The following is a 72,089-nucleotide window of genomic DNA, read 5'->3' as shown; positions in this document are numbered from 1 at the left end:
AAATATTCCAATCACCTATCAATACTAAACTTTAAACTATAAACTCTCAAAGATCTCGAACAAAAAAACTTCAACACTCCATTACCTTATCAAAACCTTTCCAACTACTGACTTTTGGGCTCCTAGTCATTTAGTAGAAGATAGATTCTTCAAATCCTTGTCTCCATGAGGGTTTCATTTCCATTGTCACATTTTTAGTTATTGGTCCTCTATATTTTTGAATGGAATCAACATGTATTACTGATTCTTAGCCATATCCATAATAAGAAACAAAGGTATGGTGTCAACTTATAATATGGTGATCTAAAACAACCAAGGAAACCTTTAAATCTTCCTCCACTTTATATAAAGATACCATGTAAGTACTATGATCATATAACTCCCCTTATCTTCTACATGGCATTGCATCTTCCAAAAGGATGCAACATCAACACTAGACAAAGCTCTAGTAGAAAACTCAAGAGACTTGAGGTTTTTTCATTAAGGGGAGTATGGTGCAGGAGCACCTTGATCATCTCCTTGGATTTTGGAGTCATAATTAGTAGGTTTTTTCATTATGATAGGTTAGGGAATTATTTTTTCAATTCATGTATTTAGTGTTCAATTAAGGTCATGTTGACCAAGTTCATGTGTTAAGCAATGTGGGTCAAACTATGGCAAAAGTGGAAAATTGTCATACAAGGCCATAAATGAAGTGTTAAAATGTCATGTTGAGATGTTGGACCTATTTAGGGTGTCTAGAAAGAATGAAAAATTATAAAATGAAAATATGTGCTAAAAAATGTAAAACTAACAAAGAGTTGCAATTAGTAATTTTTTGCAAAAAAAAGACAAGTTTTGGAAGGTGAACAAACATCCATCTTGGACAACCTCTTTTAGGAGGCAAAAAGTCATGTGTTTGTATAAGAAAAATATATTGTCATTTAGAAGACATATAAGAAGAGAGGTGGAGTACAAAAGTGTAGATTATGATGTATAACTTTGTATAATACAAGTCTATTTTGTTTTTTGTGAAAATTAGGATATCCTAGTATTTGAGTTACAATCTTAGTATCTTCTCCTTTTTCTTGACGTGTTGGTGATTATCAAGTTCTTTTTATATGGCAATGAATCACTACTAATGTTAAACTTGTATATAGGATCATTGAGTTATTGTCAAATATCATTACTCCCTATTTTAGGACAACAAACTCGTACTTTGTCAGAATGAAACACCACTTTCGATGCATGTTATCACTGAATGGAGTTAGTGGAATATGTAAAGGATCTTCTTGGTTGTCTTAATATCCATCTCATAGGTTTGAAACATAATTACTGCCCTTTTTGAAGAGTTGGCTAAAAATCAGCAAATCACATGTTGTTGTAAAGAAAATACAGTGAATCAACAAATAAGAACGTGGCATAGGATGTTGGTGTATGATCAGCATGCATATTGGAAGATTTTTTTTCACTCATAGGATGTTGAAGAATCTCTTGCAAGGGTGGAATAGATGAGAGACTAAAGTTTGTGAGATATTTATCTTATTCAACAAGGAAACCCTCATTATAACAAGGGTTTGGAGGTTTGTGTATCTCTTCAATAGTTAGGACTTTGAAAGTTAGAAGTTTGTAAGATCTTGGTAAGGTAAAAATATAAACAAGTTCATTTGTTTTTTTTTTTTTGAAAGTTTAATGAGTTTGGAGTAAGAAGGTACATTTTAGGCCTATTTTTCTAGACTTGGGTCTACAAGTTATATGTTTTATTCAATAGTTGGGAGTCTATGTTTTTGGAATTTAGTCAAGCTTAGTATTGGGTATCTTAATCAATCATTAGTTTTGGTAGTTGTTTGGAGAGATCTTTATTTCCTACCTTAAAATCCCAAAGGTAGGGCTATAAGAAAGAGCCTCTTTAGCTTTGTTTGCAAGAATTGATGTTTTGAAGCCCACTAAGGTGTATAACACCTTATGAATGTTGAAACCACTTAAATGACAATGAGTTAGCCTTTTGGAAGCTTATTAGGGTATGGTTTTATGAAAGATTCTAGAGGGTGTAAGGTAGTGGAGGTGTTAGGTATTGTGAGGGGTAGTTGGTTGAATTTGTGAAGGGATAGGTAGAGATATTTGGAATGGTGAGGGTGGCATAAGGAATAGGCTAGCCACCTGGTCTCTAGCGTTGGAAGAGTCCTGAGGGATTGATGATAATATGTTTGGTAGGCTTGAAAGAAGCCTAGTGATGAGAGTTTGGTAATAAGAATCTAGTATCAGCACCTCCTTCTTGCATCAGTATCCAAATACCTATTTTGTTTGCCAGGTTTAGTGGAGGAAAAAAAGTTGTTTTCTGAAAACCACAAAAAGGGCTATAAGGGAAATTAGGCCTATTGAGAGAAATTTTGCAAAATACATGATAGGAGAATAAACCAATTGTGGAAACCTAATCATTAGGTGTTCCTTGAAGTTTCTAAGGTGTTAGTTTGAAGCAAGAAGTTGAATAGGATCCATTTCTCAAATTTTCTCATTTTTCCCTTATCGCTTCCCAAGTCTTGAATAGGGAAAGTGATCAAGTAGTTTTGTGAAGTTGGGTAGAAGTTTGTTCAATATTGTAACCAAGTTAGAAAGAGTCTTTGAAGACACTTAGGAATGTGGGAAAGGTAGTTTTCCTTAAAAGTGTTCTTGTTGGGAATCCACTAGCTTTTGGTGTGAGCACTTTACATCACTTTGGATGCAAATTACATTAATACATGAAATGTACTTAAAACATAAACAAGAAAAACATGATATATATTATGATAATCAATAATGTCATACATGAAAAATATATATATATATATAATGATAACCAAAAATGTATACGTGAAAAAATATATAATATATTATGATAACCAATAATATCATACATGAACAAACATATCATATATTATGATAGACAATAATGTCATAAGTCTAAACGTGTCATGCATCAAATATATGTGATACATCAAATATAAAATGTCATATATAAATCAAATGTATGTCAAAAATGTCCACTAACATAAAATCCAAGATATATGTCCACTAATGCCTATATATGTGTATCTATCACTATATCTTCTCCTTTCCATGAGGGGAAGGAAATAAATCACTAGAGGTCTTCGGTCGTCCTCTCTTTTAGGCTCCTCTCTAACTGGAGCTGATACAAACAAAATAAATATGAATCAATAATTATTATACATTGAAATCAAATATATGTACACACAAAATTAATTATTTTATTACCACCGTCAAATACTCACTCTGTACATCCACCTCAAAGGCTCGTGGACAATTGGGAGTAACAAGGTCCACAACAATTCAATCAATATAATCACTTGATCATACCTATAAATATAATTGGAAATTTCAATACTAACTATTATAAATAACAACTAAAACTATGAAAACTCTTTCATACCTCATTCAATGACTCTGAACTAGCCATCACATTAGCAACTTCACGATCAATGGATTGACGAAGATGAGGAGTCTCGGATGTCAACAATTGCAAATCATATAATACAATTTACATGTAACATGAAACATGAAAAAAATATAATCAAATGAGCTAAATTAACATGAAACAAATGTACCTCTATGAAGCTTGTATCATGCCTAGACTCAGAGTCCCTTGTGAATGTCGATGGTCCAATAAAGAACTAATGCACATGGATAATTTTTTTTTGTCAATCCTTCATATGATTACTTAATAAATATATATTAATTTAAATGATTAAATCAATACATAACTCTTGACTCATCGATGAGACGTAAAATAATCTGTACCAGGGCCATCAACACTCACCCTAAATTTTGAACAATGTCAAGACATGCTAATTAATTAGTCATTCACTGTACATACGAAATGTGATCAAATTAGTTTATTATAATTGTAATTTACCTGTGTGTCAATGTCAAATGTGTCACCCATGAACTCATTAGTGACTAGCCCATCATCCATAATGTCTCCAACATGACTACCAAACGTGCATAAGGATCCACATGATGTGCACATGTGACCACAATGCAAAGAAAACTCCTCCTCAACTAATGGACTAGCACAATGAATGAGGATCTATGTCAAAGCATTGATAGTTCCTAGAGTACTAGTCTCTAAATGTTCCTTCACAACTGAAGGAATAATCACATACTCACCATGTGGCTTGATAATAAGTGCCCTAACTACATTAGGGTCATGACCTACCCCTGGCCTCTCAAATGATGGCCCCCCACCTCTACCTTGAGAATCTAACATATCAAAATAATTGGAGATCTCCCTAAGGACAAATTCACAATACAATTTCTTTAAGAAATACATTGGCACCTCATGATTATTGCAAGGAGGGGCATCAAAGACCATCCACCATCTACTCCAAAAGTTATTTCTAATATCATCATGTAAGTTGAACCAATGGATGGAGGATCTTTTAGTTGTATGTTTAACAGTGTCTTGTTCTCTAGGCTTTTTAAACAATGCACATATGCTACCTTTTGCTACGTCTTTTTTTTTTGCATCTTTATAAGATAATTTATTTTCATAATATCTTCTTTGTTCTTCTCTCTTAACACGCCAAATATCCAATTGACCACTAATAGAACCTACATGGCTCATAATGGACTTAAGGGAGGATGCCAATTGTGCTCTCATAGGATTAGTTTTCCTACAAGATTTCAACCTACCAATAATTTATTCTAATTCATTTTTCTCTCTTTCTACTTCATTCATTATATTGTCTTGGGTGCCAGGAGGAGGTCTTTCAATCGGTGGAGGTTGTGGAATTTCTTGCTCTTCTTGTGGAGGGTTTTGATTTTGATCTTGTAGAGGGTTTTTATTTTGATTTTTTTTATCAAGTTCGAGATTTGGTCGTTGATTATTCACATTTCCTAATAAGAAACCAATTGCATTTTTAATAAATAAACAAATTTTAAGAAAAATTGTAAAAGCATACAAAACAATGCAAAAATATATAAAACAATGCAAAAAGAAGAGTAGAAAACATACTTGATGATCCTGATCTTGATCTCTGATGATGAGGAGCCATTTTGACAAGAAGAATGAGAAAATTATTCAAATTTCATAAACTATGAATGCACTGTTGAGGGGAAAGAAGAAACCAACACAAAGAAATAAAGGAAAATGGAATGGGCAGTAGGTTTGTAACCCATTTATAGAGTTCTTTAAAAGTGCACACATGCTTTCACTTGGGCTCCACAAGCCTAGGTCTTGTGGAGCCCAAGCCAAAGTGCATGAGGACTTTTAGAAATTTAAAAAATTGAGTTGTGTGTCATCTTTTTGGCACCACAACTTGGTGTATTTGTCCCATGGTGATGGATGCTTTTGGAGGCTGAGTTGTTCCCTCAATGAGGGTTTCCTAGGGTATATCTTGTGTCACATTTTGTGGGTATGTTGTCTATTCTCTTGCATGTGAATTTCAATTACATATTTATTTCAAATCTATTATGGGTTGTGTGGAAACGGTTACATTTTTTGTTGCAAATTTCCTTACATAGGGAAGGAAATAGAAGAAAAGAACACAAAAGGATGACATGTGGTTCAATGCAATACTAGAGAAGGTAGGAGTCAATAATAGATAATTTCACTAAAGGTGGATTGCCCGCCAAAGGTGGAAATATCATTCCACTATAAGGGGATATGAAAATGTGATAGCAAGATCACACCACCAAAGGTTGAATTTCTCCCACAACTATATTCCCTAGATATGCAATTTCCTAAGTGTCTGTTATGTAAATTACTACAATATGCATTAGCCTAAGCATCTCTTATGTAAATTACTAATATGCATATAATTTCATAATTATATAAGGCATAAATTACACCAACAGAATTCTTAGATATTGGGCTATAATGATCAACATTGAACCTCTATTCATGATGAGAGTTTTACATCTAACATCTTTAGTAAGAGCAACACCTTCCAAAATTGTTTGTCATTTAGCTTCATTATTGGCATTGATACCCAAGAAAAAAGACCCACCTTTCATAATCCAACCATTAATTCTCTCTGAAATCACCCCTAGAAATAACATCAATGTTCAACTTGATAAATGCCTTCTCGATGCATTATCCTTTTGACAAGGATCTATTAAAAAAAAATTTATTTTAACAATAAATAAAATTGACAATATTTAAATAAAATATTTTCTAATCTATCATCACACAATAAATAACATTGTTGTAATGTATCATTCATATAACTAGGTTTTCCAATAAATTTAATCAACATGGTAACATCTAATAAGAAAAGACTTTGTCTCCTATAAATATATTATTTCCAATTACACAATTTCTCATTTCACAATAATTCCAAATATATGTAGTATAATTGTTTATATACATATTTTTGAAAATATTAGGATTAGTCAATGGGCCCTTGGTCTAAGTTGAATGGGTCACAAAGAGCCCACCAAGGATCAAGTCTTGTTGAGTGCAAGGCTCCAACATCATAAGGGATGAGGTCATGATTGTGCCCCGAGTGATTTGATGGCGTGAATGCCCCTCAGATCTTGAATCTAAGTCGAAGAGGGTTCATGCATGAGTGGGGCCATATTGGGTCTCTAAAAAGTCTATGTGGTGGTCTTCATTGGTTGGTAGCTAGCAGGCGTTGCGCCTCGTTGGGTTGTCTCGCAAGTCTAAACCCCCCATCAAAAAATAAATTTTAGAATTAAAGATCATACCTCACCATCTATGATAGAGATGCGACTTTCATACTATTTTATCATCCAAAATAGGGAAATAAAACTCTTTTTATACCATCTTATCCGTATTATAGATCAAGGTATCTCAGCAAATTACACTCAATAATCTATCATAAATATGAAATAGCGAAAAAAAAAGCACTCTTCTCATTCTATCTCATCTTATGATAGATGTTGCTACCGCTTGAAATCACCTATAATGATCCATTATCCAAATAAGGTCATGATTTTAGCACTATTCATACTATCTCATTCTGCTGATCGATCTCAAGACATGATCCAAAATGACAATTAAAAAGAGCCACCTAATCTAATAAATAAATTCAAACCAACCCAATAAAGTAATAGGAATAAAAACAGTCTTGTCAAAAAGGAACCTCACTCCAACGGACAAGACAAACAAAGGAAAAATTATTTGTTTTCTAATGGAAGAAAGCCTGATAACCACTTTCAATTTTTTATGTATTGCAGAATGGGGCATTGTCGATTGGTGAAATAAGCGGTGAGTGGATTTAAAGGCAGGTGTACAGAGAAGTGTCATCAACCGCTGCAAATACAAAATCTATTTGTCACCTGATCGCCATGATCCATAATAACTAAGGATCTGATTTCCAAACCGTCAGCAAAGCCTATTGGACTGGGCCAGCAATACACTATGTAAGTCTGCTGACATAACTTTCTACTCCTCTCTGATGGCTTCAGATGAAATAAATCCTGACCATATGATAATAATTATCTTTTCTCGCACTTTCAAGTAGCTTTCAAACTGGTTCAACTTTCACACATTTATCTTTCCATTATTAAATATGATATGATAATGAAGAACATGGTATCTCAATCTTTTCATGTGCAAAGAAGATAAATAATAATAATAACGTGGAATTAGTGTGTTAGGATCATGGAATCAGATCTAGCAATTCATTAAGAGACCTAGGTATGCAATTGAAGCTTTAGCAAAATGTAAAAGAGATAGAAAAAGATGAGATCAAAAGAGATGGTTGGTGAAGGAGGGATGGGCAGGTGAATCCAAATAGTTATTTTATTTGATTGTGCAATGGGAGAAGGCTTATTTTTCATATAGATATAGCTTGGAGGAGTTTAATAGATTTATTTTATTTATTGTGTTTATTTATGTTTGTATGTGCTCACAGTGACTTAAAAGAGATTTTTATATTTGAAATATTGAAATTTATTATTTTAGATTTATTATCTAAAATGATATTTTGTATAAGATGTATTGTTCATTATTTTTATTATTTTATTATTTATTTTAAAATGTACGTATATTGTATTTCTATTATACAATTTTATTAGGTTTCTCTCTTTTGACATGTGGTATTGTAGCTTGATGTAGTCTTTATTTGAAGAGGTAAGAGATTATTTTTCCTATGTGAATTTTTTTTCTAAGTGAATGTCATGTACACAAAGATTTATTTGATGAAAATGTCCTTTCAATTAATATTTAATTAATTAAATAAACATTATTCACAAAACAAGTGAATGGATATGAAACCATTCCACAAAAGTCACATGTGGGCTAAATATAGAATAGATCTAGAATTTACTAGCCAAAGAGATAGTTTTGGTGATTCAAGATGTGTTTTCTCTATCCAATCTAACATCGCATTCAAGAGGTCAACAATATAACCCTACAAAGAAAAAGGGATTCCCAATAATCTAAAAATATTATCACGTTGAATCTACTTCCACCCATACTACAGAATTTAGGGAGGGCAAGAAGGAAAGATTATGTATAACTCTGAGTTTTATGTCATTGAATTATCAATCTAGAAGCCTAAAGAAAGGTGTCAAGGCATTGGAGAATTGATAAGAAGCACATGGATAGTGATATGAAATTAATCGAAAGAATTTTGAGATTATTGTTTCATCAACAAAACTATTTACTATAAACCTAATGAATACTAGCTAATTCTTTATATAAATAGAAGGAGTTCATTTTTATTGTGAATGCGAGATTTATTTTTGTTGAAAGTTTCAATTAAAGGTACAATAAAAGATCTAAGAGATAAATCAATTGCTTTGTATCAAGGAATTTTTTTAGTAAATATTTTTCTCTTTGGAAACATTGCATCCACTAAGAACAAAGAATAATAGTAATTTATGGATAAAAATGCAAATAACTTCAACATTGTGGTAATTTAATTATTTTTATTGATATTAAAGCAGATTGTGAAGATAAGAATTTTACTTTTCTTTGTCCTTAATGTGGCCCTTAGAATAATTTAGTAATGGCAGTCATGCTTCTACATTAGATATTAAGGATATAGTAGCAAATCAATAGAAGATTAATCAATTGAAGCTTTCTCAAAATGTAAACATTTATATAGATGATTTAAAAAAAGAGTATATAAAATATTTTGTAAAAGAGATGGTTGATAAAGAGGGTAGCCCAAAAATGATAATTATAGGTGATCATAAATAATCATTTTAATTAATTGTGCAATAGGAGGATGACCAATAGTTTTGGATATGTGTCATCTATACTTTCCATGATTAAAAGTCTAGATGAGATTAATAACTTGATTTTTTTTAATCGTTCTTATTTATATTTGCACATGTTTAAGGGTAAGCTAAAAGAGATTCATCATTTTTTTGACAAAAATAAGATGAATTATAATAGTACAATTTCTTTTACTATGCAAGATTTATTATCAAAAATGGTATTTTTAGGTGAAAACATTATGTAAAAGTTATCTATTTCTCATTTCCATATGTATAAATGTAACTTCTATAAAAAAAAAATTATAAGGTTTCCTTTTTCATACACATGGTATTGAAACTTGGTCTAATCTTTATTGGAAGAGTTAAGATTTATTTTGTGATGATTAAATTAGTTCTAACTTATGTGATGCAAATCGGATCAGGGGTTCTTATCAAGTTGTTCAATCTTGTACCCTTAACTTGTCATCAAATTCACTATATGTAAAGAAGATATGAAACACATATATATTGAATTTTTTATTTGTACAAATTTATGCAAAAAAAATCTTTAAAACAATTACATACATTGAGGATTTCAAGAGTAAACAAATTTTAGAATTTTCTAGACACCTCATGCTTGATAAGCTTCAAATCCTTCACCAAGTAATGTAGGTAAGATACCTCTTTCCACCAAGTTTTCAATTTGTTTAATTTGTGCTTCATACAATAAGATGCAACATTTCTTAGTTGGAGGCATATTTTGCATCTAAGATGAATTACTTAATAATTCAATGGTTTCTCTCATGAACAATGTTTTGAAGAGTTCAACAAAACCTTTTTAGGGAAATATTTTGTAATATCCATTTATGCGATGTGTGAGAATGGGTAATGTGTATAAAGCTCAAATAAATATCATTTGCAACCAAAACCTACCAAATGAATTATCCATAACATTAAAGAAAGATTCAAACCAATATTGAATAGGAAATTATGGGAGTTACCTAGATCACATTATTATAACAAGATTTCCTAGTAGGATAGAAATTTTTTTTACCAAGGATTTAGCATTAACAAATATGTGTACTCCCAACTTTGATGGTACTCACAAAGCATCTCATTCCCTCCTACAAATAATCAAACACAATAACAATAAATCCACAAGCCTTGTGATAGATGTGTGCATCCCCTTTCACAATGAGAGCCCAAGTTTCCAAGGTTTTCTTTTGAAGCTTATTGAGTCTTGCATAAAACCCCTTGAACCTCCTGATTGAACCTAATTATAATAAATAATTTTCATTTTCAACCATTTCCATTTATATCTCATCCTCTAGATTGATCCTAACATGTTTGATCTTATTTTTCTCTTCATTCAAACTGTTATGGTTGTAACTGTGCCCTCTTTATCCACTAAAACCTTGCCCAAACATCTCTCCCAATCACTTATATAGCTCTAACATTTTTCATCTTTCATCATTTTTGACAAGAGTCCCCCTTTCTTTATTTCTATTGGAAAACCCCATAACTTTTTCTCCTTTCTTTTACTACCTTTCTCATGAAATGGTTTCTACCCTCCATCCTTGCATCCAAAATTTCCCTCCAATTTGATCTCCCATTGCCAAAATCCTTGCATAACACCTTGAGATACCTTAACACCTGTCCATGCAAATATTGTACATGAAAATCCCTAAAATGACTTCCCCAAGACTTAAGTGTGCCCTAAATGTAGGAAGAGCATGTAGCTTCAACATCCATTGACACATTATAAACATATATGTTAATAGGTTTTTATTTGATTAATACTAGTTAATTTTAAAACTAACAGCTAAATCCAATTCTATAATTTTTCAATAGTATAAATAAATACCTCTTGATATCAAATTTCATGTAGGATTATGTTGTACATGTGTAACATTTCCTAGAAAGTAACAATTACTAGGTCAACATATGAGAAAAAATCCTTGAGCTAAGTAATTAAGTATTTGTATTTGTAGGCATCTTTTAGCACTTTAATTGCAATATCATTTAATTTTTTAAGTATCTTGAATGAATTAAGTTTAAATTATAACTCTATTAATACATGAATTACAAGCTTGTACATCACACACATGTTGTGTCATACATTTTTTTACATCAACTTAGGGGCATGACTCATTATTGATAGAATTTAGGATAACCAAATATGTTTTCCTTAAAGAACACACCTAATCATTCGCAGTATAAAATATATATATACATGGTTAAAGGTGCATAGGGTTCAAATGACTATTCAAGTCAACAATAATTCTAAAAATAGCGTCCAAGGAACTTTTATTCCATCTTGATTTCCTAGTCACAATCTCTCTCTCTCTCTCTCTCTCTCTCTCTCTCTCTCTCTCTCTCTCTCTCTCTCTCTCTCTCTGCATTAAGTTATAATTCCATTTGTCATCAAATTTTACAGTACACCTCTACATTTTATTCTTTTCCTTTTGATCTCTTTGAATTAATAACTTTCTATATATTTTTGTTCAAAATAATTATATGTTTATTTGATATATTTTATTATTGAAATAAAAACACATTAATAGGTTTCTCGAAATTAAATGTTTTGCTAATGGATTTTAATCAATGAACATATATGAAATCTAATTTTCTACCAAGTCAATTGAAAAAAATATTATCTTCAAAAGTATTATATTCAAACTCACCTTCAAATCCAATAAAATAAAAAATACACCAAAAGTTTGGTGAATATCTTACACAAGATTCACCTAATAATTTATCCTTTACAAATTAGAATCTTTAATGTGAATATTTTTAATACGTGTTTTTAATGGTTATACAAGATTCATCTAATAACTCATCCACAAACAATATCTAGGTATCATAGACAACATATTAAAAAGATAGAAACACTTCCTCAACATTGATGATGAATATAGTAGTACCTTTTTAAAGAAGTGGAATTATTCATGTATTAAATTTTGGTAATTTTTTTATCTTATAATTATCTTCTTATCTTTAATGGGGCTGATTTTATAAGGAAAGTTTGCAAGTCATTACTTATGCTTCAATTAACATTCACTCTTTGTTCATTGAGTCACTTAGTACTTAACTTTAAAGAAAAACTTAAAAACGATAACTAAGAAAACTGTTAATGAATTTCACATGGATCAATAGTTGTTGACATGTATTCTAATCGGAAGAATTGTGCAACTCTTTTGTTACGGAAAACCTATGATTACTAGGCCACATAATTAGTTAGTTTCTGAGGTGATTGTAACATAGGATTAGTGAGACATCTTTAAATAGGTATCAAATGAGGTAGTGACTATGCAGCTATGAGAATAGACATTATACCAATAGGGAACTTTGAAAAAAAACCAAGTGTACAAAGTCCTTCCTTGATATAATGTCTATTCTCATGGCTGTATAGTCATGGCTGCCATGGTTGTCAAGCAACTAATTTCATTTTTTGCATGTAGAATTTTACAATTTTTAAAAAATAAACTCCGTGTTGCCTCCATATGACGGTGACTGAATAACCGTTGCTATCAGATAATACTTTAAAATGACCACTTTTGATACTTACACCTATGACTCAGCAAATAATTATCCTTTGATGGATATACTGACCCTGATTCTCCTTCCTTGATAGCTTGTCCACATACAATTTATACTATATTGCTAGCCCTGGGGTCCTTTGAGAATTGCACTATGAAGGAATAAACCGGTGTACCCAACATGTACGTTCTTTAACAAACCGATCATCCATGATTGGCGTGACTGGCATAGCCGTGATCTTCCGCCTATTGAATTCTGCCAGGGTTTAAACGAGTTAATGACAAATCTCAATAATGGCGCTGCTGAAATGCATTGTGGCAGAGTCAGACAGACAAGAGGAAAACAATAATAGTGGGTTGAGTGGAGTGTGGGTGTTTATGTCAGGCTTCAGCTTTAGCCTTTTCACATGTTGGTTTACTTACTTTGGGACACACAAACAAAGCAATTGCAGAAGATGATTGAGAGCGCATTTGGTCCCCTCACGAGGTAGTTGCTATTCATTGCACCATTCATGGACTCCCTTCTTATCTACCTCCTTTCAATTTTAGGGCAGACAAGTGTATCTGCAACATGCCAGCCAAATTGATTTTATTCAATGAATGAGAGCGTCTCCATAAACCACCAAGAGGTCATTTAATGGCAAGATCTTCACAACAGCACAACTACTCTAGTGCGAATTATAGCTTTTCTTCACTTTGCAAAATCACCACCTTATCCCCACATATTACTTTTGTTGTAGGATATGGGATTTGACCTTGGTTCATTCCAAAAAGCATATGAATCATCAATGTTGAGGAGCAGTTTCTATCTCCTTGAGATATATATCCCTTTTTATCCCCATCAAAGGGGTATATCTTTTATTATATTGGAACACAAGTATAAGTAAATCCTTTAGGGTTTGTTTGGTTTGCGGAATTAGCAAAATTGAGTTTTGATTCAAAATTAGATTTGATCAAAATTAGGTTTTGGGAAAATTGTTTGTCTCATTTGGTTCACCTAGAAGATGAGTGGGAAGATACATCTTTTGCATTTGGTTTGTAAAATTGGATTTAGAATTAGACTTTTTTTAATGAAGGCGGGTCCACAGCCACAAATTGAACTCCAACCTGGCACATTGATCAACCCGCAACAATAGAGGCAATGAGGCAAGCACATCTGAGCCTATACAACCCCAATCCACAAAGAGCTTGGGCATTGGCATCGAAAGACACTTCCTTTATCATCTTGTCGACATCAAGCAATGGCAGAAACTCCAAGCCAAGCTCAATATCAAGATATTAGTTAGAAACACCATTAAGGAGAAAACAAAAGATTGAAAATGAGTAGCATAAAATACCCAATAAAAAGAAACTATCATTACGCTCGTATCAATATTTACATCATAATTTTTATTGTAATCCCTAGAATAAAATATGGAAATCAGTTAGAGGCAACAAAGCTCTAGGTCACATGGATCAACTGAATAGTAGCTCAAACATCAAGTGACAAACTGCTTAGAAGCCACCACCATAGTATGAGCGCTATGCTTGACTAGAGTGATAGGAGACTCACTCTTCTCTTTCACATTTCTCCTTGGAGAGCCCGAATTGACAATCTTCTCTAGAAGAGCCACATAATCAAATACTTCTGATCCATTGTTGAGTCGCCTCTTCGATGCGATTGAGTCATAAAACACACATTAGGGGATTCGGTCACACGACCAAACCTAGCAACTAGGGCTTGCTCGTTAAAAGCCCTAGGTGAATGTCATTTTGGATCTTTAAATCCCTACTATGAATGCCCTATTGCAAGAGTAGGAGCTCAAATAGATTATGGGGACAAGCTCAAATTTTTAATGTCCACTACATTTGTTTGTCATTTAATGTTTTTGGTTTGTATATCAGGTCTACTGAATCAAAAAACTTATTCAATACAGTACCCAAAGCATTACTGCTCACATAGTAGCCACCTTCCATCATCGGATGTCACAAATTAACCTATTTTAATTTCTTTGCAATCCTCAAAAAGTTAAACCTGGAATTCAATTCCCAATTCCACCTATTTGGATGGAAGTGTGGCAAGCTCATTTTGAGGCAAAATTAGAATTCCACAAACCTAATTCCACTTTATCATTTTTAACCCAAACAATGAATTTGACAAAACTAGGTTATCACTATCCCAATTCCGATCCAATTCTACGAAACAAATGGGGCCTTAGTATTTTCTAGTCAATTATTAATTCAAGTTTGTATTGCACCTATGATACTCTAGTCAACATCCTATGTTTTAATTGTATATATTAGAATATATTCTATCACTAATATTTTTTACAACATTGACATTCAATTTATGTATGTATATATGTATGTATGTATGTATGTATGTATGTACAATTAATTAATATTTACAACTTCTTACATTCGCTTTATATAACTCTTAAGTGGAATAGTTGGTGAATGATTATATTAATAAATTGATTAATAATTGATTAAGCATAGAGGGATTGACACTGAAATATAACTACTTATAGACAACTATATGTTATCCCTTGTATCTTGTGATATCATATGGAGAATGTAAGGGCACCCATATCATGGAAACATGGTGATATACGGATTTTCCTATATTTATATCATTTTTTTGTAGTTATAATTAATTTGCTAAGTCATGCAATTGTGTAGATAAGATCCCTTATTGTACTATTGTTCTTGATTATGGTACCTTGATTCAAACACAAATGCACACCAAGATTAAACATGATGAAGGGTACTCCCCTTAATAACACAAACACATAACAAAAATAGAGAAATAGAAGAAAGTTAGTAGAACAGGAAGTTGACTTCTTATTTCTCAAAATAGGGAATTACAAATTTAAAAAATGAAACATGCAAAGTCACATGGGCATTTTCCTTGCAATATTGTGGAAGCCAGAGCCACCACCAACATCCCAAAATTGTCCTAGACAACTCTACAAGCCTTCTTTATATAGGCATTTTTCTACCACCCAAGAAGGTTCTAGAACTGTTAACCCTAGACCCTAAGGCCAACCAACCCTAAAATATTTTTATTATTTATATTTTATTGCATTCAAAGTACCCATGTCTAGTTTAATGAGTTTGCACACTTGGATAGATTTCACAATGTTGGCTTACTTCAAGGATAATTGAATTTACACTCTTTCAAAGTATGCATTTCTTTAAAATCTATTATAGTTCAACTTTACAATCAATCAATCTACCTTTTGTAGGTTTTGAAGTAATAATCCCCAACATTCATTCATTTATAATATAGTATAGTTGATATGAATTTCATTATAATATGGCTTGCAAACATTGTTTTGTTGTTAGAGTTTTAGGTGACTCTCTACAACACCCTTAGGATCAAATGAAAGACCATGATAACTTCCATAAGAGTTTTGTAAGATAATTGTAGAAATATGCAATAATGATATTATTGATAGTGAACATCAGTGGATTGATTATAATGTACATAATAGGCCTCCTTATATAGGAAAGACAATAAGTGACAATGATAAGGAGAAGATAACCTATCACTTACAAAAGGTGGAATCACATTTCCAACAAAGGTGGATCATCCTCCATTATGCAATGAAGTATGTTCAATGATGAGGATGATAATGTGATATTTGCACTATAGGTGGATTCAAATAACAACTATCACCACCTAGAGTGAAATTGTCCAACACCATATGCATAATTGAGGTGAAAAGTCCTAGGTGTCTCAATGACAAACTTCTATGCTATTATCCTAAGTAACCTTAAGTAAAGTGTAATTAGTGAATATTTAATTACACCAATGCCCCCCTTAAGTGTAACTCTAGGGAATGCTCTTAAACTCATAATGCAAAATGTGTCTCAACTACTAGGCCATCTTTGGTAACCATGTAAAATATGCAAAGCAATACAAGAAATGTGATCTCTCATAAAGAAGAGAAAGAGGGAAAACCTCATGGGAAAAACCCTCCCCAAAAAAGAGAGATAAAAAAAATATAAGATAAATGGATGGATGGGGTACTCAAGATCCCCTAATAATTACATATATCATGTATATACAAAGAATTAATGACCCCCCTATAGGAATGATGATAGGAGACATGATATCCACCCCATAATGAAGAATCTTCAATGTTGATAAAGTGTACCTACAAAAAAAAGAAAATCTAATGCTTACAAGAAACATGTCTCCCCTTAGGAATAAATCAATAGAACAATTGACAAAGAAGCCAATGCATATGAAAATGAAAGAAGGAAGAAAGTCTCCAAGTATGCATCTTTGAAGACTAAAAAGGTCTCTTTAAACATAAAGATTACATCACACCATCAAGCTGACCTATGAGATGTGAGACACTAAATGAAGTTGAAGAGTTAGGAAATCCAATCTCCAAAGAAGATGAAGTATCTCCAACTATGATGCTATAGTCAAAGAGGAGAGAAACCCTCTCAAGTATGTTCCCTAAATCTACAATATGAGGCTTAAAAAAAAAAGGTTGAAATTCCATCCAAGTAATCATCCAATATTTCATAAGCACTATGATCATCTTGTTGAATAGTAGAACTCATGTCTAAAGAAGCAAGAGGTGGAGGAGTAGGAATATCAACACTTGTCTCAAAAATAATTATTCAAGTGTCCAAAGTTATCATCACTTAAAATTAACCCTTAATAAAGGGGTGGGTACACCATGAATATATTCATCCCAATCAATAAAATGTGAAAAAGAATACAAGTGTAATTCATGATCAACAATGCCCATAGCTATGACTTCTCTAGTCTACATGCCCCTAAAGTAGGTATAATCAAGAGTGAACTCAAAAAGTTTACCTTGTTCCCCATGAGTAATTTGGTAAATGGATAGGAGATTAGTGGTCAATCATGGTACACAATATCATCATTAAATAACCACTCTCCCATAGGAATAAAACATTTCCCACAAACCTTTGTGTATGTGTTGTTACCCATTAATATATGTAGAGAATAAAAAGGACCAATAGAAGAAAACATATATGTAGAAGATGTCATATGATGTGATTTTCTTGGATCAAGAAGTTATTTGCTTTTATTAGGATGTGTGAAAGAAATTAATGCTTGTCATAAATACCTTTATCTTTGGATCTGGTAATGTAAATGTAGAAGTTGGAATACATGTAGAAGAAGGAGTAAACACTAACAAGGGAATTTGGTATCGTTCTTTTGAAAAATATGAGTGAACTCATCAATCTTCTTGTGAAAACATTATGTTCATCATGTCTTAGATTTTTACAGTATGTACATTTATCTATCTTTCTTCTAGATGATTCCTCTCTTGAAGAGGACGTGGATTCAGAATTATGTTGTGAAGGAGAATCATCACCTTTGTCATGTTTCCTAGGATCCTTGTATTGCTTCTTTCCTTTTCTTTTGTAAGTCTTTTAAGTGGAGTCATTTGTAACCAATGCTTTATGCTTTGAAGGCTTCAATTAACCCATGTGTGTCAACTTTTCTTGTTCCCTTTTGAGTTGAGTTGGAAATTCATCAAGAGAAGACATTTTTTATGCACTACTAAGAGCATCCATAGTAGAATATAATGTATTTAAAAAGGTTGAATATTCAAGACCTAACTTGGAAATAATATATTATATCAATTTTTCATCATCTTTAGCAATGCCACAATTAGTAAGCTCCAATCTAATAGTGCTAGAATTAGAGAAAAAGTATTGGACATTGTCAAAACCACAAGGATTTAGACATATGAGATCATTCTCCAATTTGATTTTTCTCATTCTATCAGGTTTACGAAAGATTCATTCCAATGTTGTCCACGTGTCAAGAGGATGTGGGCAAGATAGATGGTTGATCTAAGAGAACCAAGTGCCTTATCCCTTAAATCAAGCCATTTCCTCCTTTTTACAACATGTGTACTTGGTTCTAGATACCATCCAAGAATCATTCTAAGTTTAATCCAGTAATCAACAATTGATTAGAATCTAAGTCTTTTCACTCATGATAGCAACATAGAGTGAACATTGAAATCTTTGAAAAGTCAATTATGAAACCAAAGAATGATTGAAATCAAGTAATAACTCCTTTAAATGATTGATGCAAATAAAAAAACTAACATCCAAATATTAATCAAGTGGAGATATAGCCCCAAAATGAGCTATTTTTGAATGTGATATGTCCACTCCAAATTCCTAAAAACTAATTGTAGATTTGTAAACTAGATGAATTGTTGGCAGTGGGCCAGCATCCCTCATAGGATTCACAACATGGCTTAAACACCCCATGTGATTTTATAAGACTATTGGTTGTTTTAGGCATTGATAAGTTGATCTTTTGGCACAAAATGAACCCTAGCCTTTCTAACAATTGGTATCAGATCTTGGTCATAGGTTTGAATCTCAGAGGCCATGCCAACTGACATTAGAAGGGGGATTGTTGATAGTAGACCAGTGTCCCTTGCAAAATTTTTAGCATAGCTTAACCACCTCATATATTTATATAATACTATCATTGGTTATATTGAGAATTTATAGGTTGATATTTTGGTGCAAGAAAACCCTAGCCTTTATAACATGAAAAATCGAGCACTTTAAAAAATGCACTTGAAAATATTACAATATGTGCCCAAAGTAATGCAGGAGCACCTAGAGTTCTAGGCTAAACCCTACAACATTTTGGTTTGTAAGTGACTATGTCCAAGTCACTAGGGAATAAGGACTAAAATGAATCCCTAGAGTGTGTTAGAGCTTTAGTAAGGTCATTATAATGAGTAGGCAAATTTTTTCCAAAGTGTTTCAAGAGTTGTCAATTATTGTCACAAGTTGACAAGATAGAGAAAAGTTGGTCAAAGGGTCAAACTAAACTCAAAATGTGTGAAATTGAGTAGAAAGGTGTTAAATGAGTTTAATTTTCCTATTTAATAATTATACACTCATTCAAAGGATTCATGAGTGGTAGAAGTCCATAATTGAAAAAATTGACAAAGACAACATTGGGATTTTGCAATGTTGTCATGACAACATTTTACAAGAATGTACAAATAGGTTAAGAAGTGATTGCAGTTTAAATTTGATAGTTAAGATATGAGGAATGCAGCTATTTGAGACCATCTAAGATCTAAGATCAATGTGGGAGACTTGTATATACAAACTTGTTTAGTAAAACTTGACTAATTTCCTACAATTCCTATCACAATCATATTGAAATTCAAGCATAAATATGCCAACATATTGACTTGAGTGCCTTTGTTACATGGTTATGTAGGAATTTTTTTTTACTTAATTTGTGTGTATGTGTTTGTAGGTTAAGATCTTCTGTTTTGATAGGTGAAATTAAATTCCTTCCTCTGTGACTAGTTTACTAATACATATAGAATAGGAGGGCTTCAAATGGCTCTAGCATGATATCCATTAGTAGAAACTAAAAAACCTTTTGGAATATTCTAGAGCATACTATACATTTTGTAAATATGGAATTTGGAGTCAAGATTTGCAGGATTTCTATTTTTACAACCAATCCCTAAGCGAGACAAGGTGTACTTAGCTAGGAGACTTGGTAATCATAGTGCAAGGATGGAGGGCTTAATGGATTGGCATGTGCAATCCAAGACCATGTAGGTGTAGAGGGATGTTGAGAGAGTTAGTGTGAAAAAGGAGGAAAGGTGAATCCATTCATGGAGTGTTTGAATTCCTTGAAGTCATTGTAGCACAAATAAGCTTGAAACCCTTAAATTTAGGACTAATTCTAGGAAGGTTTGTATGGACAAGTTGGAAACTTGAAACCCTAAAAGTATTTGAGCACTCTAAAAGGGGTATTAGGAATGGTAGTTTATTTGGAGCCTTGTTTGACAATTTTTAGAGTTATTGCCCAAAAACTTAGTTAGGAGGTCTAATTAGGCCTAAAAGGCTACTAGCCCTATTTTCAAGGGTTTCAAGAGATTGTTTGCAAAATCATGAAAGACATGAAAAAAATTATACTAAACCTAGTTGAAGTGTGTAATTTGAAAGGCCTTCTATCCAATTTAGTGATAAGCATGTCCAAGGTGTATTAGGAGGTGGACTTAGTGAGTTTAGTCCATTAGAGGAAGAGTAGCAGTAAGGAGTATCTATTTAGTAGTGGGATATTTGGGGGAAAGGGGAATTGGAGTAGGATTTATTCTAGTGAAGGGTCATTGAGAGAACCCTAGAAAGGTTAGAAGAAGGATCTTAAGGGAGTCCACTGGGAGGTAGGTCTTGAGAAGAAAGATCTCCCTACCAAATTGGTATCAAAGCTTGTAAAAGGTTTGGGCTAAGGTATATGTCAGATTTTAGTAGTGAATCAGTGGGTGAGATGACCATGGTAACTAATGAATAGTTAGCCAACAAAATGACAAGGAAAAAATAAGAGAATAGAATGCTCAGAGAAGAACTAGAAACCCTAAGAGATAAGTTAGGAAAGGTAGAAGAAAAGTGTAAGAAGGTGAGTGAAATTTTGAAAGAAGAAGAGGATAAGGATAAGGTAGTAGGTGAAGAGCATGAAATCCCTAAATCTATCCCACCTATGCATGAGGAACCATTCCTCAAGGATATAAAAGAACTGGGTGGAAAATCTCTTGATGGTATACCCTTCTTTAGTAGAAGGATGGATCCTAAGCTAGTGGTGGAATGGATAGAAGGAATGGAAAATAAATTTGAGTGTGAAGAGATTACTGAAGCTCATAAAGTTAAGGTAGCCAAGTCTAGATTGAGGAGACCAACACTAACTTGGTGGAATTTTCTTCAAGAAGAAAGAGAAAAGGAGGGAACGAAGCTAATAGTTAATTGGAAAGTTGTGGTAGAAAGGATAAGAGAGAACTATCTACAGAGGATTATGAGATCCAACTATATATAAGGAGACAAAACCTCAAACAAAGAGATATGTATGTTTTTGGTTATATAGAGGAATTCCAAAAACTATGCCTCAGATCCAAAGTTCAAGAAGAGGATGTCATCAAAGTAGCCGAATATTTGAATGGGCTTATATGGAGCATCCAATAGGGAATTATCCTCTTAACCCCTACTACTATCCATAGGTGCTATCAATTAGACCTTAAAGTGGAGGAGAAGAGTAAATAAAAACAAGACACAAGTTCAAGGGGTAGAGGAAGATGAAGAGACTCAAGAGGGAGTCATAGAGGTGGTTTTGGTGGTAGAATAAATGAGAATAAGAGCCAAGGTGGATTGAGCTTAACTGAATAGAGTAGTAATACAAGTGTAAGAGGTAATTTTAGTAGAGGTAGAGGCTTTAACAATGGTGGTAGAGGTAGAACTAGAGGTTTTGGTAGAAGTTCTCATTTGCAAGTATGAAGTGTTATAACTATGTTCAAATAGGCCACCCTACATATAGGTTCCCTAATAAGGCATCATTTTCACAAGTAGAGATGAAATTTTCTTATGTGTAAGAAGAAACTAGCAGTGTTAGACCTCTAGAAGTGAATCTTGACACAGAGAGTGGTGAAAACCTTATGTTTAGAAGGGTGTTGATTAGAGAATCTAGTAAGGAATAAACCAAACAAAGAAAGGAACTATTCACAATGAAGTGAAAGATTCTTGGAAAGGTGTGTAGTGTCATCATAGACTTGGCCTCAAAAAATAACATAATCTCAGAGGAGGTAGTCCAAAAGTTGAAGTTAACCAAGCTACCTCACACCCATCCATATAGGGTTGTCTGGTTAAATAAAGGGTATAATGTTCTTGTTAATGAGCAAGTGTGTGTTGAGTTTTCTATAGGAGATTACCGAGATAAGATATTTTCTAATGTATTTCCCATGGATTCTTTCCATCTACTATTAGGTAGACCATGGAAATATGATGGAGATGCAGTCCACCATGGAAAGAAGAATATGTATACCTTCAAGAAGAATGAGGTTACTTATAAAATCTAGTCACTTGTGGAAGGAGAAGACATCTCGGTGGATTAAAATGTAATCCTATTTAGTAGTAAAGAGTTCTTGCATAATCCAAAATAGGAAGAAGGATTTGGTTTTGAAATTGTAGTGAAGCCCAAAGAAGAGGACAAACCAAAGAAAACATTTCCTATAGAGATAAAGGAATTGTTAGACTGGTTTAGTGATATCATTAGTGATGGAGCACCTACTATGTAACCTCCTTAAAGGGATATTAGCCATCAAATATATTTCATATCAAGGGCATCTTTGCCTAATAAATTTGCATACAAGATGACACTAGACAAAACAAGGAAATAACAAGACAAGTTCAAAAGTTTCTTTGCCAAGGACTAATTGGGAAGAGTATAAGCCCACGTGATGTTCTAGTTGTCTTGGCACCAAATAAGGGAGGTAAGTGGATATTTTGTATTGATTCTAGGGAAAATAATAGAAAAAAATATAAGGTATAGATTTCCTATTCCTATTATATAAGACTTGATGGATTGTATAGGAGGGGATAAGTACTTTACTAAGATTGACCTTAAGAGTGGATACCATCAAATTAGGATGAAAGTGGGGGATTAATGGAAGAGAAATTTTAAGACTAAAAAAGGTCTTTATGAGTGGTTGGTTATGCCATTCGGTCTCACAAATGCACCTAGCACGTTTATGAGGTTAATGAATGAAGTGTTGAAAGATTATATAGGAAGATTTGTAGTAGTGTATCTTGATGACATTTGTATCTTTATAATGTCAAATGAAGAATGCATGAAGCACATAGAGATTGTGTTAAGGAGGTTACATATTGAAGAGAATCTAGCCATTAACCTAGACAAAAGAGAATTCTTGAAGCAAGAGCTTGTGTATTTAGGTTTTGCAATATCTCAAGGTGATTTGAAAATGGACCCAAGCAAGGTAGAATCCATCCTTAGTTGGCCCACTCCAAAAATAGGAACTAATGTAAGGAGTTTCAACAGATTGGCTCAATTCTATAGAAACTTTATTAGAGGGTTCAATGAGATATGTGCACCTATTTTAGACACTATAAAAGGTGGAATCAAGACCAAGTTTAAGTGGACAAAGGATGCTAATGAAGGATTTGAGGAGTTGAAAAAAAAAGTGGCTACACAACCTATCTCGATGTTACCTATCTTTGATAAGTTATTCATTGTAGAATGTGATGCAAGAAATGTATTCAAGGGAGCAATCCTAAGTCAAGAAGGAAGGCATGCAACATTTTTTAGTGCGAATTTGAATGAGGATAAGTCAAGGTACTCATGTTATGACCTATAAATTTATGCATTGGTTCAAGATCTTAGGAGGTGGAGACACTACCTTTTTCCCAAGTAATGTGTAGCCTACACTGATAATCAAACTCTAAGCTTCATAAATACACAAGAGAAGTTGAGTCATAGACATATCAAGTGTATGGAGTTTCTTCAAGCATATGCCTTTACCATAAAACATAAGAAGGGTAAAAATAACAAGGTGGAAGATCCCTTGTTGTCCAAGAAATTAGCTACAAAGCATTAGCATTGAAGGTTTCAAAGATGTATATGAGGGTGATGAAGAATCATCTAAAGCCTACAAGGTATGTGTTGATTTCAATAATCATTTTCATAGCTAGTTTGTTGAATACACTTTGCAAAGTAGGGTGTTGTTTAAAGGAAACTAGTTATGTTTACCTAAGGGGTCTATGAGGGAGAACCTCATCCAAGAGAGGCACAATAAGAGTCTCAGTGGCCATTTTGTCTTGAACAAGATACTAGACCTAGTCCAAAGACTTTACTACTGGTCAAAGTGATAGAAACAATAGTCCACCAAGATAACTAAGAGGGAGGGGGGATGAATCAATTATCCAATAATTAAAAAACTTATCTTCATTAAACAAACTTAACCATTCAGAAAAAGTACACATCAACCATAATAAAGTGCACACAGACAATTACACTAGATATGTTGAATAGGGAAACCCTTGATCAAAGGGAAAACCCTAGTGGGAATGATGCCCACAAGATGATGTACTAATATAAATATTCCTTGTTATAGGATGGACCCTTTTAGGTGTCTATTATAACATTTATTAAAATGAGTCCCTATTTGGAGACTTTGAATCCCTGTTAGGAGATTCCAACCCTATTAGGAGTTGTGACAACCTTGTTAGGAGTTGTAGTATAATGTATGCAAGATGAGCTCACTTCCCAAACATGAAATTTCAACTACAAGAAGAGTTCACTGCTGAAACAAGTAATTTACTATTATCTTCTTCTTTCCTTTGTTCTTTCCTCTATCCTATCAATGAGACCAATCACTATCAGAACTTGTATACCAGGTCATGAACCTTAGATCACTCAGTAAAACCTTGACAATGAAGTTTCCTTCACTTTCACATTGCTTAACTCAACTTCACATTTTGCACTCTCTGTTGCTTTCTAAACATTCAAAATTTACATTCATCCATGTCATGATAAAGAAAAATATCCTCCCTTTATATTGAGTCCATAAAACAATTCCCTGAGTTGGCTTTTAGTCCTTCTCAATTAATTATTATAGGACCACATTAAGAACATGTTACACTTAGTGATAACCTTAATCTTCTACCTTGCAACTTGAATAACTTTTTGTACATGAAAAATTATGATAAGTGAGCTTAGCCATGTCATCATCAACATGTCTTCTCCATGTCCTTAACCTCTATCCTCAAGATATCAACTCTGCTAGGAGATATAACAAGTTTACCAGAACATGCCTCTGTAAACTCTATCTCAGAACAGACATCACCAAAAGTTACATTACTTCTTCTAGGCTTGTCCTTTCTACTTCTGATATTAACTACATATACTAGATACCTATAAGTATCTCCCATAACCTTAGGTGGTTATCATGCTCAACTAGCCATTTGTACAAACTTTATATTTCCATTGTTCTTCTATTAGATACCATAGAAAATTTCTATGTAAACATCAAACATGCTATGTTGACATCAATGAAAAACTCAATCATGAATGTAATATATCATCAGCATTCATGCTTCCAACCAATCTTCCAACAATCTCCCCAATCTTCTGACATGAAGATGTAGAGAGATGTAAGAAGATAGTTGAGCAATGCATAGTTTCCTAAAAAGAAAAAGGGACATCTTCCAATGTAGGACTATACCAGCCTTTACCTACTCTTTATAGACCATGGGAGTGTCTTATCATGGATTTTATAGCATGCTTTCCAAGGAAAAATACTATTTTTGACAGTGTCTTTGTAGTAGTTGATAGATTTAGTAAAATGAGTATTTTTAAATACCTTGTAAAATAACTCATGATTTTAACTATATTGCTTGTCTCATCTCTTCTTGAAATAGATAGTGAAAATTCATAGCTTACCAAAAAGCATAGTCTCTGATAGAGATGTCAAATTCATGGGACATTTCTAGAAAACTTTTTGGAAAAGACTAGGCACCAATTTAACATTTGGTTTAGCATACCATCCACAAAAAGATGGACACAAAGAGGTGATAAATAGAGTTCTTGGAAACCTTCTTAGATTTTTGACAAAGGATTATGGTCAAATGTGGGATCAAGTGCCACCTCAAGTGATTTTTCCTACAATGATAGTGTAAATAGATCTACTAGTAAAGCCCATTTGAAGTTGTGTATGGTATTCATCCAAGGGGATTATGTTAACTTTGAGATCTAAGGAGTCATGATGAAAGAAGTGGACATGTTGAGGACTTCTCTTAGTCTATCGAAGAGGTCCATGATTAGGTGAGAAAGAATTTGATTAAAGAAAATTAAAAACTTAAGTCCAAGGTGGAAGAAAGAAGAAAAGGTCTACAATTTAAAGTAGGAGATTGGGTAATGGTACACCTTAAAAAGGAAAGACTTCAAAAAGGCATCTCAAGAAAATTACAAATGAGGAGAGTATGATCATGTAAAGTCCTAGCCAAGAATGGGAAAATTCTTATAAGATAGATCTACATAAGGAACTAGATATTTCACCTATAGTACATGTGCAAGATCTAATAAAATATAGAGGTTTTGATATAGAAGAGGAAGAGAAAAGAAAAAAGATTAAAAAGAATGTAATGGAGATCAAAGTACCTTTTTAGGTGAAGCCATAAGTTGAAAGGATATTAGATTCAAGGTTGGTGCAGAGCACAACCTTGAAGTTCTCCATCTTGTCTTGATTCCTCACATTCTTCACAGATGGCAAGTATCTGGAAGTGATCACACTGGTTTCATTTGGCTTTGTTCCAAATTATATAACTTGATCTCATTTGGTCTTATTCCTTATTGTTCACTTTGGCATGGAATGTTGGTCACATTGGTTATGTAAGAGAGATGGACTCTTCAGGGAGAATTTGATGTGTTTTGATGATTAGGTGTGTTTAGAGTAGGAATTGAATAAGTATTTGCCCATTTGTAAAGGCATATTACCCCATTTGGTGTCCTATAAACCAGGGGTATATGTGACCTATAGGGCTTGTAGAGTTAGGTTAGGTGGTTGTAGCCTCAAAAGGCTCAATGCATAATCAAAATAGGTTTAGGAGATGTTTTGGAGTGGTTTTAAAACCAAATTTCCTTCCCGGCAAGAAAGCAACAAAAGTTGCTCAACAACTTTTAAAAGTTGCTTGACAACTTTTTGTCAAAATTGACAACTTTTTGAAAAGTTGTTATTTCGGTTCATAACCGGTCTCCATGGTGGTTGATCAGTCCAGAGGGCATATTTAAGCTTATATCACCTTCCCCAAAGAACGTGTGATGTCAGATTGTATGGATTTTGCATTGAATCAATAAAAACTCCCAGTTTTCGTGCCATTTCACTGTTGTTTGAATTCTCACGTGCAGTACGGAGGGTTGATTGATCATCCAATGCTTGGATTGGATTCTTGGTTGTTTTAACATCAGTTTGCAATTGGTTTGATAGAATTTGGTGCAGGCAATCAAAAGTTATTTACATTTGAAGTCAAACAGCACCAAAACCCTCCCTAAACAAGGGTTTTGTGCAAATGGGTCAATAATGTGCACCTATTCGACCACCCTGGCACAAAACCCAATGAAATTGCAAGTAGACATGTTGTTCTTCCTTTCTTCACAATTTAGGCAAATTTCCATGGTGAGAACATATTTTCTTTGCAGGCCCTAGTTCAAGTCATGTTGGGGGTTTGAACTAGGAAAGTTGAACTGTTTGAAGATTTGCAAGAAATTGGTTGTAGGGATTGCAACCAAAGCATGGAATAGTGTTTTTTGGACAACCCTAACATCTTCCAAGCCTTGTTTCCATTTCATGACCCCATATCCGTACAAATCCTATTCAAACCAAGCCTAATTAGGCCTATTAGGTCTGTGTGTTTAGGATAAGTTAAGGCATGCTGGAGTGGAGTGGGAAAGTGAAACTTGGAGGATTGCAAGAAGGGGATAAAGGGTACTCAAAACCCTAGTTTGTTTTGCAGGTTATTTGGAATAATTTGTTGTTATTGCAGGATAACCAGTTGGAGAGACCTACAAGGATCTACTAGGTCTTTATTGTAAATAAGTGTTGCAGAGGTGTTGAGGCCCAAATTTTGGGTTATTTGAAGTGCATTGAGGTTTTTGAAGGTGATCCAATCAGTGGATTATGCTTGTGAGAGCCAAAGGTTGCTGATGTGCAATTTGGCCTAGTATAGGGAAAGTGTCCCTAAACCAATTTTTGAGACAAACTTTGAATTGCTCTCCCTTGTATTGGAGGATTGTTTTAATCTTGCAAAGGGGTTATTAGGAGTGTGTTAAGGAGTCTTTGAAGGTTCCTAGAGTCTGAAGAAATGTTTTGCTGATTTGGAAGTCCTAGAGACAATCTAGGCAAAGTGGTGGTTTCCGGTGTGCAACTCTGCATCAAGGTGGTATCAGAGCACAGAAAGACCTTGGAGTTGATCAAATTCATCCAATATGTTTGAGGGTGAAGAAGGAGATAGGTAACTTCCCTTGAGAATGACAAATGCTGAATTGGCCAAATTGGTTAAGGAGCAGATGGCCGAAAGTAGAGCATTTAGGGAAGAGAATAGAGATATGAAGAGAGAGCTTGAAAAGCTCAAAAGCAAACTGAAAAAGGGTGAAGATTATTAGTCTAAAGGAGAAGAGGTGGAAGGAGACACCTTTGCAAATGAGATACCATTGGAGCAAAGACCTCTTCTACAAGCATTAGAAAGAGTTGGTGCAAAAGGGGGTGATATCCCCATGTTCTATGGCAAACTAAACCCTAATGAGTGCTTGGATTGGATTGAAGCACTTGAAAATCACTTTGAGTGTGATTGTATTCCCCCTAGTCAAAGGGTGAAGATAGCAAAGGCCAAGATGAAGGGGCCAGCCCTCACTTGGTGGAATTTTCTGCAAAATGAAAGGGTTGATGATGGGAAGGAGCCTATTACCACATGGAAAAGAATGAAGACCGAGGTGAAGAAGCAGTTTGTTCCCGAGGATTATGAGGTTCTTATCAATCAAAGGCTACAAAATTTGAAACAAAGGGATATGGATGTCAGCAATTATACCCAAGAGTTTCATAATCTAACCTTAAGAGCAAGGGTGAATGAGACTAGCAAACAAAAACTTGCAAGGTATGTAAATGGTCTCAAATTTAGTATTCAAGATGAGTTAACATTGGTAAACTTGGAATTAGTGCATCAGTGTTTTAATCTTGCTTTGAAAATTGAAGATAAATTGAAAAGAAGAAGTGACAATAACAATAGGGGAAGAGGCAATAATTCCTTTAGAGGAAGAGGAGGCAGGTTTCAAGGTAGGAACTATGCAAACAGGGATGAAACTAGGACTGTTGAACCTGATTTCAATCCAAGAGGATCATTTAGGGGTAGGAGACCTAATGCCAACCGTGGAGGAGCCAATGGAAGGGGTAGAGGCAATCAGACCTTCACAGGGAAGTGTTTTAATTGCAATCAGCCTGGTCATCAATCATACAAGTGTCCACAAAAGATTGGAGAATCTAGCAGACCTGCAGATAGGAGGGTAAATCTGATCCATGAAGAAGAAGATGGAAAAAGTTGTTCATCCTATCATACCACAACCTCCAGACCTGCTAATGCAGAGCAGGGTGAACATCTCATGATGCAAAGAACTCTTTTGAAGGTACCACAGCCTGCAGATCCACCACAGAGAAGGTCATTATTCAGGACAAATTGCAAAGTGAAAGGAAAGGTATGTAAGTTAATTGTAGATTCTGGTTCAATAGACAATATAGCCTCTAGAGAAATGGTTAACAAGTTAAAGTTGCAAACAATTCCTCACCCTTATCCATATAGGGCTTCATGGTTAACAAAGGACAAGCATACCTTAGTCAATGAGCAGGTTTGGATTGAATTCACATTGGGTGAATATGCTGATAAGATTTTGTGTGATGTGACTGATATGGATGCATGCCACCTCTTGCTTGGGAGGCCATGGCAATATGATGTGAATGCCAAGCATGATGGCCATACTAATGTTTATTCTATTGTGAAGGATGGAGTAAAGTTCACAATGAATCCCCTACCGGATGATGATAAGATAGACCATATGGTGAGTAATATAACTTTAGTTGGTGAAAAAGATTTTTTGAAATCATTGAAAGTAAAGGATGTGCCTTGTTTTGCTATTGTTACCAAGCCAAAGAATGATGTGATAGTTGGTAATGATTTGAATAATGTTGAACCAAAGGAAGTTAAAGACTTGTTGGAAAAATATCATGGCATAGTTGCAGGCAGTTTGCCATCTTCCTTGCCTCCAAAAAGAGAAATCAGTCACTCCATTGACCTTATCCTAGGGGCTACATTGCCTAACAAAGCTGCCTACAAGTTGACACCTCAACAAAATGAGGAAATAGCCAAGCAAATAGAAGAACTGATGTCCAAAGGCCTCATTAGAAAAAGCATAAGTCCTTGTGCAGTACCTACTGTACTTGCACCCAAAAAGGAAGGCACATGGAGGTTATGTGTGGATTCAAGAGCAATAAACAAAATCACAATCAGATATAGGTTTCCAATGCCAAGGATGGAAGACCTATTGGATTGCCTAGGTGGGGCAAACTTCTACTCCAAAATTGACTTGAAAAGTGGGTATCACCAAATCAGGGTTAGAGAAGGAGATGAGTGGAAGACAGCATTCAAAACCAATGAGGGGTTATATGAATGGCTTGTTATGCCATTTGGCTTGTCCAATGCACCAAGTACCTTCATGAGGTTGATGAATGAGGTACTGAAACCATTCCTTAACAAGTTTGTTGTTGTATATTTAGATGACATACTGATTTTTAGCAAGGATAAAGTAGAGCATCTAAAGCATATTGATTTGGTTTTGCAAAGATTGCATGAAGAAGAGTTAAGGATTAATCTTGAGAAGTGTGTGTTTGTCAAACAAGAACTAATCTTCCTTGGTTTTGTCATCTCAAGAAATAGTTTGAAAATGGATCCAACCAAAATAGAGGCAATAATGAATTGGCCTACTCCTACCTGTGCTAGTGAGGTAAAAAGTTTTCATGGATTGTGTAACTTTTATAGAAAATTTATCAGAAATTTCAGTGGTATATCTGGTCCAATGATTGAAACCATCAAAGGAGGTAAGAAATGTCATTTTACATGGACTCAAGAGGCACAAGAGTCATTTGAACTTTTAAAATAGAAGATTGCTAATGGACCTGTTTTATCTTTTCCTAATTTTAATAAGGTGTTTGTGGTTGAGTGTGATGCAAGTACCAAGGCAATTGGTGGGGTACTTAGCCAAGATGGAAGGCCTATTGCTTTCTTTAGTGAAAAATTGAATGAGGCTAAGCAAAAATACTCAGTCTATGACTTGGAACTTTATGCCATGGTTCAGTCCTTAAAGAGATGGAGACACTATTTGCTCCCTAAAGAATTCATTGTTTATACTGATAATCAAGCATTAAGCTTTCTTAATAGGCAGGAGAAACTCAATCAGAGGCATATGAAGTGGATGGAATTCATCCAAGCCTATACATTTTCAATCAAGCATAAGAAGGGAGTCACAAATAAAGTTACTGATGCCCTAAGCAGAAGAAACCTTCTGGTTCAATCAATTGAACTTGAGAGTGTTGGCATAGATGCAATGAAGGACCTATACATCCATGATGAAGACTTCAAAGAAATCTATAAGGTTTGTCAAAGCATGGAGGACAGGTATAACTCTGAATTTTCTGATTTTCTGATTCAAGATGGATTGTTATTTAAGGGGGGTCAATTGTGTGTCCCTCGAGGATCTTATAGGGAAAACATAATTAAGGAAAAGCATAGTGGATGCATGTCTGGTCACTTTGGATTGGACAAAACATTAGAGCAAGTTAAGAGGTTTTATTACTGGCCTAGAATGCAAACAGACATAAGGAGATTTGTGGAGAGTTGTATTGTTTGCCAAAAAGCCAAAGGACACTCATCTAATGCTGGGTTGTACACTCCTCTACCTATTCCTGAGAAACCTTGGGATTCAATCAGCATGGACTTTGTTTTGGGACTGCCAAAGACAAGAGCAGGGAATGACAGTGTTTTTGTGGTTGTAGACAGATTTTCAAAGATGTCTCATTTTATTCCTTGTAAAAGTACACATGATGCTTCTAACATTGCAGGGTTATTCTTCAAGGAGGTTGTAAGACTCCATGGATTGCCTAGATCCATAATTTCAGACAGAGACTCCAAGTTTTTGGGGCATTTTTGGAGGACTCTTTGGAAGAGACTTGGCACAAACCTTAATTTTTCATCTGCTTATCACCCACAGTCTGATGGACAGACAGAGGTGACTAATAGGTCATTGGGTAACCTACTTAGATGTCTTTCACAGCAATATGGTGGTTCTTGGGATTTAATACTTCCACAAACAGAATATGCTTACAATGACTCAGTGAATAGGAGCACTGGTCTCACTCCTTTTCAAATAGTGTATGGTGAACATCCCAGGGGTGTGTTGGAACTAAGAGATATTAGTCAAATAGAAAGGAAGAGTGCACAAGCCCAGGACTTTGCACAAGTGATGAAGGAAGTCCAAGAACAGGTCAAGGACAGGTTGAATAAGTCTGCAGACAGGTACAAGGAATTTGCCAATAAAAAGAGAAGAGATTTGCAATTCAAGGTAGGAGACCTTGTCATGGTTCACTTGAAAAAGGAAAGGTTGCCTAAGGGGCAACATACGAAACTCATGATGAAGAAAATAGGACCATTCAAGATCCTACAAAAGTGTGGAAACAATGCCTATAGAGTGGAGCTTCCACCGGATGTTGGATTGTCTCCAATATTCAATGTATCTGATCTATATGCTTTTAAAGAGCCTACTGATGATTGTCTTGCAGGTACAGGTCAAGGAGATAAAGTTGATGATGTTCCATTACCTAAGGCACACAAGCCTCAAATAGAATGCATCTTGGATAGAAAAGTCTCCAAAAAAACAAGGAGGGCCACATATTACACCTACCTGGTCAAATGGGCCAGGTTACCTGAAGAGGATGCTTCATGGATGACTAAATCTGAGATTGAGAAGGCAGGATACATATTTGATAATATTCCCAACTCAAGGGACTTGAGTTCTTTTGGAGAGGGGTAGTATGGTGCAGAGCACAACCTTGAAGTTCTCCATCTTGTCTTGATTCCTCACATTCTTCACAGATGGCAAGTATCTGGAAGTGATCACACTGGTTTCATTTGGCTTTGTTCCAAATTATATAACTTGATCTCATTTGGTCTTATTCCTTATTGTTCACTTTGGCATGGAATGTTGGTCACATTGGTTATGTAAGAGAGATGGACTCTTCAGGGAGAATTTGATGTGTTTTGATGATTAGGTGTGTTTAGAGTAGGAATTGAATAAGTATTTGCCCATTTGTAAAGGCATATTACCCCATTTGGTGTCCTATAAACCAGGGGTATATGTGACCTATAGGGCTTGTAGAGTTAGGTTAGGTGGTTGTAGCCTCAAAAGGCTCAATGCATAATCAAAATAGGTTTAGGAGATGTTTTGGAGTGGTTTTAAAACAAAATTGCCTTCCCGGCAAGAAAGCAACAAAAGTTGCTCAGCAACTTTTAAAAGTTGCTTGACAACTTTTTGTCAAAATTGACAACTTTTTGTCAAAATTGACAACTTTTTGAAAAGTTGTTATTTCGGTTCATAACCGATCTCCATGGTGGTTGATCGGTCCAGAGGGCATATTTAAGCTTATATCACCTTCCCCAAAGAACGTGTGATGTCAGATTGTACGGATTTTGCATTGAATCAATAAAAACTCCCAGTTTTCGTGCCATTTCACTGTTGTTTGAATTCTCACATGCAGTACGGAGGGTTGATTGATCATCCAATGCTTGGATTGGATTCTTGGTTGTTTTAACATCAGTTTGCAATTGGTTTGATAGAATTTGGTGCAGGCAATCAAAAGTTATTTACATTTGAAGTCAAACAGCACCAAAACCCTCCCTAAACAAGGGTTTTGTGCAAATGGGTCAATAATGTGCACCTATTCGACCACCCTGGCACAAAACCCAATGAAATTGCAAGTAGACATGTTGTTCTTCCTTTCTTCACAATTTAGGCAAATTTCCATGGTGAGAACATATTTTCTTTGCAGGCCCTAGTTCAAGTCATGTTGAGGGTTTGAACTAGGAAAGTTGAACTGTTTGAAAATTTGCAAGAAATTGGTTGTAGGGATTGCAACCAAAGGGTGGAATAGTGTTGTTTGGACAACCCTAACATCTTCCAAGCCTTGTTTCCATTTCATGACCCCATATCCGTACAAATCCTATTCAAACCAAGCCTAATTAGGCCTATTAGGTCTGTGTGTTTAGGATAAGTTAAGGCATGCTGGAGTGGAGTGGGAAAGTGAAACTTGGAGGATTGCAAGAAGGGGATAAAGGGTACTCAAAACCCTAGTTTGCTTTGCAGGTTATTTGGAATAATTTGTTGTTATTGCAGGATAACCAGTTGGAGAGACCTACAAGGATCTACTAGGTCTTTATTGTAAATAAGTGTTGCAGAGGTGTTGAGGCCCAAATTTTGGGTTATTTGAAGTGCATTGAGGTTTGTGAAGGTGATCCAATCAGTGGATTATGCTTGTGAGAGCCAAAGGTTGCTGATGTGCAATTTGGCCTAGTATAGGGAAAGTGTCCCTAAACCAATTTTTGAGACAAACTTTGAATTTCTCTCCCTTGTATTGGAGGATTGTTTTAATCTTGCAAAGGGGTTATTAGGAGTGTGTTAAGGAGTCTTTGAAGGTTCCTAGAGTCTGAAGAAATGTTTTGCTGATTTGGAAGTCCTAGAGACAATCTAGGCAAAGTGGTGGTTTCCGGTGTGCAACTCTGCATCAAAGGTTCAATCAGAAAACAAAGCATGATGTTTAAATGGGGCATCTTATCAAATGGAAGCAACAACTTGAATCAGAGGCTACTTGGGTTGCAGAGAGTGAGTTCAAGAAGTTGGGCATCATTCTTGATCTTCTATCTCTAGGGATAACTTGACTTCTTTATTGTCAGGGTGAAAGGTGTAGGAGCACCTAGGGTTCTAGGCTAAACCCTAAAACATTTTATATTGTAAGTGAATTTGGCCTATTCATTATGAAATAAGGAATAAAATGAGTCCCTAAAGTTTTTTAGAGTATTTAGTAAGGTCATTAGAATGTGTGGGCAAAAGTTTTCCTAAGCGTGTCTAGTATTGTCACAAGTTGAGAGGATAGAGCAAAGTTGGTCAAAGGGTTGAAAACTAACCTCAAAATATGTGAAATTGAGCATAAAGGTGTTAAATGAGTTTATTAATGCATATGTAATAATTATACTATCATTTGAAGGATAAATGAGTGGTAGAAGTCTAAAAAAAAATTTTAAAAAAATTGCAAAAATTGTCATAGACAACATTTGACAAGAATGTGCAAAGAGGGTGACAAGTGATTGTTATGAGTCAGATTTAAAAGTTGAGACATAAGGAATGGAGCTATTTAAGACCATCTAATTTTTGAGATCAAGGTACGAGACTTGTATATGCAAACTTTCTTAATAAAACTTGGTTGATTACATGCAATTCCTATCACAGTCATATTGCAATTCAAGCAACTATATGCCAATGGATTGACTTGAGTGTCTTTGTTACATGGTTAGATAGGGATTTTTATATACTTAATATGTATGTATTTGTAGGTTAAGATCTTCTATTTTGATAGCATAATATAAATTCCTTCCTTTGTGACTAGTTTACTAGTCCATATAGAGTAGAACTTCGAATGGCTCTAGCATGATAGCCAATAGTTGGACCTATACGACTTTTTGGAATATGATAGGTCACATTGTAAATTTTTTAAATATGGAATTTGGAGTCAATATTTTCAGGGTTACTATTTTTACAACCAATCCCTAGGAAAGACAAGGTGTACCTAGCTAGGAGGTTCAATAATCACAGTGCAAGGATGGAGGGTTGAATGGATTGGCATGTGCAATCCAAGACCATGGAAGTGTAGAGGGATGTTTATAAATTCAATGTAAAATAAGGAGGTAAGGTGAATATATTCATGGATTTTTTGAATCCCTTGAAGTCACTACAACACAAATAAGCTTGAAACTCTTAAATCTAAGCCTAATTCTAGGAAGGGGTTGTATAGTCAAGTTGGAAACATGAAACCCTAAAAATATTTGAGTACTCTAAAAATGTTGTCAGGAATGGTAGTTTATTTGGAGCCTTGTTTACCAAGTTTCATATTTATTGCCCAAAAAGTCAATTAGGATGTGTTAAATGCTAGTAGCCCTATTTTCAAGGGTTTCAAGAGATCATTTTCAAAATCATGAAAGCTATTAACAAGTTGATACTAAACCTAGTTGAAATGTGTAATTTGGAATCCCTTCCATCTAGTTTTGTGATAAGCATGGACAAGGTGTATTAGGAGGTGGACTTAGTAAGTTGAGTCCAAGAAAGGAAGAGTGGTAGTAAAGATTATCTACTTGGTAGTGGATCTTTGGGGGAAAGGGGAAATGGAGTAGGATTTCCTCTAGTAAAGGGCCATTGAGGGAACCCTGGAAAGGTTAGGAGAAAGGCCTTAAGGGATTCCATAAGGAGGTAGGGATCAGTAAGAAAGATCTCCCTATCACAAACAAAGCTCTAGAAGCTTTTGATTCTAAAATTAGGCATGAGTAGTTGTGAAAATCTGCAAATTCTAATTCAATTGGATACCAAAACTCAAAAATAATACCACCACTAGAAGCTTCAAGAAATTCTACCCCAAATAAAAAAATAATTCCTCGAAAAAAGGATTAAAAACGAGCAAGTTATGAGCCTCTGAAGATAAACTAAAAAATCAAAACCTCAAATGGAAAGGGGTAGGAATGTTAAACTAGTGGATGATATAAATTTGATAGTCATATGACTACCATAGAAAAAATAGTCTCTTGCACCTATTTTATGACTAAATGGATGCCAAATTAATGTTTGTGAAATGGTGATACCATGTTAGTGTTTTAGGTGACTCTACAACACCCCTAGGATTAGATAAATTAACAAGATAACTTCCACAAGAGATTGGTAAGACAATTGCATAAAGATACAAGAGTGATAATATTAATAATAAACATTAATGCATTGATTAAAATGTACATAATAGGCCTCCTTATATAGGAAATTTAGTAAGAGACAATGATAAGGAGAAGAAAACATATCACCTATACAAGGTGGATCATCCTTCATTATGCAATGAAGTATGTGCAATGCCAAGGATGATAATGTAATATGTACAATAATGGTTGATTGAGATAAAAACTATCACCACCTAGAGTGGAGTTCTCCAACTTCATGTTCATAATTGAGGTGCAAACTCCTAGGTGTCTCAATTGACAAACTACTATGTAATGCATTATCCTAAGTAATCTTAAGTAAAATGTAATTAGTGAATATTTAATTACACCAACAATTTTTATAAGTATCCTTTCTTTTGTACATCTTAATCCATTTTCTTGTTTCAAACACATTCTTTATATCTTTGTATTTTTTCCTAAAGAAAATTTTGAAATCTTTACGCTCATGGTGTCTGTATACTTTTTTATGGCACTCGGTGATATTGTACCATTGTGTATTGGTTTTCAAGTAAGGAATTGTAAGTATTATTTTCCTTTGTCTTCATTAGTTGTGCGTATTTCTCCTGTCATATCCTTGTACCATTGGGGCCTTGACTTTGGGTTACATATAATTCCTTACCTTAGTCATTGTTTCCACTAATGTCTCCTAATAGAGATAAAGATCCGCCTACAAGATATGGCTTTTCTTATTGATCTCATAGCACTCATAATAGTTTTAGTTTATTTTTTTTCCCTTTCCATTAATCTTCTTGAGTTACCATGTCTCTTTCTTCTCCTTGATGATATGGTGCTTCCCACTACCTTTGTAGTATAATAATTGAAGGAGACAAGCTATTTTGAAAACACATAGAACCCCTATCTTCTTTTTTTTTAAAGTAAACTTATGCTTATTACACAAGATATTAGTATTTTTGGACTATGAGTTGGATTAAAAAGATATTAACTAGTGTAGTTTCTTTATCTTCACATAAATTTTACTTTCTTAGAAATATTGTCTTCTTCTAAATAGATTCCTTCCATTTCATTATCAAGATTCTAGATTTAGGTACATACTAAGCTTCATTTGAAATTTTGATTCAAAACTTGTAATGTCCCACTCAAGAATCCTTGGATACAAGGAATTAATCAAAAACTGACATATGTTTTGTTTGTTAAAGAATAGGGGTTAATCTTCACACACACACACACACACACACACATGATAATTGAGTGGAATAATTCAACAACAACCAAAGATTCTGAATCTCATGAGATTACTTTAACATAGCAGTTATCTACCTATATGTTTAATAAACAAGGTTCATTCCAAATTACTAAGTGCCATACGTTCACTTTAGTGCCCAAAGTACAATTCCTAGTTGTTTAAACATAAATGTTCATTTCTAGTTAAAATGCATTAACAATGTAAGATATCTTCTAAATATACCAAGAAGTTGTTGATATCCAAGATTTTTTGACTTGGATGATGCATAACCCAAAAGGGTACCCAAAAATCTAATTTACACCCATTAAACATGTGTAGAATCGCCAATTATTTGTGATATGGTATTTCAAGATGAATCCTTATACGCACTAAAATTGGTTACAAAAAATGGATACTTAATGAACCATATGAGATAGTGACAGGGTCATGTGAGTGAGTATTTCATTATATGAGACTATGCCTTCACATATGAGTGGAAGCATTAATCATACAATGAAATGCATAGTCGTATGAGAATTTGAAGACAACATGCAAAAACATAAAAAATGAAGTTAAGATTTATCAAAATCCATATTGGGGAGTACTTAAATGCACATAACGAGGGTAAAGGTACTCAATTGCATCTAAAAGCATAAATACCATAAATATGCAAGAATCTAAAGCATCTAACATCATATATATACAATATAACCCACCACCACTAGTATAGAAACATAAAATATATATCCATGCACATCATCAATTACTACTTAATAATAAAGTGAGAAAATAAATCACCATGAGTGAACATACATAAAGAGTACATGAACAATAAAATGAGGGCAAGATGAGAGAGAAGGTCAAGATAAGGTCCTGCAACTAGAAGAAGAATATCTATATTCTCTAATCCTCAATAGTAGTATAGGTAGGAACAACTCCCAACCATGAGAAATTGTGGGCCCATCCTACCATGCTAATGGAGATAGTGACTTGACCATAGTCACAAAATAAAAATATATTTAAGGCTAACACACATGCCAGTCAATGCATGGCATAAGCACTCAATGATGATGAATATAATACAATACATCATGCCACTAGATAGACACACTATAGAATAATAATGTAGGGACACTATGATACATGAGTATCTTGGGTTTTCTCAATGGTAACTTTGGATTTTGTGGGAGGAGGCTCGGTAGTTGCTTTGGTAAATGCTTGGATTGATACTTAGTTGAAGAAGATGCGCTTGGTAGAGGTTGCTTAGTTGGTAGCTCTTGGTTAAGAACTTGGTGGATGAATGGACTTGATGATCTTGGAGGTTCTTAGTTATTTAACGAGATTGACATTTCTTGGGGCACTCGATTGTCAAAGGCACTTTATGATGCTTACAGGAACTCGACACATGCTTGGATCTTGATGAAGCTTGGTTACAGTGTTTCTCAAGTTTCTTAGTCTTTGAAGGAGTTCAATTGCTAGAGGAACTCAGTCTGTGAAGATGTTGCTCAACATATACTGGGGAGCTCCGCTTATACTACATGATTCGATTATTGTGTTGACTGAGTAGCTCAATCAATGAAGGGGCTTGATTATGCTTGTGGATTTGTTGATTCTTGGCATTGGTTTCTAATGTTCAGTCATGTCTTGTTTTCTATGTTTCATGAGTTATCTATGAGCCAACCTTTTGGCATTCAATTTGGGTTGTAATTATTTAATGAGTGTTGCATCCAATTTGTGGCTTATGCATATATTTAATATTAGGGTTATTTTAATTTGTAATAGGTTAGGCCAACATGTGACTTAGTTGGGTATAATTATGGGTGTCTTGTGGAGTCTACGTCATAATCATCCAACTTGGGGAAGAGGATGTGGTAGAAGAACAAATTTTGAGAAGGGCTAGTATTTGAGGCTTGGGAAACAAGGAGATTGCTTTGTGGGCTTACAAGCACAAGTTTAGATCTTCCTTGAAGGTTTCTACTAGTGTGGATCTAGGCTAGCTAGTTTTGGGATTAAATCTTGAGGGATATTGCAAAACTATTATTGTAATTGCTATTGTATTTGGTTGTAACTAGGAAGGCATTATAGCCTGGCACATTGCATGTAATCAGTTATTTTATGAATAAAGAGTTGTATTTGGTATCATATGTTGTATCTTGTATTTTGTTTCTATTGTGTGGTTATTTTCTAGGGACTAGGACATCTCCTTTGGGAATTCTCCTACCTTGCACTATGTCAGATGGTATCAAAGCTTAGTTGCTCCTGAGTGTAGATAGAGTGTTGAAGTAGATGCAATTTGCACTAGGACTTGGGTAAAGGCTAGAAGAGAAGGTTGATCTTATGGAGCTGATTGATCTTCTAGATTTGTGGATTTATTTCTTTGGGCTTGCAAAGAATCTTGGAAGATGTCTCTGAGAAGATTGAACCCTGGGATAATTATGAATCTTCATGATGTGGCAAAGAAGTAGATTTTAGAGATGTTTGCTCAGCTAGAAGCTAGATTAACTAGTCAAGTTAAGGAAGAGATGGTTGAGTTTTCTAGATGTTTATGGAGTTGAAGTCTACTAATCTAGAAGCAATTTTTCTAGTCAGTTAAAGAATCATTCAAGAATAAAGAGGGTATGATAAGGTTGAGGTTGAGGTTGGTTTTAATGATTAGTTTGTGGAGTTAGATGCGGAACCTATAGAGAAACTTTCTATTGTTGTTGAGGATGTTCCTAACCTTGTTGATGCTAGGATGGAGATTGGTTTTTATGATCAATTGGTTGTGTCTGACATGGAAATTGTAGAGTGCTTGTTCATGGATGATCAAGTTTTTGTGGGTGATGAGTTATGTGTTGTAGAGCATCTTGTTGTGAGCAATGATATTGCTAGTGTTGGGAGTTTGACATTTGTTGATGATGTTGCTGATGTGGATTTGGTTTTAGATCTACATGGTACTAAAGATATGTATGTTATTGATTTATTGATGGTCATGGATGAGGATTTTCTAATGAAGCATTATGTTTAATTTGTTCTTGAGAGTGAGCATGTTGATTAGATGGTTGACATTCTAGTGTTTGACAAATAGATGTAGTTGTGGGTGATTTGCATGTTGATTTTATTTTTTCTATTGGAGTGGAAACCTTTGGTGAAAATGAAGGTGGTTGTTGATCTATCTTTGGTGACTAGTTTGGAGTTCATGTGATGAGGCTCAGTAGTTGCTTTAGAGGGTGCTTGGACTAATACTTCGTTAAAGAAGAGGTGCTTGGTAGAAGTTACTCAATCATCTCTTGGTATTCTTGGTTAAGAAATTAGTGCATGAATGGACTTTGTGATCTTGGAGGTGCTCAATTTTCAAAGGAGCTTGACATTTCTTGGGGCACTTGATCATTGAAGGCACTCAATGATGCTTGTGGGAGCTTGGTGAAGCTTGGTTATAGTGTTGCTCAAGTTTCTTGGTCTTTGAAGGAGTTAGGTTGCTAGAGGAACTTGAGTTGTAAAGGTGTTCTTCGACATATACTAGGGAGCTTGGTTTGTACTGCATGGTTCGACTATTGTGTTGATTGAGTAGCTCAATCAATAAAGGGGCTTGGTTATGCTTACTCGATTTGTTGATTCTTAGCAGTGGTTTATGATGCTTGGTCATCTCTTGGTGTCTTTGTTGCCAGAGTTATCTATGAGTTGACGTTTTGGAATTTAATTTAGGTTGTAGGTATTTAATGAATTTTACAACCGACTTGTGGCCTATGCATATATTTAATGTATGTGTTATTTTAATTTGTAATGGGTTAGACAAACTTGTGGCTTAGTTGGGTATAAGTAGGGGTATCTTGTGGAATCTTAATTCAAATCATCCATCTTGGAGAAGAGGATGTGGCAGAAGAGAGAAGGGCTAGTAGTCAAGGCTTGGGTAACAAGGAGATTGCTTGGTGGGCTTGCAAGCACAAGTTTAGATCTTCCTTGAAGGTTTCTACCAGTGTGAATCTAGGCTATCTAGTGTTGGGATTGGAGGGATCCTGCAAAACTATTATTGCAATTGCTATTCTATTTGGTCATAATTGGGAAGGCCTTATAGCCCAACACATTGCGTGTAATTAGTTATTTTATGAACAAAGCATTGTTTTTCACATCAGATCTTGTATCTTGTATTGTTTTTCCACTATGTGGTTATTTGTTGGGGGCTAGGACATCTTCGTTGGGGATTCTCTTTCCTTGCACTGTTTTACACTAGTGAAGTGTAATTGCTTAGCTTGTACTAGCCCAAGCTATAAAGTGGTATGCTCCTAAGAGAGACTTCATACTATGTCCTAATACCAAATTCCATAGAAGACTAGAGAATATACTTATTCCCTCAAACTAACTTGAGCAAGACTAGTTACCATATATACACCACACCATCTCATGATTGACTCCCTCAGGATGCTTGATAACTGTATACATGTTCACTTATCTTACATTAAGTTTTATTATCCCACATGTTTAATCTAGGTTTCACTTGTTTATAAATTCTTCACATTACCTTGTTGACTACTTCTAGGTTGGGGTACCCATGAGAAGCCACTCCATACTTCTACTCATACACACCCTTTATCATTATACAATGAGTTCCATAAGCCAATGAAAATTATCAACCCTACCCCCAAATTAACAATCACTCAACTAGCCTAAATCCAAGATTTAGGGTCTCGCATGATCCTTCCATATGCATGTGCATGTTCTCATTGATGGGTGCAACCAACTCCATGTGAAACCATGATACAACAATATGAAAGGGTTGGATTTAGAAAATGTAATCAAATGAACAAGCATAAACACACTCAAGGAAAACAACAAAGTGGAAACCATAATGTAAGAAAATTTCTCAATCAACCACTTTCCCAATAGAAAAAATTCCTATAGAATCTTCCAATCATCTTTTAGAACACAATAATGACATAAAATGCCCAAAATATATGAATACTCCAAAGTTTGGTAAAATCTGGAAAGAATGAAAAATCCTATTTATAATTAAAAGAATACTTTCAAATTAGGATATTAAATACCTTAGAATGTCCTCTAATCATTCTAACTTCAAAATCATACTCTTTATAGAATAGGATACTAACACATATCCAAATCAAGCCAAAAAAGGTGAGAGAGAAATATTGGGTGTCCTAGAGAAAAGGGCCTCATACTTTGGTACATTGTTGGTGCAAGTGAAGAAAAGTTTCATTATCTTGGGAATATAGCCACCTCAAGGAGTGATAAATAGGATTATTTTCCTTGATCCATCCGATGTGAAACATCCATTAAATTAGCTTTCACATAGGTTTCTCATTTATTATACTATGACATAGATAGCGATATATAGTGATATGCAGATTATCATTTGCATATCTTCTGATCTGATGGCATAGATATTGATATGCAACATTTTATTTTCTATGTACTTGAAAAACATAAATTGGTATACATAATCTATATTGAAGGTTATATATGGATTAGACATATTTTTTATCTAGGTGGATTATAAACTACTTGAAGAAGCAGTTGCAATATAATTTTTGTTGAGACGAGACTTTATGATGTATCTCCTATTTAAAATCTAATAGAACAGAATGAAAAGATGCATTCCTTGACATTGATTTTATAGGAGATGATAAAAATTTTGAAACAATAAGTATGATATAGTTTAGGGTGGACTAATCTACATGGTTGAGGAAAAAGCCTCAATAAATATTTAGTTGAACTTGACAAGAATAATTGTGTAAGAATACATAATCACTTAGGAGATTTATGAAGATAAAATAAAAATCAACAATCTCCCTTGAAAACTTGACTACCCCAAGAGATTATTAAGATAAAAGTGTTATTGTGAGATACCTAAAGATCTTTAAAAAAAAATCAATATAGCTTAACAATTTACTAATTTATTTAGTGTGTGTGTTCAAGAAATCAATGAATTTATTTCCATTTATAAAAGAATTTGTGTTTATTTATTTATTATTGCATATAAGAAATGACATTCAAGAATTTTTTATTGGGCGGCGAGAGAGAGAGAGAGAGAGAGAGAGAGAGAGAGAGAGAGAGAGAGAGAGAGAGAGAGAGAGAGAGAGAGAGAGAGAGAGAGAGAGAGAGAGAGAGAGAGAGAGAGTTGGACTAACCACCAATGTTCCCCTTCAAGATTCATGATATGGATTAACCACCTCATGTATTTTATAAGTTGTGTGGTTGTATTAGGCATTAAAAGGTCAATATATTGGCATAATGACAACTAACAAGTGGTATCAAAGCTTGGTCACAAGTTTGATTCTCCTCAATTAATGATGAGGGGAGGTTGTTGGACTACCTACCAATGTTCCCCTTCAAAATTCATGATGTGGCTTAATTGCCTCATGTGTTCTATATGCCATGTGGTTGTATTAGATATTGAAAAGTCAATCTTTTGGCATAATGGCAAACACAATGACTAATAGAGAGATGTGAGGTAGAGAGGGAATGAGAAGAAGAAGTGTGTGACATAGTTGAGGCAAAGATAGAAGAGGGAGTAGAGAGATACGTGAGATAGAGCTCAAGGGGGATAATTAGGGCTTAAGATAGACATGGACATTGATGGGAGAAGGAAGATGAGAGAAAGAAAGGAAACAAGGAGAGTCATGCATGTGTTTATTGATATCATAAATCCATACATATCTATAATTCTTGACCTAGAAGAATGTGGTTTTATTTCTTTATAATCCATACATGTTATGAAGAATTTTAAAATGTACTTTTTTTTTTTCAAGATGCGAGCAAGCTTTTTTTCACATCAAAGAAAATACAAATATTGGCTTGGTAAGAGGGTTGGAAAATGACTCTAAGGCTTGCAAGCCCATTTCTCTCCTCTTTTGTCCCTTTATACATTTTTTCATCTTCTAACATGATTTCTCAACTTTGTCATCATCAAGATTATAAATGATAAAGTGGGTATCTCTATAATTATCACCATAATCTCACATGTATTTTTTAGCTTTCTAACCATGTATTTTTTCTATTTTTGGACAACATTATCATAGTAAAAGAAAATTTCTTTGAAACTAGTGTCTTGATATTCCTCACAAACATATTCTGCACTAAATTCTATACATATTTTTGTTAAAGTTTATATTTTGAATTATTTTGATACAACAATGCCTGAACAAGTACCAAACTTTTTGGGATGCAGTCACTTCAAAAAAAATACTTAATGAAAAACCAAAAAAATGTACACAACTTTTAGATCTCACTTTGAAGCATACAAAAATAACTATTTTATACTTTTTTTTGAAAAAACCAAAAACAAATTTTCATGCACAAAAGTTTTCTCCCTCTTAATCTTATCTCATTTTATAAAAAAATAGTTTAGAAACTGTTTCAAATTCCTACAATTCTTATTCTTTACACAACTCCTAGTTTTGAGTGCATGACCTTCAAATATCTCTTTGAAATTCATACTTACCTTATTTTTATTAAAATAAATGGTCCCTCATATACCCTTTTCGTACACCATCTTGATGCACTTAACCTAATTACAATTGAATAAAATGTGTTTTTTCCATAAATATGAATCTAACTAAACATTTCAACAAAGATAAAATTATGTTGGATGTAATGCCTATTAAGGTTATATATGATTGTGTGCACACACATATACAAGTATAGAAACATATTTACTAAAGAGAATGTTTAAATAGATTTTTAAAAAAGCTATAAAATGTTTGAACATAAAGAGAAATGGGAAAAGAGTTTAAACAAATAACAACACTATAGTATTCTTAAGCATCGAGAAAAACTATTGATGGGAGCAAAAGTTGGGAGAAATCCACATGAATCTTCTAGATTGGAGATTTTGGTGGTACTAAATGTAAGGACTTGCTTTCTCCAAGGATATAAATCAATGATCAAGAGAGAATTTTAAATAAGTTGATTTCTAAAGTAATGCATACAAATTTCAATTGTTGACTATCGAACATCTTAAATGCACCTATTCACTATACTTGTATTTATGCTACATCTAAGTACATTCTAGTTGCATCATATCAAATGTTCAAATTCCAAGTTAAATATTTGTTACATGCTTGTGCACATAAATTAATGCATTTGGTTTGACCTTCATCTCTCTTATCATATCTATTTTTAAAAAAAAATCTTTTACAAACAACTTAAATATTATACTGACTTAATTCTTAAGCTAAAGTATTAAATAGTCAAAATTGACTTACTTTTTCAAGCTTACTCTTTTCTTTAATGTGTAATATTTAAGAACAACCATCTTTCACAATAGTCATCAATATCACATATTTGCTTTGTCTTTTTATTTTATTGTGTACACTTAAGAATCCCCTCTAAATTTTTGCATTGGATCAGTGTTTATATCATCACTTAATTGTGAAAATAGTTAGTGTTTAACCTCCCCAAACATTGAGCCTACTCTTCCAATAGTACTAAAACTTTGGAAATTATGTTCAATCGGTCTTGTGGAGGAAAAATGATGCTATTAGTTGGGATTCATTATTATGAAAAGATCATGTTGACATGAAAGAGGCCATAACTAGGGGAAAATAGTGCTATTTTAGACTGTGGTAACTGCAAGGTTTGATATTTGAGAAAAGTAGCATGAAGTAGACTTCATTTCTATTTTCCTATAACCTAGTTAGTGAAGAAGATAATTTGTTTGTCATTGTTACAAATGAAGGCCATAAGTTAAGAGAAAGGGTTGCCACACATGAAGGGTTGGACAAGGGAAAAGTTTCTTTAGAAACATTAAGTTGAAAAATTTATTAAGGCAATTATTGAAGAGATAGGATGTCATTTGAAAGGGTAGATAAATTTTCTAAATTATTGTAATAGATGCTAATTCAGAAGAATGGAAGGCACCGCATTGGTACTTCAAATTAATTAAAAGTATTGTAAAAGTTTTTTTTCTCTAAGAAATAAGTGCCTAGAGAAGCTAAAAAAATCCAACAACTCTTGGATTCCTCATGTTCAAGGACATTCAAATATTCATAGAAGAGAATTTGCCAAAGGCTTGTTCATTTTTTGTTCCATTTTCAGCCTAGTTTGCTATAAAAATTTTATTTTCTTTAAGATTTATTGATTTAAATACTATATGTAGATGAAGAAGATAATTTGTTTGTGAGTCTCATAAATGAAAATGTTTGTGAAGGTGCATGTAGACACTAAGTTTAGATGTTCTAATTGACAACAAGTGGAATTACATTCATGAGAAAGTATACTTTTAGAAATGAAGAAAATGAACTTAAAGTTTGCAACTATAAAGACAATTGGAAAAATAATTTTTGAAAGAAAATTCTCAAGATAAACTTTGGAAATGATAAATTCTAAAGTATATATGGTAGAAAATAAGGGAGAGTGTTAAAATTAAATTCTTAGAAGACCACCCTACCAACTTAACTATCAATTTCCACTGCCTAATTTATTCACTGGTTATGCAAATCAATGACACGGACTATCCTTCCCGCAAAATGTACTCAAATAAAAAAATAAAAATAAAAATTTCCCTTTAGATCTGCCAAAATGCAACTATTTCTCCCTAGTCAATTTTGTGATGTTTTCTACTATTTATCATTGAAATCAACATAAACTCGCTTAAAATTTTCCCTAAAAACTCATTGTGTTTTCATATTTTTTGAAAATATTCAAAGGTGCATTTTGTCTCAAAGATAGTAGCATCCCAAATCAACTTCCTATAATGGCTAGATAGTTGTCTTTTCATCATCACATGTAATATGTTTTCATTGTATCAGTTTTACTAACAACCATTACATCATATTTATCTAGTTTGTATCTTGATTATCGTGTCATGATCTACAAGTTTCAAGCACCTTATCACAACTATAAATTAGTGTATTATGGGTAATCTAATTATATGATTATATGAGATATTAGAAAAACTCTACACAATTCTCTATATCAATGTATTTACATTGTAATGATCAATATGATCCTACAAAACCATATTTGATTATTGTTTCACTTATTTTATTGTGTTCTATTTGGTTACATTGCTATGGTTTATTTTACAATTATCCATTGTTAATCATCCATTCATATTCCACCTTCTTAATTATATCTACCTTGTTTCCAAACTACACAAAAACATCAATGTCAATTTCTTTTCCTTGAGTTGCATATTTATGATCAGTAAGCTTTCAATGGTAGGATACAAGAATAATTTTAGGTTGAATAGTAAGTATAAATTAGAGCTCATTTCCCAAGCACTATGGTGAGTTTGCAATGTTGTTAGTAAAATTGCTTTGTGAAGTGAAGCATTGCATATTGTTTCTTTTTTTTATTGGAATAAGAACCTAAGAATTACAAAGCATTTAAAACATTAATGTTGTAGCATAAAAAAAAATGTTACAACATAATCACTAGAATATGCTCATGACATTAGACTTAACCATCACTACAGTAATGCTAGATAAACACGAGTCAAACAATAATGTAGTATAGTATGGTGCTCTCCAAATCACAATTGACCAATGAGCTAGAACTCTTGTCTTGTCGAGTCATCTCTACACATGCTACAAAGTCAAGTCTAGAATGGATGGGGACACTGTCATGATTCTATTTTGTATCAGCTCATGGAGGTTTTTAGCATGTACATTAGTTGTAATGTCCTGAAAAAAGGAGAAAAGCCAAGTCATTAAAGCTAAAAAATTAGAGCATATAATTTGCATTTCTATTTCCAATGGGAGAAAGGAGTAGGAAAAGGTAGCTTGACATCAAATCTTCCAAATATTTTTAATAATAATCAGCCTGCAAGAGTTAGCAATCATATTATAAGTGGGTGATGATCCAAGAAGAGCATATTTCCATGATGAAGTAAAATTGAACAACACAGATATCGAAGTTTTAAGGGCAGCCCACAACAACCTAACATGAGAGAAGAGCCAAAAATAGTGGACTAATGATTCATCCTTAGCACAAAAGGGATAGTTTGGTAGCTGAATGAGGAATTTAAGATGAGAGCCCACTGGAAGGTTGGTATGGAGAAATTTCTAGGCAATAAATTATGATTGAGCATCAGCTTTAGTTTTCCAGATTTGAAGATTGAGCTTGCTCCAATGAGATCAACTTTGTTTACATTTCCAAATAGTGTTGAGATGATGAGAAATGACCAAGTTAGGTAGAAGCTTCCTATACAAAACTTTGGGAGGGAAAGCATGAATACTGCTACCATTAGGCCACCTCCATTCCTTTAGGAAACTAGAGTGACTACTAGAAGAAAGAAGGATAAAGAGATTAGGAGGAATTAGCAATTGGAGTTCTTTTACAACCACCTTGTTAGTATTACTTATACTAAAACACTCTTTGAGTTGAGGCCATGATTTCCAAGTGAAGTTTGTAGAGTCCCAAAGGTCTCTAAATACCTAAATGTCTTTCTTAAAGAGGTGTTTAGCTTTGAACTTGGGTATTCTCACTAAAGGGATTTCGTTGTATTGGATTAATCTATTTGACCAAATTGAAGATGTCGAAAAACTAGATCCATGGCTAAAAGACTGATCATACCAAGATAGCTTATTTGAAACAAGCTGCCAAGCCTTCCAAATACAATTAAGAGGAGCTAAGCCACGAAGTTTAAATAATGGGGCAAGGAGAAGCTTGTTGTTCCAATGAATTGTGCTCCAAGACTTACGAACAATGGTTATTTGAATTCTATATCTGATTAGACTCTTCCAATGAGTAGTCCCATCCAAGGCTCTACTAATCCATTTTGCTGATAAGAAAATCCCTTGAGTGTAAGGGTCTTTGATACCCAACTCTCCCTTATGCTTTGGAAGGATATAATGAGACCATGATGTAGCAAGCATACCTTTTTGATTACCCCATTTGGACCAAATAAAATTATGAATGAGTTGAGTATTTGATTATAACAAGCCTTAGACAGTAACCAACATGAAGCTATATCAACATGGATAGCTAAGAGAATTTTATTAGCCCCTTGAATATGACCAGCCATGGATAAATAAAAATTTGACCAAGTCAACAGTTTGGATTTGAATTTACATAAGAACCATCTCCACATTTCTTTCAATGAAACTCCAATTCCAAAGGGGATACCAAGATATCTAGTAATGACTCCATGTTTGATCTCTTTCCAATCATTAGGAATCCATGGGCGCTGAGAGTTGGGATGAGTCTTCCAAAATTCTATTTTGTGAGTAGCAATTTTGGAACCTCAAATTGTGCAATAGAAATTGAGGACATCCAATAGATTATTGACATTCTTAGTTGAGTTTTGAAGAAAAAACATGATTTTATCGACAAAATGGGAGTTGAGGGTTGTCATGTGACTAGGAAGTGAGATGCCATGAATAAGGTGAGTTTCTTGAGCATGTTGAAGGAGATAACCAAGGGCATCAATAAAGAGGACATAAAGAAATAGTGCAAGTGGGTAACCTTGGCATATAATTTTTGAAGAGGGAATTGTGAGGAAAGGGTACCATTAGTCGCCAATCTAGAATTTGCATCCATGAAGAGCATATGAACATGGGCACAAAGCTTAGGTCCAAATCCTAGCCATTGCAACATCTTAAGAATGAAAGACCATCTTATGCGATCATATGCTTTGTCAAAATCTAGTTTTAGAATCAAAATGTCTTGAAATGTCTGTTGAGCCCACTCTATAGCTTCCAAAGAAAGAACCAAGTTGTCCAAGATAAATCTACCCCCAAGGAAGCCATTTTTCTCAAGCCTTACAATTTCTTGTGTGATAGATTTAATTCTTTTAGCTAAGCCTTTTGCAATGATCTTATAAGTAGTATTAAGCAGTGTAATTGGCCTCTAACCATTGATAGTAGTCTCTTGTTTTCCTTTGGGAATAAGCTTAATGAGAACTTGATTAATACAAGGTCCTAAGGATCTTGTTTCAATGTTGTCAAGGTAAACATTGTAGAAATCATCCCTGATGGGAGGCCAAAGTGCATGACAAAACTCCACAGGTAGACCATCCGACCCTAGGCTCTTCTCTGTAGCCAACTCATACATAGCATCTTTAATTTCTTCCAAAGTAAGATAATGATCAAGGAAGGCATTGTAGTCATGAGGTATTTTTTGAGGAATACAACTAGCCAGGCTTTCCTCCATAATATGGAGCAAGGGGTCATTACTTGATTCATCTGTACAAAGTTGTTTGTAGTGTTCATAAAAAAATTTCATGATAGATTCATGGCTGGTCTGTAGAGTTCCATCAGTAGAATTAATCATTGCTATGTGTTCCTTCTTGTGTTTGTGTTGTAGATATCAGAAGAAAAATCTAGTGCTCTTATCACCTTCTTTCATCCATTGTAAATGGGCCCTTGTTTGAGCTCCCTTACCCTTATAAATTGCTAATTTGCAGAGAAGGTTTTCAATATGAGCTACTGATTGTCGAGCACAAATGTCTCTAGGATTGTTGTCTGGAATTTTTTTGCCTTTAGTAAGTTTTCCTTTAAGAGATTTCTCTAGTTTTTGGCACTTAGCAGCTACTCTTCTACCATAGTCCTAAAGGAAGAGAATACAATGTGAGATTGTTCGTTCCCACTAGCTTATCCATCTATCATTCTAAGGTTTAGGTTTAGCTTTCCATGTAGCAAGAAGGCCATCAATCCAATCTTAATTTAGTAGATGATAGATCTTGAGGTTGTGATGGAGTTTGTAAGGAAGAAATGTTCCTCTAGTAAGGGAAAGAGTGGTAAGAATAGCAAGGTGATCTGAGAGTGTTGCAGTCAAGTCAAGATGAAAAAAATGCCCCGATTCATTAGGGATAACATAAAGATTTGGTGAGATATAGAATCTATCCAAGTGACACATTTTTCACAAAAAAACCTTCACAACAATTGTTCTAGGTGAACCAATGTGGCCTATGTGAATCTAATTTTCCCATGATTGGGTTATGCACTCCTAGGGAGTTACAAGCCAAAGTCCAAGATTCAAACTCAACATGTGATAAGTGGGTTTGGTTGTCCCAACTTTGATCCATTTGGTGCTCTATCATGTTGAAATCTCCTCCAAGAACCCTTTCAGCTATAGGCAATTTTGTATGCATCCAATCCCATAAAGCAATTCTTTTGGAAGGGAGTTGGGAGCATAAATAGAGCAAAAACCAATAAGCTCTCCTTGAATGAGAATAGTGGCCCAAATACAATTATTATTAAGGTTTGAACCAAAGGTAACAAGCAACTTAGCTAACTAGAGGGCCAGGCCCAACACTGCTCCCCCAGCGCCATCAACATGCTTAGTATGGACGAAGATAGCCTCTTTCCATATGCAAGAAAGAGTTGCATCGGGATGTGTTTGACTAACTTTTACTTCTTGAAGCATGATGACATCTGAATGGTTATTCAAACTTGATTGTTTAACTTGATATTTCCATGATGGGATGGTTTGACCCCTCACATTCCAAGATTGAATTTGATATTTCATTAGGAGTCTAGGATATCCTCATCCAAGAGGAGAGAGTTAAATTAATTTTCTAATAAAAGAATGCTATTTTCCAAGGATCCAACCATAGGAGTCCTCTCCATAGAGGTTGATTGAGATTTTGGTTTTGTAGGACTCAAAGGAGGGGATCCGATAGGAGGGAAACCTACTTGAGAGGAAGGGATTGTAGGACAAGAAGGCTGAGATCTTGATGGTGAAGAAGGTTGTGGATGAACAACAATGGGGATAACATATTTCCTTTTCTTAGGAAGCCTTTCTTTAGAAAGAAGAACTTGTTTAAAGGATGCATTAATAGGGGTTGGTGATGGAAGAGTTTGTTGTGTGTGAGAAGAGGAATTAATGTGTGGGGACTCAACTTGGGAGGGCAGTTCTAGGGAGGATGAAGAGGGAATAATCTTAAGGGTTAAATCAAAAGGGGGAGTGGTAGAAATGGTTTCCATGGTAGTAGCAAGAGAGGGCCGAGGTTTATGACAAGGGCATTCCTTGATGAGATGTCCTTCTTTGTGATAATAAAAGTAGGCATTAGGCTTGTTGAGATACGTAAGATACTAGATGTATTCAAAGCCAGGTCCTAGAAGCTTGATAGAGTCTAGGATAGGCTAGGTTAAATCCATTTCCATGCAAACCCTTGGATGCACTTTCCCATTTGTCTATGTTGGATTTGCACCAAATAACTCTCCTTAGTTGAGTGGCTATATCGTGGAGAAAGGGTCTAAAGGAAAGGTTGAGATGAGGAGACTCTACCCAAATTGGATACTTTGATTTTGAGATTCCTTCTAGATGAAAGTCCATATCCCAAGATTTGATAACATATTGTTTCTTATAGTATTTTAATTAGAAAATAAATCTCCATATTCTAACTCCACTGAATCTAAAAAGGTTTTGTTACTTGAATCTCATTTAGGATGTTAGATATCCCACTAGCTAACTTTTCTTTCACATATGGTCCATGATGATTGATGGCACATCATGTTTTGAGGTGGATGTAAGTACAAATGGTGAAAGTTTGTGAAAAAAAAAATCATAATGTTATCCTCATTCATTCATTTATGACCACTTTTAGTAGTAGAGATCATAAAATCTGATCGAAGAAAAGCCAACGAATACTAAAAATGTTGTAAATAATCTCTCACTACTCACCACCTTCCCTATCATGTTTTTATATCCTCCATATGTGTGTCCATATCTTCAATAAATCTCAATATTAACATATGCTTTACAAAAAAGTATGTTTCTCAGATTTGTTTGAATCTCCCCCAACTTGGTCATCATAGCATCTATTGTTATCATATGTTTTGTGGTAAATTTTATTTTATTTAAGTCTTGATGGCTTAACTATCAGACACTAAAGCTTAATTTCTAGGCTAAAAGTGTTAAATAGTCAAAATTGACTTATTTTTTCAAACTTAATTTCTTCCTTATTTTGTGATATTTAAGAATTCCCATTTAAATCCTCCTCTCTCCTATTGATGCATAGCTCTCTTTGTATATTATCTAATTTGTATTATACGAAAAACTCTCATCTAGCTCCACACAATTGTAAGGAGGTGTTGGAAGATGTAAGAATATGTCTATATACATTACTTTTTATGATAGAACCAAACCTTAGATTGATGCAAAGTTTTATTCACATTAATATAGAATTGACTTTTTTTCTATATTTTTACTTCTTTTTATTCTTAAAAGCAACCAATAGAAGCTTCAATAATGTAAAATTACCCTTCATGACATCTAACATGACATTGGCCAAATCATTAAAAACTAGAAGTATAAAATATTTCACCTTCACACCTCAATAGTTGAGTTCTTTCTCTTATTTATGCATTTGACTTTAGCCTAATAATTTATTGTTTTTTATCTTTTCAATATTTTTATCTATTTGGTGATGAAATGAGGTTGCTAAATAATATTGTAAGAACTATATTGAAGGAGACAAGTAATATGTCACTAGTGTCTGCAAACCATTCAGATGCTCTTAAAGAAATGATACCAGATTTTGAAATGAGAAAAATTTAAATAGTTCGGTGAGTGTATAAAATGGGAATTGAGGGCATATGTGGCTCTAAAAAACTTAAACTTTATAGAGAAAAATATCTTCATATATAGAGAGTTCTAATTTTACTTTTTATAATAAAGATGGTAAGGTGATTCTTGCAAAGAGTTTGAAGTCTATTAAGGTGCTCATTTTTCTTGATGATGTGGATCATATGAACTAGTCGGATGCTTTATTTCCTATAATAGAAATCCTTGAAGGGAATAGTATTATTAATGTTACAATATAAGGGAATGAAGTCTTCAAATATATAATGGCATAGCATTTGTTTATATAATGAGAGGACTCAATCCAATTTTTGTAGACTAGCCAAACTATTGGCATGCTTTCTCACAACCTCTTCCACTTAATGTTTATTTGAGACGATTATTAAGAAGTTTGTAGACACTTGCAATAGATTGCCCTACTCTCTTAATAGATTTCAAGAATAGGTATATGGAGAGTTCAACAAAGAATATTATCAGTCATTAATCATAGAAGATATTTATAATATTAAGTAATTATTAAAGAGAAGCTCAAACTAGGTTATGACCCTCTTGATTATGGAGAGAGAGAGGGGGGGGGGGAGAGAGAGTGAGAGATTTAACTCTCAAAAATAAATCTCGCATGGATGTAAAAAAGTACCAGAGAGAGATATTTTGGAATACTTTAGAATAAATGAGAGGGGGTGGTGAATTAGTTATCCAAGGTCTAGATGTATACATAAAACTTTTCACAGGTTAGTGAACCCATAAAACATTTGTACTCATGCATGCATCCATAAGATTATGCATTCACTTAAAACTTGTAGGTTAATGTCTAATCAAATTGTAGAAATTTAAAGCATGAAACATAATAGATTCATCAACATACTTGACACAATGATTTATGTGGAAAACCAATTTGGGAAAAACCACCAGTAACATGCTACTCTTTTCACTCTTCTAAAGTGATGCCTTGTAAAAGGCCAACCTTGTTAAAGGTTACAATATAGACTATTAAATGTGATCCTATTAAAGGATTTCAATCACCCTATTAAGAGTGAGCCTTGTTAGAGGACTTTAGACCATTCACTTGGAATGTCACCTAGTTAAAGGATTTACAAATGACTATTAGGTCAACCTTAATCCAAAGGATTTATCCTAGACTAATACAATAGTTAGAGAGTAATAGTAAGGCTTTGATCTGATAAACCTTACAACTTCATTTGTATATTACAAATCATTGTGAAATCCTTAATTTTTCTTGGCCTTCATACTTTACAGTTCTAATAGCTTGTTCACCCTTCAAGCATTCAACTCCTTAAGCCTTCTTGCTTAACATGTCATTACATAACTCTTCTCTTAGGTCACTTGATGAAGCAAAACCCTTGACTCCTTGTCTCCCTTAGGTTCTCACACATGACAACCTTACTTCATGACCAACCATTCATATAAATAGGAAATTAAGATCTTTTGTCACTCATTCTCCATTGTCCAATTTAGGGTTTGGATGGATTAGGTAGGATACAATGTATCTACCCCATATATTATATCCCTCCTAGAAACTTCTCCTAGAATCCACTTTGAATTTGCCTAAAAATGGTTTACCTTCAATTTTGTGCCACCGGCTCATCAACCTTATCTTCCACCTGGTTCACACAATCCAAGAAAACAAACTTTTTGGCTCAGGTTCATCGAATCCATGATCTTTTAAATAATGCAACAAGTTAGCATTATCAAGCTTCTGATGCTTGACACATACTACATTGCTTTGCATCCACTGCTCTACTTGGCATACACTAGAATAAGCATTTACTCCACTCCAACTAATTTTCTACTTGGTTTGCTCTGTCTTTTCTTGGCACCTATGATCCACTCGGTCAAGCTTGGCAAACAAACTTTGTGTAACTTGTTCTTCTAAACTTTCTTAGTGTCACCAGCCTTTGTAACCTTAAGTAGATTATCAATACATCATGTCATCATTTTCTTAATTGATCCTTATACTTCATTACATAATCATAACTCAACCTTTCCTTTAAGTGCTATTGTTACATCTTTTGATCAAATCCTGATAGAACTTGAATCTTCTATGCAATTGTCTTACTAGCAAATAATAGGTTTGACATCAATGACAAAACAATGATTAAAACACATAGTCTTCACCAACAGTCTCCCTCTTTTAATCTAGTTCAACAATCTCCCTCAACAATGATCTTTTCAATCTATTTTTAACAAGAGAGAGAGAGAGAGCTCAATAGAATATTATATATAACATAATATTAATTTATTAATATAATATTATACTATTACTATTATACAAAATTAATATAAATAATAATATAATAATCATCAATGGACCCTTGTTCTATTGGTGAATTTGAATGGCTCACAAAGAGCCCACCAGGGATCAAGTCTTGCTGAGGCTTGAAGACATCATAAGGGATGAGGTCAGGATCATGCCCCCAATGAATTTGGTAGTGTGAATGCTCCTTAGTGTTTGGCTCTTAGCCAAAGAGGTTTCAAGCATGTGTGGGCCTGTATCGAGTACCTAAAACTTGTTTGTTGATGACCTCCATCAAAATAATAATAATATAATAATCACAACACTATTATATGTTTAGTATTTATATATAATAATAATAATGTATTAATATTGATATCATATTTAATACAAAATATAATAATATTATTACTAAATATCTTAACATTATATTAGGCAAGAGCCTACAACACAATGGTAAATTGTGAGCCTCTTATCAAAGAGGTCTTGGGTTCGAATCTACCCATGCTTAATAAAATAATAATTAATAATAATACATAATAATTAATCTTGGCTTAACCTCTTATCGATATATATATATATATATATATATATATATATATATATATATATATATATATATATATATATATATATATATATATATATATATATATATATATATATATATATATATAATATTATTAATTTGTAAAAAGCAATGTCTATGTCAATAATTAAAAACTAAAATAAATTTTGATAATAGCATTGAGATGAAAAAGTTAAAAATTGGCAAGCAAATTTTGGGTAGGAGAAATTGGATATCTAATATAGAATCTAATATCTGATAATATCATATTATATTGAATATCTGATTGGTTTTAATGGCATCAAAACCAAAAATATTATTCTCTTCAAAGAATATTATGGGATTAGAGTAGTTGCAAACAAAAAACACCCTCTTCCACTTTTTTTTTTGAAAATGTGTTGATTATTGAAGGTTTTGTATCAACTTTTTGGCCTCACCATGGGGAGTACCAAACATCGAAAGAATGAATGTACAAGGACACTCTCAAATGAAGAGATTGAAGTGTATAGAAAAAGAGATAGGGTTGGTATTAGAACAAGAGACAAGGTGTGTTAAACATTAATTTGAAGGTGTAGAGGCCATTGTCCCTCTCATAAATGTGCTTTCAAGTGAAGAAAAATGTCAATTTGAAATGATATATGACAATAATCTTGAAAATTAGAATGAACATGGATTGAAGCTAAGAATGTAGGGTTCAAAATGAACATATAGATGTGGACAATGACAGTGTAGACATTGGAAATGAAAAACTAGTGATTGAAAATGAAGGGATTGACAATGATATTAGTGATGTACAAGAACCAAATGAACTTTACACATCTCCAAATTCTATGATAAATTAATTCCCTTGCGAAGAAGAAAGAAAAACTTAAATTTTGAGACCTTTAAGAAAAGAAAAATGGTTACTTGAAATTGATGAGAAGATAATGAGAGAATCATTTAGCTGTGGACTTCAAGGCCTTTTTATCATTTTTTCAGCCACAAGACATTGGTTGAGCAATATCAAATATTTTTGTAGTTGTTAATGATGAAAATGATAAGACCTATACTAGTAAAATTGAAGACTAATGTGAACAATATAATGGAGATGAATGTTATCATTGTGAGAAATATTTTTAATGGAGCCCCAATTCCATTGGGAAGGCTACAAAGGAAAAGGATAAGAGAGTCTCTTGTAGGGTTATTACAACCCCCTCAAAAAGTCATCATTTGAGACAGACTCGTTTGATGAGACAAACTTGTGTTGACTTGAACCTAAATCATAAGACTTTGGATAGAATACTTGCAAGAAGAGAAAGACTCAATGATCCTCTTCAAAATGATAAATGGACTTATGGTGGGATAATTCCACATTGTGATAAAAAGCTTGTTGATGTTGTGAAGGATCAAATTCAACTATTTTGGTAATCTAACTCATGAGTTTCACCAAATATGAAGGATATCTTGAAGTTGATAAATGACATCAAGACCACATCCCACATCCTAAACATTATTTGGAGGTGGGTCAAAAAAAAAATTCAAAACAAATTGTGAGACACATCCAAAATTGGAAATATCACAAAGGGATTTTAAATGCAACATGAACTATTGTGCTCGCTTCATTTCACTTTTCATACTAATGAAATATTAGAGGCATGTGGGGCAAATTTTCTTCCAAAATCATCAAGAGACTTGTTAGATCATTATTTATGTCCTAGAGGTGATGGTTGTTTTATTCTATAGAAATAATTTCTTAAATGACAAGTTCTTTGAGTGTGGTGGGTTAATGAAGTTTATATCATATTTTCATGAGGATTGTGAACAAGATTTTGGAAAGAAAATTGTCCAAAAAAAGGTATGTGAAATGGTTAAATATACATTAAAAACTAGAGGTGGAGGCTCTAACTTTGAGTTGGTTAAAACAAAAACAATGTAACTAATTTTATTTCAGATTTCAAGAAGAATCTTTTTTACAAGTAGGCAAGGCATAATTAGAGGTCTCAGTGGTTGGATAAAAAATTTAGGATGTGTAAATATAATTTCTTAATTGACACTATTATATCAGTTGTTGACTTTGTAAAGAAATATACATTGCAACCCCAAAATGAGTTGCACACTCAATATTACATTTCTCTTCAAATTTCTATTTTGTGCACATAGCATATAAACATTCCTTTGATAGTACATAAGATGACCAAAGTATAATTATATATTACCACTTTTATATGAGAAATGATAGATCTCATTCTCATGAGTATGTCCAACATTTATTTGAGATTTATTTTGAGTGTGTGTGGGAAAATGATATTTCTATGGATAGATATCTCATTTGGTTAGATAATTGCACAAGTCAATTCAGGAATGCTCATATGTTTTATTTGTTACATAGAATGCATGCAAAGAGAGGTGTACATCATATTTGGATTTTTTTTTTAATGTTGAACATCAAAAAGGAGAGCATGATGGAGAAGGTGCATGTGTAAAGAGAGATCTAGTGAAGGAGAAATTAAGGATTTCAGGTGCAGAACTCCTTGATTCTCATGCTATTTTTTATTAGTGTACTTTAACATTGTCACAAGGGGGACTAATCTCAATTCATAAATGCACAGGTTCATTTTGTTGGTCAAGTTAGGAAAAATAGAAAATAGTTTAGATTGTTGGGAAGAGAAAGATTATTCAAAATGCATTTGTTTCCATATTTATATGCTAGTACATGGACTATTTGGATAGGATAGTTGGCTTGTTTTTGTCTCAAGTGTCTTCAATGTGATTGGGATCAATGTGAGTCAAGTGAATGGGTTGATACATGGCTTCCATATTATCTAACACCTTTATCTATCAAACTCTATAATAAATAAGGACATAGATTGTTCACTTGAGTACACTCATCTTTCATATCTTATATAATCATGACATGTTTTTGCATTGGTTGCACCATAGGAGAATGATGAGAGATCTAATTACGAATTAACACATTGTGTATAACGAAAGAAGAACCCTACAAAACCAATGATAAATGATAATGGGTTCACATATCCAACATGTTTAATTATTACTATGGGATCATAGCTATGCACATGCATGATTGTAAAGAATGGCATTCATATGTTTGAAGAAGTTATGAGTGTATATGAGCAATGTTAGTATGCTAATAGAAACCAAATTTAAATAAAGCTTCTACAAACTAAAAAAAATTCATAAACTTCAAGATAGACTAAGATGAGATCTCAATTGAGAATATGAGCCATTAATGGGCTCCCTTAATGAGAAGCTCTCTTGTTGAGTAGCTTTGTCTAAATAGATAGGATGTATGCTCAAGCTTTATGCTTCAAAAAGGGCTTCAAATGGAGTTGGAATTTGGGTGTGAGTGTATGGTTTTGATGTAAAATGGCTTCTTAAAATGGAATTATGACTTTACTTCATGGATTGTGTTGTTTTGCAAAGGGGAAGGATCCAATTTATAGGCAAGAGGCTTGAGGGATTGAGGGCTAAGATGCAAGGATGGAGAAAAGCTCATGGAGGGCTCAGATTGCATGAGAGGAGAGCACATGGATTGTGCTTCCTTACAACCAATCAGAGAGTGACACATGTCACAGGGTGAGAGGATGGAGGAAAGGGGAAGGATGAGTCAACAAAGGAGGCTCAAGGGATAAAATCTTCATAAAGACCCTCATAATGGCTTGTAAGAGCAATAAAAGGGCTTGGAAGAGTCATTTATGGCCTAGTGGGCTTCATAAAGTCTTATGGTTGGGATATTTTGAAGGAGATGAGAGGAATTTCGACTTGGGCTTGATTACGAAGGTTTTAAGCTTGCTTAGGATTGTGCAAATGATTAGAGGATGGATTAGGATGGTTTAGGATTAGCTTAGGGATAGGCAAGTGGATGGCATTTAATGAGGGTGGGTGAAGGAGGAGATATTTGTTAACTTTGGCTTGGGTTAGTAAGTCTTAACCCATGTTTAGGGAATGTGACAAGGTTAGGAGGGGATTAGGATTAGGTTTTAAGACATCTTCTAGAAGAGTCTAGACTTTGGATGAGGATAAAGACTTTCTAGAATAGTCTAGAATTTCCTAGGATGAGGATGAAGACTTTCTAGAAGAGTCTAAAACTTCTTAGGATGAGGATAAATTAGATTTTTAGGAAATAAATAAAGTTTTATTTATTTCAAGGGTTTGGGTTGAGGAGATATTTATTAAAACTTTTTTAATAAACATGAGGATTAATATTTAATCTTAATTAAATATTTTGAGTTGGGATTAAGGGTAGAAAATGATGGGATTAGCCTTTAATCAAAATTAAAGAAGGATTAGAAGATTTTTGAAGAGGTTAGTGGTCTTAAGGAAATTGGCCAAGTTTTGGGTAAAAAATAATTTATTTATTTATTTTGGGTTTTTTGGTCAATTTATTAATTAAATAATTAATAAATAAGGAAATAATGTTTAAATAAGATTTAAACATTTTTTTGGGAGGGATTCCTTAATTAAATATTTTTAATTAAGATAAAGGGATTTAATGGTATAAAAATAAATAAATTAATTAATTAATTAATAAATGATGATGTCATCAGGAATTTTTCAGAAAATAAAAATACTTTATTTTCTAAAGGTTTTTAGGTGTCTACATTTTTCCCCTCTTTGATGTGATGTCGCAAGTGGCATGGCATCAAAGATAAGAAAATAAGATGCCCAAGGCTAGAGCAGAAGAGGAGAGAATGGACTGTGATATGCCCCCTCAAGAAGGTGGCGAGGAGAGAAAGCGAGGCTTGATGGCTTCTTGAAAAGTACAAGAATCTCGGATGAGCAAGGAAACTCAGATTGGCTTAAGAGAAGAGGTTTAGTTAGCTCAAACTCTCACTACGGGAGAATGATAAAGGGAGAATCAGAGGCACAAGAGGAAGCAGGCTTAAGATCTTAGGGATTGCAGAGGATGAAGGAGTGGAGCGCTATAAAAGGAATCTAGGATGGGGAGATGGATGAGGGGATTAAAAAGCTGATGCAACAGGATTTCAAAGAGTCAGATTGGCGGAACATGGGTTTCAGAGATCCCTAGGACTAGGATTGTGGATCTCGAAAGATGAGGCTTGGTGGATTGATTTGGATTGGTGGATCCCTAAAGCTAAAGGTGAGGAGTGATTCAAAGAGATACTGATGCATAAGCTGGGGTAGGAGAGACGGATGTTGGATATGGATGGAGGATAATGGAGATGAAGGAAAACCATTGAAGCTTTTTGAGCGGGGGGGGTACTTCAAAGAGAAGTACCACCATGTAGTTGAGCACTAGATTTGCTATAGGACTATTGGTTAATTGCCAAGGTTACCAAGAACATCAAGGCCTTTTCACCAACTGTCCAGAGGACTGATGGACTGACTCAAAACAAACACGCAAGGATTGCCCCAGCATCACACATGAATCTCAAAAGAATCAGAGTGGAACCGACACTGGGTAACCCACAAGCAGAAAAGAAAAACAAACAAAAGACTTGATCAAGACCTTACACCCAGATTGCCCCATTTGTAGCATACCATGATATGGAAGATCATAGCAACCTTGATGAGGGAACAAGGAGATTGCTTGGAAAAGATAATTCAAGACCCAAAAGGGAAGATTCAAAATCAAAAGAAAGTGAAAATCCATAAGAGAAACATTTGCCAACGAGATGGGTAGGACGAGGTACTAATGGACCAAGATCAGACATGAGGAAAGCTATATCCTACAAGGATCTATCGGAGAGCACCTAAGCTGGTGGATTTGGATGAGTGATGCATCTGGCAAGCTGAACTAAGAAGGATAACACTTTGGTGATAGGAGATCTAGCTAAAGGATGCATTGGGATAGCTAACCAAGATGTGCGATGGTGCAAGATGTTGATCAAGGATGAACTGACACAAAAGCTAGATAGATACAATGGTACTAAGCTGAAGAGGATGTACAAGCTAACGAACCAAGATATTTACAAGTGGGCTAATCAAGATATGGTACAAGCTAATAGACCAATGATAGGTATGATACAGATGGATAAAAAGCTCAAGATGAGAGGATAGCGGGATGGTTCAATGTTGTGCAAGATGCGAAAGCTAAGGGTGGGGTGATAGAAAAAGATATGGATTTGGCAGGATGCATCCATTAATGATGAGAGATTTGCGACCAAGGATGGGGACAATGCTAGGGTTGGTGGTAGCTGAGCTGATAGATGGCGCTAGAGTGAATGGCTAATGAGAGGATGACATTGGATTTGCATGAGGATAGCCTAGAGCGAGATGCCAATGACAATGGAGGATGGACAAGACAAGATCTCCAAGGAATACAGTGCCCCCAATCAGAAGATAACATATGGAAGGAGGTCTTATGATGGATGTGATAGGATTAAAGCTAGGATGGAAAAAGCTAAAGGGGCTAGGGAGATGGATGATAGCTGGGATGATTGGCTAAAGCTGCAAAAGATCAGTGGATGGTGTGAGATGGAAGATGGAGGGTGGAGGATAGGTGGATAGATTGGAAGATGGAGTTGGATGTCAAGAGATGACCAAAAGCATGAGGGTGATAGGCTAAGCTAGGGATAGTAGGATTACACATGATGCTTGTTTGCCAAGTTTTCATCATGGTACTTGTCCAAGGCACTTGAATTGCCAAGTTTTCACCAGTGGACACTTTATTTTTCTTTTTTTCTTTTTTTTTGACTTTTTGACTTTGGACTTAGCTGGAATGATTTTGGCTTTCTTCAGCTATTTTGGCTTTTTTGGGATTTTTCACTGGCTGTTGGAATGTTCAATTTTTTTGCTAGCTATTGGTACACTGAATGTGTGATTATGCAATAGATTGGATTATATGGGATTGATGGTAGGAGATGGAGGGATGAAAAGGTTGGAAAGGAGCATGAGATGGGGATGCTTGCAAGAGCAACATTGGAACATGTTGGGATGGGTGTGAAAAGAGCATATGGGGGATAGATGGTAGATGTGGGCGTGATGTAGGATTTGTGGAAGCGTGCTTGGGGATATAGGCACCCAAGATGGAGTTACGAGATGGGGGACATGAGTCACTGGATGGAGGATTAGCAATGGTGGATGCCATTATGCATTGGGTTTCAACTTTTTTCTTTGGGATCCACATGGTTTTGGATTTTCTTTTCATAGGATTTTGCATTATTTTACATTCTTTGATTGGATTTTTCCTTTTTAGAGTATGTCTTTTAGAATAGACATATGATTGCCTAGGATGTGGATTTTTAGCTTTATGCATTTTGAAGTTGGCATTTACATTGTTGTGGTAAGCTTTGGGAAGATGGTTAGGAGAAGCTTTGTGAGATGGAGAGGATATGGGAGAGCATGTAAGGGGATGATGATGGATGATGTGCCTCGATATGTGCCTTTTCTGATCTTGCATAGGAATGGAGGGAATAGGATTTGAATGATGGCTGATAGGAGGATGGAGGATGGTAGATTTTGGGACATAGGGACCCAAAATGGATTTAGCGGATGAAGGGGGGATATGGTAGGTTGTTTTAGGTTGTAAAGATGGTGGAGGGGGGATGACATAAGATTTTTTGAAGGAGTGATGGGAGGTTGGCACGAGGGGTTTGGAGATAGGCTTGGTTTGGGGGTGTGGTGTACCAACACCTTTAGATGGTGAGCCTTTGGATACATATCCAAGACCATGAAATCTTAGATTTTTTTGTGCAATAATAGGCTTTCTGATTCCTTTCTCTTGTGGTCCTAAACTTTGACCTTGATAATGCCATCAATTGAGCATTTGAACTAGCTGAGGATACTTTTTGCTTGCAAAAAATGGTGGAAGTGCTTTATCAGATGTAATACAATAGGGAGATACTATTCTTAATTCTTCTACTGAGAGGAGGCCACTATGGATGAATGTAAGTGAACCAAGAGGGTATATTATAGATGGTGAAATAGCTTGGATAGGTGGTAAGATGGAAGCATGGAGTGGAGGAGATGGTAGGATAGGATCTTGATTTAGCTGATGGGATAAAAAGATATCTTGCAGTAGAGGAGGTATGGCTTGAGGTTTTGGAGATGGAGGGGATAGTGACTGCACTATGGATGGAAGACATGGTACGATGATATCTTCATTTATGCTTTGGGGGATGTCAACATGATTTTGGGCAGGATCTTGATAGGATTGGTTTGGAGTGGATGGTGCGATAGGAGGTGAAGGGATGGACTCTTCAAAGACAGCAGATGGATAGATGGGAGATTCAGTAGTGGAGATGGGTGAGTAGAAGATGGATGCATAAGGGTCATTATGGGAGATTTGGGAAATGCTTGGAGGTGATGTGGATAGGATTTGGAGAGTTTTGACAGATGGTGGGATTTTGATGCTTGCGGGAAGTGCAAGGATTTTAAGCAATTTGATGGATGGTATGGGGATGATAGCTATGGGAGATGGAGGTGATATTATAGATGGGGAAGCTTCATTACTGACTACTTCACATGGTTGGATTAGATGACATTGCTTATCGATTGCTGGAGGTGACTTTTCTTGTATTTCCTCTAGGAGATTCCTTGGAGACTTGTGTGTCGGAGGTGGAGGTGGATTGACAGGAATAGCTAGTGTGATGGGGGTGGAAGATTGGAAGCTTGGTTGACTGGGTGATGGAGGAGAAGCTGGGATATCAGATGGCATGACTAGATAGTTTGGAAGAATGCATGGATTTTGTGGGATGCTTGTGGGAATGTTTCTAAGGCTTTCAATATACCAGTCATAGTCAACAAGATTTTCATCATCATTGGAATAAGAGGTGGCACGAGCAAGGACAATATGACCAAACACATCATGATAGGTTTGGGATTTCATGTTTTGATGATGAGTCGGATGGGGATGGGGTCTTGCATATGGATGAACACAGAAGCTCATGGTTGGATTTGGATTAAGTACAAATTTTGGATTGGCTGATGAAGGATTTCCTAGGGAGAGTCAAAGCTATATGACAGACCTAAGGAGGATTGGCTGGAGATTTTTGGCTTTCCTGTGGATGGAAGACTTCAAGGGCATGCTGTCAAAAAGTGAGATTTTTTCTTTTCTATGCGTTGGATTGGTGGAGATTGTGTCAACTTAAGGATAGACTAATGATCCTATGGGCATTACACGAGATTGACCACTTGTGGATCCCAACCTTTAGCTCAAGGTGATGAGGGATAACAAGTGACAAAGCTAGATTATCCTAGGAAAAGCTCTGTCAAAGGGATAACCTTGGTGAGGCTGGTGGATTGGTCAGATTGATTGGATAGCAAATTCTAGCAGAATGACAACAACTCTCTAAACGCTTGGGTGTGATTTTGGATTGGGTTGCTAGCTGGCTGGGGGGGATGATTTGGAGAGACTTTAGATTTGGGATTTTTATAAAGCAAGGAACTAGATAGATTTAGTTGCAGTGGGGGAGCTTGGATGATTTTCTGATGAGGCAGTGACTACACTAAGTATGCCTTGAGCTAGGAGATTTCTGCTTTTTTGGGATTTTGACCAAAGTTGGCAAACATTAATTCAAAAGCTATGAACAAACAAGCAAAAAAAATTTTGGAGCAAGCACGTCAAACACAGCAACATCCTAGGAAACTTTCTACAAGGATGAAATTTGTTATAGCTAGGGAGTCTTCGATATACGCAAGGTACATGAGGCCCAAATTCGTAGATGAAACCAAAAAGATGTCACACAGCCGAGAGGAGCGGTAACCCACTTCTCCTCTTTCACTTCTCAAGGGTATAAAGTTCCTTGAGGCTTAGCTCGAGTGACAAAATCTTGATTCCAAGAGAGGTGTCTTTGGATTCACCTCCCAATTTTTATACTCTGTCGAAACGCTGGAGTTGAGGTCATCCAAGGGGTGATGAAATCTCCAAGCAGGCCTCCTAAAAAGAAACAAGGTTTTGGATCCTAATCTTATGCACCCAAGATGGCCTCGAAAGACGACAAGGGGAGAGAAGACTTGGATGACCTTGGGCTAAAAAACATACTTATTCTTTTTACCAACTGACTCTTATGTGTGCTGATCTAGACTTTGCAAGCACTCATGTTTAAGAGACAATGTTCAATTCCAACTATGAAATGCGCCAACAAAAAAAAATTGAGCGAAGAATGAATACAAGAAGAAGAGTTAGGGTGAACAAAAAAGTAAACCCGTGTGCCCGGAGGCCCTCCACATCAAGTATCAACTAATTTTCTTTAAGGCATTCAAGAGTTGGTGTGATTTTATTTTTAAGCCCAAAACAAAGATGTGTGAGATTTGATTTCAAGCGCGCACCTAGAGGCCCTCCACGTCAATAGTTGTTCAATTTTAGTGCCCAAACTTGAAGTGTGATCAATTTAGTCTAGAGTTTTCATAATTTAAGAATTTTGATAAAGTTAAAGCAAACATTCAAAGACCAAGTCAGTGAGTTAGATTGTGGAACATTTAACACCTTTTTCAAGTAGACCCATCTCCATAGATGGTGTTGAGATTACAACCAATGGTTGAATTAATGGGTGATTAGAAAAGAGGTGAGTCCAAGGAACTACTCAAATTGATTTTTGCAAATTTGTATTTAACTTAATGAAGTTTCTTAAATGTCCAAAAATCAAACTTTGCCTAAATTGCATGTGGAAAAGAGATTTGTTTTGTTCAATTTCAAAAGCTCCAAATAAAGTGTTTGATATTGCAATGGTTAATTGATCCTTGGCATTCAAGATTGGATTTGTTGTTTTAATCATGCATTCAAGGAAAATTTTATTTTAATCCATGGCATTCAAGAGTGTGTTTAGCAACATGCATTCAAAGACAAGTGATTAAACATTCAAGTTTTTTCCTTTGAGCATTCAAGATTGAGATTTTGTGTGTTGTTTTAAGAACTTTGAAGTGCTTTGTTTTAACCTTAGATCATTCAAGATTGTTTTGGACTCAAAAGTGAAAATGACTCTTTGGACTTTGGTTTTCATTCAAAATTTTGTGTTCTAGTTTGCATATTTTAAGCCCAAAAATGATATTCCTAGATTGTTTTGATGCATGAAAAACCTAAGAAACATTCAAGATTTTGCAACAAGACATTTGTTTGGAACAAATAACAAAGCTTTTAGGACAATTTTTGGCAACCATTTAGGACTCTTAGTTTTCATGAGATTTTTAAAAGAATTTTAAAATATTTACAAATGAGGTTCATTTTATCCTTGATTGATGCTTTGAGTTTGATTTAGATTTTAGTGTGCACTTAGTGTTGATTTTGAACCTTTTGAAATGGAAACTTGAAGTTCTTTTTAAATTCCCAAAAATGAAGTATTCCTAACTTTGCATGAATGCATCTAAAACTTTGATGTTGCAAGGATGCAAATGATTGGATTGGTTTAGTTTCACTTGTTAAAAGATTTTTTCTTTTTTGCAAATTTTTAATTTTTTAATGGATTTAAGTATGATTTGGAGGTTCATTTTAAGCACTAAAAAGAAGTGTGTGATTTTGCTTCCTTAAAAAAAAAATGGCCAAGATCTCCCACAAGAAGAAGAAGAAGAATTAGATGGAATAAAAAGAATATAGACAAGAAGAGGAAGAAGAATTCCAAGTGCTTTGTCCACCTATAAGCTTGAAAAATCTGCAAATACTATGAGATAGACTATGAGTTCCTTTGTCTTCTTCATGCTCATGTGGACCTACAAAACCAATTTATACAATCCTACCAATCACAAAAACAAGCAAAATTAGCCAAAATTAGCAAATGACATACAAAACTTGACTAAAAAAGCTAATGAAGATGACCCATGTGGGGTCCCACCGGGCATGCCAAAATGTATATGAGCAATGTTAGTATGCTAATAGAAACCAAATTTAAATAAAGCTTCTACAAACTAAACAAAATTCATAAACTTCAAGATAGACTAAGATGAGCTCTCAATTGAGAATATGATCCATTAATGGGCTACCTCAATGAGAAGCTCTCTTGTTGAGTAGCTTTGTCTAAATAGATAGGATGTATGCTCAAGCTTTATGCTTCAAAAAGGGCTTCAAATGGAGTTGGAATTTGGGTGTGAGTGTATGGTTTTGATGTAAAATGGCTTCTTAAAATGGCATTATGACTTTACTTCATGGATTGTGTTGTTTTTCAAAGGGGAAGGATCCAATTTATAGGAAAGAGGCTTGAGGGATTGAGGGCTAAGATGCAAGGATGGAGAAAAGCTCATGGAGGGCTCAGATTGCATGAGAGGAGAGCACATGGATTGTGCTTCCTTATAGCCAATTAGGGAGTGACACATGTCACAGGGTGAGAGGATGGAGGAAAGGGGAAGGATGAGTCAAAAAAGGAGGCTCAAGGGATAAAATCTTCATAAAGACCCTCATAATGGCTTGTTAGAGAAATAAAAGGGCTTGGAAGAGTCATTTATGGCCTAGTGGACTTCATAAAGTTTTATGGTTGGGATATTTTGAAGGAGATGAGAGGAATTTCGACTTGGGCTTGATTAGGAAAGTTTTAAGCTTGCTTAGGATTGTGCAAATGATTAGAGGATGGATTAGGATGGTTTAGGATTAGCTTAGGGATAGGCAAGTGGATGGCATTTAATGAGGGTGGGTGAAGGAGGAGATATTTGTTAACTTTGGCTTGGGTTAGTAAGTCTTAACCCATGTTTAGGGAATGTGACAAGGTTAGGAGGGGATTAGGATTAGGTTTTAAGACATCTTCTAGAAGAGTCTAGACTTTGGATGAGGATAAAGACTTTCTAGAATAGTCTAGAATTTCCTAGGATGAGGATGAAGACTTTCTAGAAGAGTCTAGAACTTCTTAGGATGAGGATAAATTAGATTTTTAGGAAATAAATAAAGTTTTATTTATTTCAAGGGTTTGGGTTGAGGAGATATTTATTAAAACTTTTTTAATAAACATGAGGATTAATATTTAATCTTAATTAAATATTTTGAGTTGGGATTAAGGGTAGAAAATGATGGGATTAGCCTTTAATCAAAATTAAAGAAGGATTAGAAGATTTTGGAAGAGGTTAGTGGTCTTAAGGAAATTGGCCAAGTTTTGAGCAAAAAATAATTTTTTAAATTTATTTTGGGTTTTTTGGTCAATTTATTAATTAAATAATTAATAAATAAGGAAATAATGTTTAAATAAGATTTAAACATTTTTTGGGAGGGATTCCTTAATTAAATATTTTTAATTAAGATAAAGGGATTTAATGGCATAAAAATAAATAAATAAATTAATTAATAAATAATGATGTCATCAGAAATTTTTCAGAAAATAAAAATACTTTATTTTCTAAAAGTTTTTAGGTGTCTACAATGAGAACCACAAAAATATTCCCATGTATTCACACCTTGTTATAGTAGCCAATGTTAGGTCATTGATGTTAGTTTGTTGTGACCAATTAGGGAAGTATAGTACATACTCCATAATTCCTCAGTGGGATTCAGGGCTATTTTATCAACATTTTTGGGCCAATATGTTGTAACTATATTTAACCCTAAAGTGACAAAAATACTTGTGTAAAATGGCTTAGGGTTAGGGATTTCATAAGGTGTGATGTGATAATTGCTTCTTGCAGTAGTATTGAACTATAAGAAATTATAGATTGTAATCAAGTTGTAATTATTAGATGGTAATAATATTGGACTCGTTGTTTAGTGGACATGGCCCAGGGATTGGGTGAACCACATTAAATCTTAGTGTCTTGTGTTCTCTTTTGTATTATTTTCTAATATTGGTTATAGTTGCATGTAGGGATTTATTTAGTGGCGATTAGTTTCCAGTTGGCGAATATGTCCCGATCGGGCTATAGAAATTGGCAGAAAAAAACACCGTATACTAGTCGATCGGTTTGCCCAAATTTTATAAAATACTCATATAGTGGTCGAAACGTTCGCCACTATTATTAAGTAATTTCAATTTGGTAGTCAGGTTCTTCACCCATATTTCTCTTTAATGTTTACTCTTATTCGCCACGAAATTAATTGAGTGTCTCTTTCGATGATCATCATTCGCCAAATTCCCATTTTACTATGTGAAATTTTTATTTTTCCTAGGACCCAATTCACCATGCATCACACACAATGGGGTCCCAAATTCTCGCCCTATTTTCCCACTTGATTACTTGAAATTGCGTGGGCTTCACCAAATATTAGTTCTTATCATATGTAACGGTCGACCCATTCGCCAAAATGAAAACGGTTTACTTGTAGTTGTCTATTTAAGACATGAGTTTCATTATTGAAACATGCTAAAAGAAGGAGCCTTCTTCATAGTATTACGATCAGTAGAGAACTAAAATGACTACGACTACAAGTCCATAGTATTTTATTGCAGCCTTAATTTGATGGAGATGTCACAGTCAAATTTAAATAGGAAGAGGAGTAGGACTAATGAAGGTGGAGATGTCCAAGAGAGGCCAACAAAATGCAAAAATATATCTTCATACTTTGAGGGGGTAGACACAATAGTGTTGGTCAAAGTGAGGAAGGTACATCATCAAAGGAGCCTATACAATCTCAACCTACACAGGAGTCCATTCAACAAATTGGGGAGCCTAATAAATCTGGTGACA

The 72,089-nt window shown here is 34.5% G+C and overlaps 1 protein-coding gene across 1 annotated transcript; it reads left to right on the top strand.

Annotated features, from left to right (window-relative positions):
• The first annotated feature begins 28,890 nt into the window (after positions 1–28,890).
• On the top strand, positions 28,891–33,129 carry LOC149550409 (uncharacterized). The gene is made up of 2 exons (XM_089794469.1): positions 28,891–30,512; positions 31,482–33,129. The coding sequence occupies exons 1-2, from the start codon at positions 28,891–28,893 to the stop codon at positions 33,127–33,129; spliced, it is 3,270 nt and encodes a 1,089-aa protein (XP_089650595.1).
• Positions 33,130–72,089: the final 38,960 nt, after the last annotated feature.

The sequence above is a fragment of the Cupressus sempervirens genome, chromosome 7, assembly GCF_028749045.1.
Source record: "Cupressus sempervirens isolate cs-2001-9-10 chromosome 7, ASM2874904v1, whole genome shotgun sequence".
NCBI lineage: Eukaryota > Viridiplantae > Streptophyta > Pinopsida > Cupressales > Cupressaceae > Cupressus > Cupressus sempervirens.
This window is presented reverse-complemented; position numbering and strand designations above follow the sequence as displayed.

Bases quoted from the DNA above. Each gene is read 5' to 3' on its own strand.
- LOC149550409 (XM_089794469.1), top strand. From the start codon at position 28,891: ATGAAGGGGCCAGCCCTCACTTGGTGGAATTTTCTGCAAAATGAAAGG. The intron at 30,513-31,481 runs GTTATGTGTGGA...CTTTCTTAATAG, and splicing joins AAAAAGGAAGGCACATGGAG to GCAGGAGAAACTCAATCAGA.